This window comes from Panthera pardus, unplaced genomic scaffold (assembly GCF_024362965.1).
Source record: "Panthera pardus isolate Hobbes unplaced genomic scaffold, ASM2436296v1 HiC_scaffold_17, whole genome shotgun sequence".
NCBI classification, from domain to species: Eukaryota; Metazoa; Chordata; class Mammalia; order Carnivora; family Felidae; genus Panthera; species Panthera pardus.
This window is the reverse complement of record NW_026526732.1, coordinates 111,774,448-111,846,536: the sequence shown is the minus strand read 5'-3', so window position 1 is coordinate 111,846,536 and position 72,089 is coordinate 111,774,448. Positions and strand designations below refer to the sequence as shown.

Below are 72,089 nucleotides of genomic sequence, written 5' to 3'. Positions count from 1 at the left end.
GTGAATTAGTAGACTCAACATAGTAATGATGTCAAGTCTCTCTAACTTGATCTATAGATGTAATGTAATTTCCATCTAAATCTCACCAAGATACTTCACAGACACAGACAAGTCTATTCAAAAATTTACACGGAAAGACCTAGAAGAGTGGAAAAAATCTTGAAAACGAATAAAGTGGGAGGAATCACTTTATTTGATGTTAAGGCTTTTACTATATCGCTACAGTAATCAAGAGAGCATGGTACTGACAAAGAGATAAATACATGGATCGATGCAGCAGAGAATCCAGAAACAGACCCACAACATCATGCTTGGCTGATTTTTGGCAAAGGTGCAAAAGCAACTCAACAGAAAAAGGATAGCCTTTTCAACAAATGGTACTGGAGTAATTGGATATCCATCAGTCAAAAATGAATCTCAACCCAAACCTCAGACTTTATGCTAATATTAACTCAAAACCATCACAGACTTAAATGTGAAACAAAAAAAAAATGTAAAATTTTTAGGAAAAACAGGAGAAAATCCTCAGGACGGAGGGAAGGCAGAGAGAGTTCTTAGACTTGACACCACCAACAAAATTCATTAAAAAAAAATGAATTAACTGAACTTCATGAAAATTTTAAATTATTTGTTTTGTGAAAGACCCTTTTAGATGGATGAAAAGATGAGCAACAACAGACAGGAAGAAAATATGTGCAAATCACATGTCTGACAAAGGACTAGTACTTAGAATATATAAAGAACTCTCAAAATTCAACAACAAAACAAACAATCCAGTTAGAAAAGGGACAAAAGATAATAAAGGAATGTCTTATTATATAGAGAATATACAGATGACAAATTAGCAAATGAAAAAATGTTCAACATCACCAGCCAATAAAGAAATGCAAATTAAGGCCACGATGGGATATCACTATAATCTACTAGCACAGCTAATGAAAAATCATGATAACACCAAATGCTGGCAAGGATACAGAGAAAAATCAATCTTCCATACACTGCTGATGGGAATACAAAATTATATTTCTGTAATATTTCTGGAATACCTTTGGCAATTTCTTACAACAACTAAATATGCAATTACCATATGATCTAGCAATTGAATTCTTGGGCATCTACCCCAGAGAAGTGAAAACTTATGTTTACACAAGAACACACAAACAAATGTTGACAGCAGCTTAATTTATTATATAGTCAAAGGTTGAGGCAACCCAAATATGCTTCAACAGGTGAATGATCAAACAAATCATGAAAAAAGACAAAAAGTGAGTATGTGAGGTGATGGGTATGTGTTAATTAACTAGACTGTGGGAATTTTCACAATGTATATGTATATTAAATCATCAAATTGTACGCGTTAAGTATATTATAATTTTATTTGTCAATTATATCTCAATAGAGCTAAAAAGAAAACTCTGGTGTATACTTATCTTGGAATACTGCTCAGTCATAATCGGGAAAAACTATCAATATTGACAAAAACTTTCATCACATTCCAACTTCAACAGATGTAAAAGAAAATGGATTCTTCCACTAAGATATACTTTCACTGCTTTAAAGGTTTTGGATATGATGGGCTATTGCCGAGTCAACTTCCTCTTTCAACAGATAGGAAACCTGAACTTTGACAGGTAAGAAACGTACCTGAGGCCACACAGCTAGACAGAGGAACAGAGAGCAGATCAGATATGGCCGACCAACTAGTTGGTAAAATGAAAGTGATTGTAACTTTGGGAGAAACCAAACGTATCTTAGAGTCCTTAATGTCCAAAGAGGGGAATTCTGAGCCACATTAGAGACAGACTTGAAATTTTGGAAAAGTTGCCACTCCCCCCCCCCCAAAAAAAAAAATCAGAAAGGCTATCTAAAAGCATAGCAAGTAAAGGCCCATATTAGGGGAGAAATGATTACATAGATATATGAAGAGATACTTCTTAAAGACTACATACAACAGATAGAATGAGAAAGACTTCATCAATGTTATACACCAAATGAATGACACAATCCTATCATCCTGTAATGTGAGTAAGGTCAGAAGGACTGGACCCCAGAACCACCTGCAAAATGAAAATAAATCAGCAATAAGAATAATTAAAAATTCAAATACAAATAGTTAGCAAAATAAAGCGATTTTTTAAATTGTCCCATGAGAAAAAAGAACAAGGTTTTTATCCATTTCCAAAAGCAGCTGGTTTTATATTAATTTGACCAGAGAAGCAAAATAGATGATTATTGACAAAATTGGCAGATAATAAGGTCAAAATAAAAAAAAGAGAGAGAATATCTGCATTCTTTGTTGAAGACATGCATCTTTAGTCATAATAGCATACAGCAAACATGTTATAAGGGAACAGGGTCCAATATTCATCTATTCTTCACCCCTTCTCCCCCCTAAAAACTATTCAGGCTCACACAATATGCCAGGTGCTTTTCAAAGAGTGAAAAGTGGCATAAGCATGGCACAGAAGACAAAAATGTGACAAGGATCTAAAAGTGACAAAACCAGGTGGCACCTTCTTCCTTAAAAAGTTCATTGATTTAGTGCAGGAGACATATAACTTCATTGTCGCCCAAACAAACGTAAAATCAGATTTCCAAAGTGCTATGGAGGAGAAGCATGTGGTGCTCTGACTGCACGCATTGGGAAGATCTGATTGAGAGGAACAAAGGAGTGTGTGAGGAGACGGTTAGGAGAGGCTTCCTTAGACAGGGATGATTGAGCTGAGATCTGAAGTTGACAGTGAGCGACATTAGGAAAGAGCCTGCCTCGCAGGGGGAATTACCAGTGCCAGATCAGGGAAGGAAGGTGCGCGTGCTCGGGGACAGAAAGAAGACCGGTGTGGTCAGGCATGACGATGTAGGCAGGGTGCAACGTAGCTGAAGAGGTGAGCAGGGTCAGCCTGGACTGTGCTTTCTAAGCCACGGTCAAGATTTTAACTTTTATCCCAGAACAAAGGGACTGTTTTGATGGGATGGTATAATCAGATTCATACCTCAGAAGACCACCACACCTATCAGGAGGAGTCCCAGGGGCCCAATTAGGAAGCTACTGCCTTGGCCGAGGTGAAAAATGATGTACTTTGAACTGGTGGGGGAGAAGTGGAGCTAATTAGAAGTGGAAAATGTGAAGAGTATTTTTAGAAAATATAATCCATTGAATTTTCTGATGGATTGGAAATGGAGTAAGATGTTCTTGACTGTTTTCTAGCGTCCCGGTTGGCTGAATTGACCAGACGGTGGTGCCCTTCACCAAGCTAAGACACAGCAAAGAAGACCACAGTTGAGTCTGGAAATCAAGAGTTCAATCCAATTTGAATTACATTTGAGACATCCAAGTGAAGATGTCAAATTGGCGGCTGGATGTGTGATTCTGGCACCTAGAGGCAAGGCTTCAATCATGGAGGAGATTCTAAGAAAGCCTTTTGCTGATCCCAAGATGTTAGCCTCCTACACACAGATAGAGATTAATATAGAGACAGAGATAGAGAGACATACATAGTATATATTCAGGTGTTAAGAGAAACTGTAGATAGAATCTTGGATCTATGGTTCATAATCTTTTAGGAATCATGCATTAAAGGATTAAGTACCAAAAGAATGGAATGGCCAAAAATCTGAAGGGAGAAAGGTTGATTCCACAAAGATAAACTGGTGAGTTCAAAGATAAGCACCAAAGGACCCTGGAACAGATGAGGAACGGTACGATTTGCGGGCTCTTCAAAAAGAAAACCATGATTACCAAGTGCCAAAACAGGTCAAAGATTAGTCAAAGTCATTCTATCTCATTAGCCTAAAATGTTAACATTAAATTAGCCTAAAATGTTAGCATTAAAAGTTAGCATTAAAATATGTGAGAACTAGGACCTGGATTTCAGCAAGTCACTTGACAAACACTCTCAAAATACCCTTAGGAACAACGTAAGGTGGGTAGTGATAATGTTAGAGGGACTGACAGCTGGCTCCCAAAAGCAGATTTATGGTCCATCAGGAAAAAGGTAATGGTGATCCGCAGGGCTCTGATGATAGTCCCGTTCTTTTTCTAACATGATGACAACATTCAAATTTTAACATCTGGCTACGGAAAATGATTCTTGATAAAAGTGGCAGATGATAAGATCAAAAGAAAAAAGGATACCTCGAATCCTAATGTTTCCACACAAGTCCATATTTTCTCAACTAGTGATTTGGCACCTCTTCCCAAAGACGTTTCCATAATGTCTGAAGGTATTTTTTTGTTTTCATAACTTGGGGGAAGGGAGGGAGGAAGTGGTGCTACTAAAATCTCTAGTAGGTGGAGGCCAGAGATGTCAACAAAGAACCTATAATACAGAGGAAAGCCCATCCATGCCTCCACCAACCAAGGAAGAATGAGACGATCCAAATGTCACTAATGAACCGATTAGAACAAAGGGTCAAATACAGCAAAATTTAATAAAGATCTTTATAGTATTCTATATTGACTTCCTCCCATTATCGACTGTATAAGTCACAGGCAAGGAATTAAGAGTCACTTCCTTCCACTCTAGTAGAGCCTGGAAGGAGTCTTCTTATTCCAGATATTCATTTTAAGAATATAAACCCATTCCCACAGGCTGACTTATCTCGCAGTGCTTCTGTTTCTTTCTTTGTATGAAAAAGGAGGTTGAACATGGTCGTATTTTATTATAGGCTGGAAACTGGTCCCGCCAAGAGATATCCACACCTGAATCCCTGGAGCCATGTTTGGATAAAGGGCTGTTTGCAGATGTGATTAAATTGAGGATAGTGGTGTGGAGGTCACCCCAGATTATCTGGGTAGGTCCTAAGTGCCATTACAAGGGTCTTAATAAGAAAGAAGCAGAGGGAAATGGCACCACAGAAGAGAAGGAGGCACCGTGCTCAGGGAGGGAGAGATTGGAAGGATGCTGTCACAATCCAGGAATTTGAGCAGCCACGAGAGGCCGGAAGACACGAGGAATGGATTCTCCCCTAGAGCCTCTGGAGGGAGCACACGCCATGCCAGTGCCTTGATTTGGATCCAGGATTACTAATTCCAAACTTACTAACTCCATGCTTCTACAACCACGAGAGAATACACTGTTTTAAGCCATCGAGTTTATGGTGATTTATGACAGCAGCCATGGGAAACTAACAGCTTGTTAGGAAGGATCTTGAGAAGAAGAACTTATCCTGCATTATCCAGGTGGTCTCTAAATCGCATTCATAAGGAAGATGCAGAGGGATTCTGGAGACAGACCCACAGAGGTTAAGGCAATACAAAGACGAAGCAGAGACGCAGTCACAAGCCAAGGAATGCCAATGGCCCTGGAGGCTGAAAAAGGCCAGGAGTAGACTTCCCCCTCGAGCCTCTGGAGGAGGTGTAGCCCTGGGACTTCTGGCCTCCAGAGCTATAGGAGAATAAATTTCCAGTTGTGTTAATTAGTCACAGCAGCTACAGGAAACTAACACAATATTCGATGATTCTAAAAATAAAATGGGGAGATATGATGTAATAACAGCAAATAACTTATATAACTAAAATAACCGAGGTCTTCATGTGACCCCACACTCAGTTACATGGCTGTCGCCTTCCTTAACAAAAGACACAATATGAGGAAGCTGATGTCCCGTTTTCCCCTACAGTGTTCACTCAACAGTGCTGTGCCCAGTCCTCCACGGTACAACTTTAAAGACACACTGGCATAATGAAACTTGTTTAAAGGAAAAAGACCAAGAAGAGAAATCAAGCCCACGACGAAGAGCTGAAAAAACTAAGTACTGTCAGTGCATATCCTGAAAACACTTTACAGGAACATGGTAGCTGTCCTCACACCACACAGAAGACCTTCTTGTGGGAAAGGGAAGAGGTGCTATTCTCTGGCTCTAAAGATGGGGACCTGGACCAACGGAGAGGCTGTGTGGATGCAGATTTGGGCTCCACAAATTAAAAGCCTCAAATTTTTGAGTGCTGCAGCATCGCCTGGCACCTGAGGGGTGAATGAATGGATACCTACTGGGGAATGCTATCTGGGGGATTCCTGAAGAAAGTAACAGATAAGAAGCCCAAGGATCCATTCAAATATCATTCTGTGTAATTCTACCGCCACGAGGAGAGTGGAATGAGGCAAACTCCTATCCTACGACATCGGAAGATGTATTCATTTATTGCTCAACCTCCTCTTTTCCAGACCAATAAACGTTGGCTTCTTTTATCCTTACTGATAGTTTTATCATGTGACATGGCAGCAATCTTGACCTTCTCTGAACACTCCAAACTCCAACTCTTGACTTCCCCAGTTGTAGGGTGTAGTGCAAAACCCAGCCCTGAATCCGGGTGTGACCAACGATAAGCAGAACTAGATAACAGCAGTGTATACTGTGTCCCCGTTAAAGTGCCTACCAACCCAAACTCGCATTGGCTTTTCTTTCTTGCTTTGTTTAAACATTCTATTTATTTTTGAGATAGAGAGTGTGAGTGGGGGGTGTGGGGAGGGCAGAGAGAGACAGGGACAGAGGATCTGAAGTAGGTTCCATACTAACAGCAGAGAGGCCAATGTGGCTCGAACTCACCAACCTTGAGACTGTGATCTGAGCCAAAATGGATGCTCAACCGACTAGACCACCCAGTCCCTTCACATTTGCTTTTCTAAAATGGTGAAGCAGGGGGACCTGAGTGGCTCAGTAGGTTAAGCATCCGACTTTGGCTCAGGTCATGATCTCAAGGTTCGTGGGTTCAAGCCCCACATCGGGATGTGTGCCGACAGCTCAGAGCCTGGAGCCCGCTTCAGATTCTGTGTCTCCCTCTCTCTCTGCCCCTCCCCTAATTACACTCTGTCTCTCTGTCTCTCAATAACTAAGTGAACATTTTTAAAAATTTTAATAAGTAAATAAAATGGTGAACTGTTCAACCTTTGCATCTTCCCTGAGTATTTCTGAACTTCATTCCCTAAAGCTTGCTGATCCTTTCCATATGAATAAGGTAACACTTGGCAGGAACTGAACTTAGTTCTATTTGTTTCTAACCTCAAATGCTAATCGTATCCTCCAGAGGGCTGGTGTCTTCAGCCAACTTACACTGTACTTTCTGTTCCCTTTCTCATGTTCTCCAACCAACTAGATAAATAAGACAGAACCCAAGGGGTAACTCTCAACCTTCCTCTTTGGCTGTACCTATAAAAGAGACAAGTAATCTGGACATCAAAGAACCAGTTATTTCAGAAACAGAAAATCAAACTACTGGTTGTCTAATATTTTAACTGCTTCTGGACCAGCAAAGTAGCTATCATCTCCTTCTAAGCTGAAAGTGCTTCATCAATGGCCATTTTGTGGGCATGACCTATCATGAGCATGGCTCCAGCCTGTGAGATAATTACCCAGGAGAAATCAAATCTTTGCCAGTGGTTTCCAAGTATTCCACAGAAGCCTACAATTCTAATATTGGTTCCCTTTTTTAGAAAGAAATTCTTGAGAGGTACCATTAATATGCATTATCACTTACAATATCCCCATTGTGATGTTGTGACCTATAATAAAAAATACGTATCTGGTCTTCATCCACATTTCTGGCACACATCTCTTAAAACTCTTAGAATTCGTAGGGGCACCTGGGTGGCTCAGTTGGTTAAGCTTCTAACTTCAGCTTAGTTCATGATCTCATGGTTCGTGAGTTCAAGCCCCGCATCGGGTTCTGTGCTGACAGCTCAGAGCCTGGAGCCTGCTTCAGATTCTGTGTCTCCCTCTCTCTCTCTCTGACCCTCCCCGCTTGCACTCTCTCTCTCAAAAATAAATAAACTTTATACCTATTCTATAGCTATATCTATATCTATACACACACACACACACACACACACACACACTCTTAGAATTCACTAAGTGATGAGAGCATTAAAGGTGTCTTCTGGGGGCGCCTGGGTGGCTCAGTCGGTTAAGCGTCCGACTTCAGCTCAGGTCACGATCTCGCGGTCCGTGAGTTCGAGCCCCGCGTCAGGCTCTGGGCTGATGGCTCAGAGCCTGGAGCCTGCTTCCGATTCTGTGTCTCCCTCTCTCTCTGCCCCTCTCCCATTCATGCTCTGTCTCTCTCTGTCCCAAAAATAAATAAACGTTAAAAATAAAAAATTTTTAAAAATAAATAAATAAATAAAGGTGTCTTCTGTTATGTCGATGAAGTGACACTTGGAAAGCCCTTAGGTAACCTAAGGAGAGGGGCTGGCTGGTTGCTAGGAGGGAAAACCATGTGATTAGAAGGCGAGAACTTTGAGTCTCAACTGTGCACCTCACCCTCCAAGGACGGAAGAGGAGCTGCCAGTTGAGTCACAAACAGTCGACAATGTAATCAATTGTGGTGATATAAGGAAGCTTCCATTAAAAAGGACAGGGCTTGAAGCACTTCCAGGTTGGTGAACACATTGGTTGAGATTTGGGGACAGTTGGTACACTCTGAATGGTCGCGGAAGCTCCATGCCCTTTCCCTACACCTTGCCCTATGCGGATGTTCTACCTGGCTGTTCCTGGGTCACATCCTTTTATAATAAACTAGTAATCTGACAAGTAAAGTGTTTCTCCAAGTTCTGTGATCCACTCTAACAAATTCATGGAACGCAAGGTTGCTGTAACCTCCAATCTATAAGCAGCGAGTCAAAAGCATAGGTAATAACTTGCATTTATGATAGGTGCCTGCAGTGGGGAAGGGAGTCTTGTAAGTCTGAGCCCTTACCCTGTGGGACCTGAAACCATCTCCAGGTGGGCGGTGCCAAACTTGAGTTGAATTGCAGGATACTCAGCTGGTGTCAGAGAATTGCCTGGTGTGGAGGGTGAGGGGGCACAACACACTGGAACTAGGTACAGAATCAGATCCCTCAAAAACACACAAGAGTGGGGACTAAAGGGCACACTACCAAAAAAATTAGATCGACAGCTACTTAGACTTACTTCCACTGAATCAAAAGACCTAAGAATTTGTACATGCAATTTTTAGTTCAGTTGTCCTGGAACAAAATTGATAACCCATTTTAACGATATGTCAAATGTATTTCTGAAACACACAAATAGCAAAGGTTTATTTGAATCTACTGATTGTAGTATGCAAATGAATTATCAAGTCAAGATATTCAACTTAAATCTAACCTTGCACCTAAAAATTGGACATGGAATGTTCTATCCTAAGGTTGTTTTCTTTTCTTTTACATAGACAGAGCAATCCACCCACAACCAACATAAATGCACTGAAATCCCAAATGGTACATGATTGTCACTAATAAAAATGATTAGGATACATTTTACTCATTCATATAAAAATACCATGTAAATGCTGAATAATTATAAGTCATTATTTCAAATCTGATTTGAGAGGCAAAGCATCTATATTTGGCAAGATTTATCCTCTACTCCTAATTACTGAGCAAGCATGAAATTAACTATAAACAATGACTGGCATCTTATTTACAAAAGCTTTCATATTTTCATGCTATAACATTTTATGCTAATATTGACAGTTCTTATTTAGTATATCTCATGGAAGAGTCGTAAAAGTTGAGACAATGAAGGGCAAAAATATTTCCTAGGAAGTAGAAAACCAACTTGGTTTCCATCAGCAAGATAAAGAGCCTGCCTTCAAAAGCATGATCAACTGGTATATTAAAGTGAGTTCACTTAGCCAATTAGGCACAATTTGTTAGCACAGAATACATTAAACTCCAATCTCCCCAAAAGCTAAATGGCTACATCTTTCCTTCATAAAGGAACCCTATATTCCATCAAGTACTCCAGTAGTTTTCAAACTATTTTAAGGGTCCTGAGGAGTCCTGCTCTAGGTCAGAATCTTACACATGATCCTTCCAGAACAAACACAGGTTCTGCCTTGTGGGGGGAGGGGGGTGCTCACATTGAGAAAGCTTCTCTCCTGGGGCGCCCAGGTGGCTCAGTCAGTTGGGCGTCTGATTTTGGCTCAGGTCATGATCTCACGGTTCATGAGTCCAAGCCTCACATCGGGCTCTGTGCTAACAGCTCAGAGCCTGGAGCCTGCTTCAAATTCTGTGTCTCCCTCTCTCTCTGTCCCCACCGCACTTGCTCTCTGTCTCTCTCAAAACATAAACGTTAAAAAAAAATCTAAAAAAAAAGAAAGAGAAAACTGCTCTCCTGAGATTTAGCTTGGAGCAAAGGCAGTGCACCGCAGTCTCCAAAGGGAGTGAGTATCAGGGGCCCTGCCTGCCTCGCACTCCTACCCGCTAGCCATACTCATACACATTTGCATTCCCAGCCTAGGCACCTCCCTTCAGAAGCCTCCTTGTGTGTGCTGGGGAAAGGGGGTGCTCTCCCTTCCCCTAGGCCCCCGGTCCATCAAATGGCAGGAGGCTTTCATCTGAGTCTCCCTTAGCAGTGAGACCATCCCCTGCTCCCCTGTGTGCTGATCCGTCTGGCTCATAAACTGGGACACTGGGGAATTAACACTGTTTCTTTTTGGTCTCTTGCTTTCACTATCACAGTAAGTGAATAAAGGCTACACCACTACTTTTCACTGGACCTGTTTTCCAAATGACCACCATGACACCTGGCAGCTCTCCATCAGGCCCAAGAGTTCCAAGCCTGGAGGATGTTGTGAGAGAGAACAGAAAGGGTAGGTAACAACAATCTTCTGGGCAACCCCCTTCCCAGATCACACCTACTGGTTTCAACGAAATGGTTCTGTGTCCAGCTGTTTTATATGGTCAGCTGAGAAAAGGATTGTTCAAGGCTCACCATCATGCCTGGCACACAGTAAGAGATCAATCGATTAGCTATGAATACTGCAAATTTGAACATCATTACACTAGTAGTTCTAGCTTCCAGATTCTGAATACTCAGGCCATTTTGGAAAGGAAAGAGCCCAGTATAACTAGGCAGATCGTCACTCATTATGGAAGCCTCTCCCTCAGACCAAGGAGGGCTCAGCCATCACAGTAAAGGGGATCCCGAGACTGCAGTGAAGTTGTAAAGAACATGATGGACACTAACACCTGTCTTTACTGGAATTTTCCACTCGGAGAGAGGGAAAAGATGGAAACATGCCTTACATGGACTCAGTGATTAAAAGACACAAGAATTCTTGCTAACACCATGGTCGTCATCATACCCCAATGGCTACTGTTCAATAAATACCTACATTGCAAATACTCACCAGAGAATTTTCATGTTCTCAAAATTAATCCTTTAACAAAACCCTGAAGTATAATCTGCATTTTATAGACTAAGAAAGTAAAACTTCAAGGGACTGAATAACATTTCCAAGGCCACATAGTAGAGGCTGAATTCCAACTATATTTTAACCAGTTTTATTACAAAGGCTGTGCACTTAGCTGCTACTTGATAATGCCCTCTCCACCAATGTTCCAACTTGCACAAAGTGAACAGTGTCTGTTCTATGACTTACCCTTGTATAGGGCACCTTAATAACAGACAAACTAATTCTTTCAAACCACCCGCAAAAGAATATTTCCAGAGTCGAAGCAAACTAGCCATGATTGGCTCCGACATATGCAGCTAGACAAAGCCAACAAACAAATAAAAACAAAATCTAATGGCCTAAAAAATTTTCAGTCATTGGCCCAATCCACGTGTGATGTCTTTTTAATCTTTCTACCTAACAGTCTCCTCTCCAAGAGTGAACGATGAACATGAATCCCATCAGCAAACTGCACAAACATCAGATTTGACTTTTTCCTTAACTCCCATGATCACTTTCAATTGCTCAAGCTGCACGGTCTTGCTTGTCCTGTGATCAAAACCTAGGTCTTCCAGGAGCACCTGGGTGGTGCAGTCTGTTAAGTGTCCGACTCTTGATCTCAGCTGGGGTCGTGATCCCACATTCGTGAGTTCGAGCCCCACATCAGGTTCTGCACTGATGGCATGGAACCTGCTTGAGAGTCTGTCTCTCCTTCTCTCTGCCCCTCCCCCACTTGTGTGGGCACGTGCTCTCTCTCTCTCTCTCTCTCTCAAAATAAATAAATAACTTTAAAAAATTAGGTCTTCTGATTGTGACGACAAAAAAGAAAGATGTTAAACTAGTGTCTGTGGGTCCTGAACACTTTATCTTAATGTTTTTATTGACCTGTCTTTTAATGAATTCACAGTTAAGATCCAAATCCCATAAAGTACTACATATGACTTCACCTGTTTGTCCCCATCACCATCCTACTACCTTGACACCCATTCCTCACTCCCAGCCTATTATAAAATGCATATATTCCAGAAGAGAATGTAAACTTGAGGCAGCATAATACTTTAAAATTAGCCCACTATCCAGCTATTTCTCTTGAGCTAATTTGCATCCGTGAACAATTAAGCCAACAACGAGTACTTCTGTGTCCTCATGAACACCTTGGCTCTCATTCATCAGTATGACTTCATTGTTACCCACTTCCCAGAAAGTAGATTTCTCCCACTTCTCCATGACTTTCAGGGTCAGTTAAAAGCTCTGTCTAGCTGCTAATCCATTCAGCTGACATTCAGTGAACTGTCACTGTAAGTGGTATTAATGGCAAATTTGCTATCTCCTAGGACAGGTGTCACGCAGTCTCTACACTCAACCAAAATATAGATGCTCAGTGCACGGCAGGGCACGGCTGACTCACCCGGTGATGGATGCAGGTGATTCATCGTGAAAGCCAAAGACACTACCAATGCAGACGACCCTGTCTTGCCATGTTTTTTCAACCTGCTAACTCAGTTTTAAGGTTGGTGGCTTCCTGTGTGGCTCTTTTTTTCTGCCTGAAAAGAATAAAGATATCCAAGTCAATTCTAGCCAGACTGGCCTCCATCCTTCCTTATGTTACTCCACGACCATAACAGGCACTGAGTCCAAGCAGGTGCTGCCAGAACCACACACACACCTGGAGCATGGTGACACTCTGTGCTCGTCCCCACCACCTTGTTGAGATGGGATGATAAACGAAACCACAACCATCTCTGCCCTGTGTCCCCCAGGATCGGAAGGAACAGAGGTCAGTGAAGTAAGGAACGGGACTCCAGACAAGGAATATTTGTATTTTAAAGTGGGGGGTCACTAAGATGATGCTGATTGCAGCTCACAAATGTTGGTAACTCTGCAAACTGTGCCACAATTGTTATTATTACTTATGGCGCCCTTACTCTGTGGTAGGCATTACACTCAGTGTTTCATTCACATTATCTCACTTTATCTTACAACCCTATGAAGTGGGAGAGAATCATTCTCTGTTCCTACGTGTGAGGTGGTAGCACAAAACGGTAAGGAGATGGAACCTGGAGCCAAACTGCTAAGAGGCTCTGTCCCCTATTAGCTCTATCACCTTGGACCTGCTCTATGGAGAGGTTTTTGTGATTCAAGGTGTTGACCTGTAGAAAGCATTCAGCAACATGCAGCCTAGCTAGGATTATTGTCACGCCATCGGTGGTTAACTGGGAGCCACAGAGTAGGGACAAGGGAAGCAGCAGGTGATACGATGGCTCCCCTGAGACTGGCCCTGAAGGAGCACTGCTAGTAGGATGGTTGCCATTGAGGGGCAGCCCTCATCAGTGGTGTTAACACAGATCCTCAACCTTCATCTGCTTGTTTAGCCATTGACAGACCGGGAAAAGGCAAGAGGAGGAAATTTCTCTAATATCACTAAAACCAGACCCTTGCTTCTGGGAAAAGAATGCACCCACAGCTCCAGTCCTTACATTCAAATTTTGAGGCAGTGGCAACTGTCTCTTCAGGATGACTCTCCCTCAAAAAGATAGACATAGTTCTTATTTTATCTAGGGTTCCCTAAAAGCAGAGCCTGAGACAAGAATTTGGTGAACATGATTTATGGAGGGGGTGTTCTTCAGGAAAATCCTGAAAGGGAGAGAGAGAGAGAGACAGAGAGAGAGAGAGAGAGAGAGAGCGAGAGAGAGAGAGAGAGAGAGAGAGAGAGAGAATCAGGCTAGAGAAAGGAAAATAATTGAGCAAGGATGTGGTCTCAGACAAATGGCAACCTCAAACCTGGTCCACAGAGGATTCTAGAATATAAATCACACCACAAAGTTGTCCTTGCCTTGTGGCAAGGGGTCTGGTTGTCTGTACCCTCCTATCAGTGAGCCATTGGCCCTCAGCTACTTCCAGGGTGAATGGCAGCCAAGGGCAGTTCCACAAGAGGGGCAGAGGGGCAGGTGATGAGCCTTGGGCAGCCAATCCCCAGGGCACCTGGGTGATTTGGACAGGGCACCAACAACACCTACTGTAGTCCATCATGCAGTAGAACTATACAAACAAAGTAGTTGCTCCTCACACCCTTTACACAAGTAGATGACTCCATAAAGAAAGACTTTAATCCAAGAGATTAAATGGCCAATTTTCCTTCTTATATTTTAAAACAATCAAAATAAAATCTCTGAATCTCACAGATCAACCCACGTCAGGCAGACTCCCCAGGGTTCTTTGTTCTAGCGGGGATGTAATTGGCTGGGGTTGATCTCAACAAGAAGTTCCAGTTAACAGGCTTCTTGCCCACCCCCTGAATAAACCTTTTCTTCCGGCTTAGCTTTGCTGAAATGGACACGGGCAGGAGGAAATCACTTATAACACTTATTGGCAGGCTACCATATTCCCTCCCCCAGAGAAAGTCAGGGTAGGGAAGGGTGGTCCCGACTTTTCTTCTTTGTGGAAATTATAAGAGTGAGACAGTCAGTTACAGGAGTGTAATTAGTGTTATTAAATCACTGTTAGGGGATGATTATGCCTTGAATTTAGAGGTCACCTCCCCATAGGGACTTGCGAAGGAAAAATCCTCACCCCTACATTGTCTTACTCATCCTGACAGCACCTCCTGTGAGACAGGCAGACAATCTGCTGTAGTGTATGTGGTCTTCCTGGGCAAGCACACACTTTTAATTTAGCATCCTCTGCTATTTCTCCTAGAGGACTTGTCTTCCCACATCCCTTTCTGGGATGTATGCAGGTCGGGCTTTGTGAACGTGTGACCTACACAGTTGCACAAAGGCAAGTAAGTTGCTTCACACTTAGAAGGGCCTCGGATGTTACTCTCTTAGAACTCAATGACTTCTGAATAAGGAGACGCATATTTTCATTTTACACTGGCCCTCATAAATTGTGTAACCATCCATGGGTGTATGTCTTGAGCACAACTTGGGAAGTATGTGAGGGTGGGTCACAGCAAACCGACTGCAACCTCCACAGGGATTGTGTACCCCAGGGATACGGTAGTAGTCATTAATACTGCCGATCAAGAATTTTGGGTTTTCCTTCCAGACATAGGTAGGATGGACTGAAACTTTCTGCTGAAAACATGTGAGCAACAATGATGATGCCACAAAGTACCCAGGCCAGTACTCCATTTGCCACATGCCCTTTCCCCTACCTTGGTAGTTAAGATGGAGCTTCCCTGGGTGAGTCCCTGAGAGAGACAGAGCCCCCAGACAACCTGCAATAAACACGTTCTATGAGCAAGATAAACTGTGGATTGAAGCCACTGAGATTGTAGGGTTATTTTTTCCCATGATGTAGCCTATCGTGATGGGCACAGAAGATCATGAACAGATTATTAAGGCATCCTTTGCTATACTTAGAGACTAAGCTGGGGAAAAGGAGCAAGGTGCAAGGCAACAATGTTTCTGATAATGAAGAGGAAGACTCCCACACAAAGATATGAAGGATTGGCAGAAGCCCACAGGCTATGGTTTAATTTATTTAGTCCAACTAGTCACCATGGAACCACAGAAAATACCACATTTGCAGGGTTCATTTGTAATGGTCTCAACAACAAATAAATTTGTATCACAGAAAAAAAAATCTGATGTAACTTGTATGTTCTTCCATGCCTGCCATTTTGTTTCTCAAACACTCGGCAAGTGCCAATTGCTTCTTTTTGAAGGATGAGGAAAAGAAAGAAAGATAAAATGACCCTCAAAGACCCCAAAAGTTTCCTGGGGCTGGCTGGCGAGGCTCAGCAAATAAAAGCATTTTAATAAAATCTTTGAGCTTTGGAGATGTACCACCTTAAAATAAAAGCCCAACCGATTTGATATTTGTCTCTGTCCTAAGCAAGGAATCAAGGTTACTGTGAATGTACAGTGGCCCCTGGAACGACTCTGTAAAGAAGGGTCTGCAAGCTGGAACAGCGGCAGCGTTCTCTTATTCATGACCAAATGTTTCCAGAGTGATTAAACTAGCATTGTAAATGTATAGTCCGTATCAGCTGAGTGACAAGGATTAAGTGAGATTCAGATTAAAATGCTAAGTGAGTGAGTCCCAAGATCAAGCCAGATATATAGATAACACTAAGAACACACATGCTGAAAAAGAAGTGTGAAAACAACCACCTAGAGAAAACCTCAGAATAACAAATTGTACTAGAGAAAGTGTCTTCAATGGCAAGTACGCCAGTGAGGGCTGAAATTACCTTTCTGAAAGTACAACTGTTTAGCAATGTTTAGAAAAAATATGCAGCCAACCAAACAACTTAATCAACATGCATGTTCACAGTGAATTTGGTTCTGAAGGGCATGTGCCACTTTGGCATGTGGATAATTTTAAGCTAAAGACAATCAATGGCCATAAAAGCCAGGAAGAGATTTTAACTTCACTCTCAACTACCTCTAAGAATTTAGATAGAGGGACTGACCCAGGAAGACAGCTATCATCAGAGACAACCACAGAGAGTCTGGGCCAGGTGTGGTAACCTGTAGGGAGCTTGGAAGGGCCTATATGTTCAAAATACTCTCTGTGTCCTCTTCTCTGCCACTGGCATGGCAAACATTTGTTTACCAAACATTTGCGTTTCCTATCTTCCTATGAATTGTCTTCCTTCCCTTTGAAGCCCCACACCCCTATCCTGTTCCTTAGTTTAGGATGGCATATAAGCCAACTTGCCCTGAGTTCCACATCTTTGGGGATCCCATATGTAGGAAATTAAATTTGTTTTTCTCCTGTTGATCTGTCTTGGATGTCAATTTAATTAACAGACCAGCCAAAAGAACTTGAAAGACTAGAGGAGCCAAAAGAACTTGAAAGAGTAGAGGAAAATTTTTCCTCCCCTATGGTTTAGAAAAAAAGGTATGATAATAAAATTCTATTTCTTTGACACAATAAACATTGACAAATTTCAGAACAAAATATAAGTTGGAAACCAAAAATTACTACTGGAACTGGTAGATTTGCTACTATAAAAGAATAAAAATGCTTTGAGTCATGTAGAGCTTTTCTCCCAAAAAATCTACAATCAAAAGCCAAAATGAAAGTAAATTTATTATTTACCATATACTACGACTATAATAGAATAAAAAATAAAACACCACGAGAAAAAAAATCTGCAGCCACCGTATGAATAATGTCTTGCAATTTTTTTTGTATATAATGAATATAGAAATAAAATCACATATCCCTTTGCCTTTAATGATGTTTAAAGTGATCTGAGACACTGATGAATAAATACGGTTTTTGAGGGGCGCCTGGGTGGCTCTGTCGGTTGAGCGTCCGACTTCAGCTCAGGTCATGATCTCATAGCCCATGAGTTCGAGCCCCGCGTCGGGCTCTGTGCTGACAGCTCGGAGCCTGGAGCCTGCTTCACATTCTGTGTCTCCCTCTCTCTCTGCCCCTCCCCCATTCATGCTCTGTCTCTCTCTGAATCAAAAATAAATAAACATTAAAAAAAATTTTTTTTTAAAATACGGTTTTTGAACTGATACCCTCAAACCTCTCTGTGACTGTCTCATCTTCTCTAAATCAGCTCACATTCCATGGAACTTAATCCCATTGGTCTGTAGCTCTTTGCTACAACCTGCATTTCTGCCTGGGAAACTTCCCCAGGCGGCTTCACAGAAATAGTCCTTCTCAGACTCATCATACACTGATATGTGCTCCCGGGGGGTGAATACATACACCCTTCACTCCTGAAGCACCAAACAGGAACAATGGAATGGTGGTGGTTCTCTTTACACACTTGGTACCAAATGAGAACACAGATGTGCCTGGGATAAAATAAGTCGCAGCACAGTACTTAAGAACAAGGGCTCTGAGTCCATCCAACCAGTTGGACCTCAGCCTATCACTCTAGTTTCCATATCTGTGCCATGGGAATGGCAATAACACATATCGCTTCATAAAACAAATAAGCCTTGTACAGAATTTAGGGTTTATCTCGCACACAGGAAGTCAGCAACATATGGTTGCCATTGTGATTACAGTGAATTCTCTTTCTGGGAAAAATTTAGAGACACCCCAAGGCTCTTGGCTCCTCCTACCCGCTTTAAGGAACCACAGATCTCTACTTTTGTGCTAAGGATATTGATATAAAGTAGGTGAACAGATGTAGCTGTCCCAAAATTGGACAGAAAGATAAAATATAGACTGTCGAAGAAAGGTCAGAAAGAGGCAGCTGCACAGGAAGGGTAAGTTGAAAAGAAGACTTAAGGTCCGACCCCCAGTGAGGTGTTAAGTGGCCGGGGGGAGCGATCCCTGCTGTAATCCAATTAACATTTAGCACCTAATTATCACTTCTCAGTGGTGTCCAGACTAGATAATTGTGAACTGCAACCTCCCAGCTACACAGGAAATGTTTGGTGCTTAGCCACATATTCAATCATTCAACAGGGCACTGGCTATCTAGGAGCCAGAAACAAGAGATGTAAAATATAACTCTAGTTAACTAGTAAAACATCATCTCTCTTCTGGATCTAGCCTGAAGTTCAGCAGATTCTCACCAAACAAAATGTGGATGATTTAATCCAAGATTTCCTTCTAAACTGTCTTGTATACCAGCAGTCATGAACACTGAAGAAAATACAACCTGAGATTCCAAACCTAGATTTTCCTTCACATGGGGTGCAAAGCCATGCTAGTGATTCACCAACATTTTTTTCTGGGTGGGATGATAAATTCCTCACCCTCCAGTCTTCTGGAAAAAAAAATTTTTTCTCAGTATCTAAACGATACACCTGCTGATGGGGACGTAATGATGACTGAAACAGCTCCTACCCGTGAGAAGCTCTAATATGAAATTCTAACATGGAAGACTAACAGAGAAGGTAAAGATTTTCAATATAAGTTTAACAACAACCAAAAAAAAAAAAAAACATTGTGCAAACACATGAGGCAGAGAAATTAAATCTGCAATGCTATCTATGTCACATCTCAAAAGTAGGAGAAAGAAAAGGAAAGGCATTCTGGGCAGAAAGAAAGGAAAATAGAAGACTTTGAAAGGGTGGACCTACGCCAGCCAACTCCATCTTGTTCTGTGTCCTCCACCTTGAGTGACTATGTCCCCGACATGCCCCCTTTCAGGGAAAATCGCAGAAACCTCAGGCCACGCCTCCTCCCCTTGAGTAACCTCCCACTCACCCGTTCAAATTTCCCGATCAAAACATGCCCAGCGACCTGCGTTAACAGGACTCCGACCCTTCCCCACCCAATCAGCTGAGGCCACAGCCATTACCTCACCAACTGCCCCTAGACCCCAATAAAACCTTTGTCCTTTTGAAACTGGCTCTCTCTCCCTGGTATCTCACCGCTGCGTCGGTGCAGGTAGGGGATTGAGCTCGAGCTAGCTCGAATAAAGGCTCTTTGCTTTTGCATCGGACTCGGCTCCCTGGTGGACTTTGGGGGTCACGAATTCTGGGCATGACAACTTGGCACGTGTGAGCAAACTGAGGTTTATTGTGTGTGACGTAGAGTTGGGGGTGTGACGTTGGAGATATAGGCAAGCGATATTGAGGCAAACATGACATGAGGAATATGATAAAAGAAACCTAGGCGTTTGGATTTAATCCTGTAGTTAATGGGAGCCAATCGTGAGTTTTGTGTTTTTCAATTTTGTTTTTTGTTTTCAGGTTGTTGTTTTTTTTTTACATTTATTTATTTTTGAGAGACAGAGAGAGGGCATGAGTGGGGGAGGGATAGAGAGAAGGAGACACAGAATCAGAAGCAGGCTCCAGGCTCCAGGCTCCGAGCTGTCAGCACAGAGCCCAAAGCAGGGCTCGAAGCCACAAACTGCGAGATCATGACCTGAACCGAAGTTGGACGCTCAGCCGACTGAGCCATCCAGGCGCCCCCAGGTATGTTTTCAAGATAAGGAAGTGTACAAAGAGCTGTTCATTTTGAAACATCACAGTAGGTACAGAGAATGTAGTAGGAAGGAAGGGAACGGAGATGGTGAAGCCAAGCAGGATGTGGTTTTGACAGTCCAGGGAGGAAAGGCTGGGCATGTAGGCATAGGAGAGGGAAGAGAAGACCATTTTAAAAGGCATTTAGGACTTGCAAACTCAAGAAACGAGTGATACTGGAGGTCTAGGATGAGGAAGGGAGTAAGTTAAGAATACATTCCCAGTGATGAGTGGGGGGAAAGCCATCCCGCGGAGCAGGGAGGGATGGAAACAGAAGCCCTCTCAAGTCTTGAGTGAATGCAAGTGAGATGAGGCTTTCCCTCATCTCCTTTATGGAGAAGGTGCGTACCCTCAGGATGACAGTGTGCAAGTCATGGAGTAAAATGGAGTCTACTCATAGCATAAAATGAAGCTAAATGGGTCACTTTGGGTCCGTAATTCACTAGCTTGGCCTCACCTGAACCACCTCAGTCAACCAGCGTCAGGCCAAAAATTTTCAAGCGACACACGTTTACGAAGTGCACATGTTTGTCAGGTAAAGCCAGGAAGCAATTGCTTCCAAGAGCCCTGCCTTAGCCTCAGTTCCCCAGAAAGCAGAGCCTGAGACAGACCCGTGTATAAGAAATTTATCAAGTGGGAATTCCAAGAGCAGGAAGGGAAAGCAGGGAAGAGGGCCAGTCAGCATGGAGACGTCAGCCACTGCCATAGGCAGCTGGTTGTTCAAACCTCCAAGCATTGGCCTACGGTGCCAGAGGGCTTCCTTGCCTCTCATTCACCCCTCACCATTATCCCTTTTGATATTCAATCATTGAGTAATTAAAGGTGTGCAAAACACATTGGTAAACATGCAAAGTACTGTAAAAATATCCATTGTTATGTGTACCTAGATCAACACATGTTAAAGTAGGTCTTATTCTCCAGGTTCAAGAGAGCCGGTCTAGCTGTGGGTGGCCGTCTCGTCCTCCTTCCTCTCATAATTTTGCACTCTACAGGGTTGAATAGTGTCTCCCCAAAATTCATGTCCACCCAGAACCTCAGGATGCAACCTTACTTGGAAATAGGATCTTCGCAGACACCACCGGTTGTGATGAGGTCATCCTAGGTTAAAATGGGCCCCAAACCCAATGACTGGTGTCTTCATGAGAGGGAGGAGGAGATCCAGGATACACAGGAGAACAGAAGGCAACATGAAGAGAGAGACAGAGATTGTAGTGACACATCCGAAATGCAACACACACCCAGGATTCATTACAACCGGCAGAAGCCAGGACAGAGCCACGGGCGGGTTCCTCCCTCCCAGCCTCCGGAGACACCAACACTGCTGCTAACGTGACTTCAGATTCCAGGTCTCCTGAACTGTGAGAGCTTGTTTTAGAGCTCTGAAACATGACAGCCCTGAAACACTGACATGGTTTTCCATGACAATTCCTTGGCCAGGGTATGTGAGTACCTAGGGTCCTGTGCTGGGGCTGCCCAACCAGACCTCAGCATCCACACAACGCACTCAATCAGACCTCCATGTCCGTAAAATGCATTCAACCAGCGGGTTGCCGTAAATTTTCCAAAACATTCCACCAATCTGTGACCAAACAGAGAGTACGCATCATCCAAAACACGCACACAGGTTTTCACCCTGGAGAGCTGAGTTGAATATTTCTGTGATTGAATGCTAATAACCTTCAGAAAACTTGAAGGAGGACTCACAGGCAGTATAACACACACACGCTCCAAAATTGTTGAATCTGTCGGTGTTTTAGAAAAAGAATGGGCATTCAACTTCACATTATAAAACTGTTTGGTTCAGGGCGCCTGGGTGGCTCAGTCGGTTAAGCGTCCGACTTCAGCTCAGGTCATGATCTCACACTCCATGAGTTCAAGCCCCGCGTCGGGCTCTGTGCTGACAGCTCAGAGCCTGGAGCCTGCTTCAGATTCTGTGTCTCCCTCTCTCTCTGCTGCTTCCCTGCTCATGCTCTGTCTCTCTGTGTCTCAAAAATAAAAACATTAAAAAAATTAAAAAAAAATAAAACCGTTTGGTTCATATTAGGGTCCCTGAAGACAGGAGAAATAGGGGTGGTGTATGAGATGATGCAAGGAAAAAGAAAGAAAAAGAACAGCATAAACACCCTATTTTATCATTCCTAAGACAAATATTCTTTCACGGATTGTGCTCTGAAAGCAAGAGGCATCACACAATTGGGCAGGTTTTATGATCGTGGCGTAGTTTTCCGGTCCAACTGGCTCTCAGTTCATATAATATACATTGCATTGTCACTGGGGGGGGAAAATGCTGATTATGAGAACTCTCACCTCAGAGTCACTGCATACCATTCCTGTTCAATCCAGAGTAAACTCAAATAAGAATTCAACAGAACTTTTTCAGAGTTGCAGGATGAGTAGCAACATTCACAAATCTTCCACTGCTCTTCAGAGGCATTAAAAAGCCTCTCTGTAATTACCGTGGCTAACAGCAATCCAGGGCTCAGCCCTAGAAACAGAAGTCTAGCTTCCACTTCAGGGTTTACACCTGAGGCCCAACGCTTTCCTCTACTCCTGTTTCCAGTCTTCTTTCCTGGACCTCCTTCATTAAGCTTCAGGATCAATACCAAGTGAACACATACTTTCCCATCCCACTTTCATTCTCACTTGAGGTCTCTTCAGTTCCCTTCGCTATTAGAGATACCGAGAATCTCTCTGGAAAATACTCAAAAATGATTCCTTGTTTCAGACTGAAGCACTGGTAACTTGTATGAATGTGCACACAGTCAGGAAGGGACGTCTATGAACTATGCCATTGTCAGCCACGATTCCTGTGGCTTTACTCTGTTTATGAAGTTGAGCCACCAGTCACTAAACACTGTGCTGATACAGTATCTATACCATGGGTACTCAGAGAAAGCGAGCATGGCTAACCTCAGGGAGCAGGGTTAGAAAATAGTAGAGGATGAGCACTGGGTGGTATATGGAAACCAATTTGACAATAAATTTCACATTAAAAAAGAAAGAGAAAAAAGAAAATACTAGAGGGAAATGAAACACAGTCCTAAAAAGGCTCCAGAAAGAAATTATCCTTACTTAGCAATGTGCGTTGAGAACTGACCTCTGAAATAATAAGTCCCAATCCTTCCCTTTCTCCCTCTTTCACTCTCTCATTCTCCCTTACACACCACACACACACACACACACACACACACACACACACACACACACTCCTACCATTTTAGCTCTGTCTGCATTCAGGGAAGAGAAAATATTCCACTTTGTGACACCCATCACTGCTACTGCTATGTGGCTAACAAGCTAATATATGCAAAGCATTTAGAAGTATCCCAGACATATGGTGAGCACTATGTAATTATTACAGAACAATTATTGGCACCACATCCATCCATTTATATATTTCCACACACAAAAACAAATTACTGAGGATCCCTTAAATGCCTGGCACTGAAGCAGGTGCTACAGAAATAAAGAGAAACTAAACTGATTGTGAAGCTGTTGGTGTGATGAAAGTACAGGAAAACAGGGATGGTGTTGAAATCCTTCCGTTAATCGTATGAGTTCAGCGTTCTTACCCTCACGACACTCATGAAGAATCCGAGACTCAGAGAAGCGACTTGTGAATCCACAGCTGATAATTCAGGAAGTTAGGACTTGGGACCAGGTGTGTCCAAAGCCAAACCGGTTCTGTAGCTCAGAGTGCATGATGCCTGCTTGCTACAGCCACAGGGGACGCCTGGCTCAATGCTTTGGAAAAGGAAACATAAGAGCAAGATAGGACTAACTCCACCTGGGAAAACCAGTGGAAGCTTCAGAGAGCAGGTGACCCTGGAGCAGAGGGGAATTCATAAAGAAGGAAGGCAGGGGCACAGAGGGCACTCCGGCTTAAGGAGCAATGCCCGCTATCGAGGTTTGGGCGATGGAGGCCAGTGACATCGACAGCTACTTAAATCCAGTACCTCCCATTTCCTTGTTTGGGACAGCTGATCTGCTCCCCTCGGGCAGTATTTATCGGGCGTGTACTCTGGAACAGGCACCGTATTAGGCACCGGACTAGGCACGGTTATAGATACAAACAAGATTCCAAAACAGGCTCCAGCTCCAGGGACCTCGAGTAAGGGGCTGAGCAGGCTAGCTCCTCCTTCAGTGCTCAAATCCACGTGGGGCTCTCCTCCTGCCCCAGCCTGGAAAGCGGGTATAAAAGGTTTCTGATCAAAGCATATTTCCTGTTACCCCAAGACTCACTATCGAGGTGCCTGCGTGGCTCAGTCGGTTGAGCGTCTGGCTCTTGATTTCGGTTCAGGTCATGATCCCAGGGTCGTGGGATCAAGTCCTACGCTGGGTCTGCACTGAGCATAGAGCCTGCCTAAGATTCTCTCTCTCCCTCTGCCCCTCTCCCCACTCACACACACTCTCTCTCTAAAATAAAAAAAAAAAAATTATTATAAAACAAAGACTTTACTATCTGGAATACCAGAATACAGGTTACAAAAAATACTTCTTTTTAAGTCTATTTTGAGAGAGAGAGAGAGCAGGGAGGGACACAGGGACAGGGAGAGAGAGAATCCCAAGCAGGCTCCGAACTGTCAGTGCAGAGCCCAATGCGGGCTCGACCTCATGAACCATGAGCAGAAATCAAGAGTCAGACGCTTAACCTACTGAGCCATCCAGGCAGCCCCAAAAATACTTTTGTTTTCAGAAGAGACAGACACTTATCAGTGCCCTAAACAACAAATTGGAAAAATAATTAGGAATCTAGTGTAATCTAGACTATATGTACAAAATGCGATCTGAAACTGAGTTGAGAGACAGAACAACATTTCCACGGACAGAGCTGACGATGAGAAAAGTCTAAGCTGGAAGAGGTAAGGTCACACCCACCTGCAGGGTAGCAGAGTCAGAACCTAAACACAGGTACAGACCACATGTTAATAAGCCTTTTCCTTTGAGCCTGTTAAACATGATGAAAGGCATCTCCTTGGTTCTGGGGATGGAAGGAAGGTGCCTGGGAAATCTAAGGAGTTTTTAATCAATTTGAAAAACTATTACATCTTCTATGATTCTAGGACACAGCATAATTAAACCAACGGCAGCACATTCTACTTGTCCCGCAGAAAGGTCCCTGGGTGAACAGGATGTGTCCCCATTCCTGTGGGTTCCACAGTGAAGGCTGATGGGCAAGCATCGAAATAAATGCCATAGCCACTTCTGATGACAATAGTAATAGCTAACATTTAAGGACTGCCTTTTACACGGCTGGCACTTGATTTCCTCCAGTCCTTACACATATTCTTGCATCGGGTGTGATTAGCCCCATTTCACAGCGAAGTTGAACAAAACGCCAAGAACTTTAGAAACTTTCCCCAAATGACACCCTCCTAAAAGTCTCAGACTGCTCCGACTTAAGGTAAAAGGCATTGATCTCAGACCCTGTAACTGGTGGCCAGGCGACATAGCAATGTGCGGGTCCTGGGGTCTTGATTGCACCGCCTGCTAACTTTGTGAGTCCTGAGCTAGTCACGAGGCGCACGGCACTTATGTGCGTCATGAAGGTGGTTCTGAAAGAATTCCGTAAGATTACACGACCTGAGCGTGCAATATGAAGCACACAAATTCTCATTTAAAGCGAGCTGAACTGAAAAACCAAGAAAACCAAAAGTAAGACGACAAAAATCAGAATTTACCAAACTTATGTTTTCATTTGCATCCCCAAAGAAAAGGATTCTTCTGGGGTATCATTCACAGAATAACATTCCTAATGCACATAAAATGTAATTTGATTTGCAAATATTAGCTTCATACAACTTCTCAGGCACGTTGATTTCATCAGACAAGGTGTACTGAAGCAAAGTCACGGAGAGACTGCATTTTCCTTGCATCTCCAGATTTGAAAAACTGCTTTTGAAACAAGTCATTAGAAACTTTATAAAATGTAATCACTCTGTTGCTTATTATTCAAATCAACGGTGACTTGCAAAGTACATAGAATGCACTCCGCGTCTATCACGTGTTGGCTTTGTTACGAAAGTGTCACCAGGCAGCTGTACTCACAAGGTTCACAAACACCACGCTCTTGATACTTCCAGACTGTCAATCATCCAAACTCCTGGAGGGATAACTGATCTACCTGCAGAACTTTCTCTCATCTGTAAGTACAGTGGCCACAGAATGACCTGGGTTTTCCAGCTGATTTCAAATACTCTTTCTTGTCATCAGACCATGTCTTGCAACGCCAAGTTTGGAAAATTTGTTCATGGTATCTTTAATTTAGAGCCAGTTTAAAGCATGGATTTCTCTGAAAGAAGGAAGGAAAAAAGAGAGGAAGGAAGGGAAAAGAAAGGGGAGGGAAGGAGGTGAGGGGGGGAGGCAAGGGGAAGAGATAGGGGAGGGGAGGGGCTACAAGAGGAGAGGAGAGGAGAGGAGAGGAGAGGAGAGGAGAGGAGACCACACAAGGACCACGTGAGGCACATGGCACACTCATTTACTCAGGAGACTGATGCAGTAGCCACAAGGGAGTCACCTACAAGCGGAAACTTCCAGCCTCAAAGAAGCAAAACACATGAACACATCAAGCATCAAGCACAGCAGCAAAGCTTCATCCGTTTGCAGGCCTATCTCCCCTACCACTCCCCCTCCCCATTTTTCTGCTATCCATGGCCACTTGTAGAACTAATCAACTGCTAGATGCGGTGTGAATCTGAGGTTTCTGCTCATCTCCGGAGAGCCTGCTCCTCCACCCTGACAAATTAATTACCCTTGAATACCTCGCAGCAGCCCCAGACTTTCTCAGATGAAAGAACAGCGGGTTCCTGTGCTCACCGTTTCAAAATGCGCGCATAATAAACGGAGTGATGAAAGCATCAGGCTCCACCGTGGGGCCAAGGACAGAAAGCCTGCTGAGGGTTCTTTCCGACACTGTTTTCATCAGCATCACGTACCACAGAGCACAAATCCCAGCACCCGCCGGCACGATGGACTGAATGTTGCCACGTGGGAGGAAGGAAGAGTCACGGAGGCAAAGGAGCTGAGCAATCAGGAGGCTCAGCCTGGAAAGTTCTCCAGGGGAGGAAGAGCTTTTCAAAGAGGAGGAGGAAGACCCAAGAACCTGCTGTCACGGAGAAGCGCCCTACCTTTGCTGGGGACCCAGTAACGGGCTGCTGTACCTGCGTGGGGTCAGAGCTGGTTCCGGATGCAGCAGCCCATTCTTGGCAGGGGCTTGTTTCCAGTCACCTTGCAATTTCTCCCTAATTGTTCCACCTGGAACAGCCTGGTTTCAAGTGCCTCAAGGGCATGAACCCAGATGGTTGTTTCGTTTATAACTTCCTACAGGGCCCAGGAGCAAAACGGCATTTGTATAAAGCTTTAGACTTTACAAATGGTTTCTTGAGCATTAATTTACCTGTTCTTCACCATGACCTTGAGAATTGGGGACTATTATCATCCTTATTTTACAAGGTCAGACTTTAGTATACACATGGATGTTGCTTTACCTGTGAATGGCTGGTCCATTTTGTTAAAAGGCTAGTATGTTTTTCTTAATACACTGGGTACCTACAACCTAGATATAGGAGAGAAAAGCATACACAATTCTGTGAGTAGAAAACTATATTACAAGTTAAATCCTTGCAGAATTTGGAATATAGGTTTTAGTTTAGAAAACTCTGCAAGAGGGGCATCTGGGTGGCTCAGTCAGTTGAGCATCCAACTTCAGCTCAGGTCATGATCTTGCAGTCTGTGAGCTCAAGCCCCGTGTCATGCTCTGTGCTGACAGCTTGGAGCCTGGAGCCTGCTTCAGATTCTGTGTCTCCCTCTCTCTCTGCCCCTCCTGTGTGTGTGTGTGTGTGTGTGTGTGTGTGTGTGTGTGTGTGTCTTGCTCTGTCTCTCCAGAATAATCATTAAAAAAAAAAAAAAAAAACAGAAACCTCTGCAGAAGTATGAAAGGATGTGATGATAAATGGGATAACATGAAATAGGCTCTTGGTCTCCCAGGAAATCCAGTTGAGAAAGTTCCAGAATGCCCTGGAAGGGAAGCTCCCTACCTTCCAGAATAAGCAGTTCTCCGATCCTTGTGGACGACAAGCACCATCTATCGCTGAAGGAACATGTCTCATCCATATACACCTATTTTGTGAATGATCAAATCACATACAAGAACGACTTCACTGACAGTAGCCTTTTTTTCATCACATGCATTGCTAAACAACAGTCACGAGATGAACACCTGCTTTTGCGGGAGAGCCATCACATTGGAAAGGGGCCCTTCTGTGGTAGCTGGTCTCACTCACAGGGTCAGATCTTGAAATGGACCCTCGGTTCCCAAGTCTCATATGATCCTCAAGAAATGTGTGAGCAGAGAGGTGATGCATCAGAGGACATAACATAACATAGCTCACTAAAACTACACCTGAGTGATGTGTGACATCCTTAGTTAACAGTCTCCTTGGATATTATCTGCGCTGTGTTCTAAGGAGACTTAACTCAGGGAAAAGCTCTCAGCTAAGAAGGAAAAGATTAAACAGAGAAGATGACTCAACACTATCACCGTAATCTTTGTTGGTCCCAGCTCATCCTGTTTGGAACTCCAGAGAGCACTCTGGCAGAAATCAGAGAGCGATCCTTGTCACCCCCACCGATGGCATACTTATGGTCATTACTTCTCCTGATTAAACCCATGCACTCAACATGACTTCCACCAAAGCCCAATGAGTTTCTTCACAGAACATTCAAACTGATTCTAGAATTCATTTGGAAGAGCTAATGGGCCAGGATGGCCAAGGTAATTTTATAAAAGAACAGAACTGGGACCAGCCCTCCCAGTGCCAGGTCAGACTAAAAATTATAATAATTACATGGCAGCAGTGTAGGAATAGATTACTTGACAACACTTAAAAACTAAAGTTAATTCATATATAGATACGAATTTAATATTTCACAAAGGTGACACTTTAAATCTATGAAGAACGAGCGGATTGGTGAATAACTGATACTGGGAATAACAGACTTCCCTTTGAAACAAAATAAAATTTGTTCACATGAAGATTCTACATGGATTGAACACAGAAATATAAATATATATCTATAGGGGTGCCTGGGTGGCTCAGTTGGTTAAGTGTCTGACTTCAGCGCAGGTCACGATCTCACAGTGGGTGAGTTTGAGACCCAGGTCAGGCTCTGTACTGACAGCTCAGAGCCTGGAGCCTGCTTCAGATTCCGTGTCTCCCTGTCTCTCTGCCCCTCCCCCATTCTCTCTCTCTCTCTCTCTCTCTCTCTCAAAAATAGACATTAAAATTTTTTAAATACAATAAAAAATATATATCTATAAAAGTGCTGAAAGAAAATACTAAAGAATATCTCTGTGACATTGAGGGTAGCAAAAGTTCTCCCTAAACAAGATGCTAAAAAAGCAAAAATGATGAAAAGAATGACAATTTAGCTGTATCAAGTCTTAACACTTCTGTTTATCAAAAGACACCATAAACAGAATCAAAACATAAGCAAAAAGGGGATAAAATATTTGCAACATAGAAAACAAAGAATTCTCTACCAATAAGAAAAAGTCACACAAGCTAGCAGGAAAATGGGCAATTTATATTACGAGGCAATTATCAGAAAAGGAAATATAAATGGCCAATAAACACACAATAAACATACTCAGTCCCACTGGTAATTAGTGCATCAGACCCACAAATTATATACCTTTTCTTTTTTCACACACAAGATTATCCAAAATTTTTCAAGTGCTGACAAGTTTGACAAGAAACTAAGGAAGAGACTCCTCTCACCTTCTGTGGTTGACATTTAAACTGGCATAGCCACGTAGCTGATCATCGTCCAGAACTGGTTGAGGCTAAAAATATATGTACTTCACGATCGTATCTATCTCATTCCAGATAGCTTCCCTAGAGAAAGACTTGCAAAATGAGCTGTAAAGGTGTTTGCTGCAACACAGCTTGTGCAAGTGAAAAAGCAGGACTAATCCAAATATCCATCAATAGGAAAATGGATTTTAATAATACGACGCACACATAATATGGTACTCTGCCATAATTAAAATTAATGAGGTTATTCAGACCTATTAACTTAGATAAATCTTGAAAACATAGCAAGCGGGGGGGGGGGGAAGCTGTAGAATAATACTGTACATATTTTCTAGGGAGAAATATATATATGTATGTATATATATACGTACATATATATATATATGTACATATATATACATATACATATACACACATATACATACGTATACATATATATATGTATATGTGTGTGTGTATATATATATATATGTATATATATATATACATATATATATATCTCCAGATAAGGGGCACCTGGGTGGCTCAGTCAGTTGAGCGTCCGACTTCAGCTCAGGTCATGATGTCACAGCACGTGGGTTCAAGCCCTGCGCCGGGCTCTGTGCTGACAGCTCGGAGCCTGGAGCCTGCTTCGGATTCTGTACCTCCCTCTCTCTCTGCCCCTAACCCACTCGCGTTCTGTCTCTGTCTCTCTCAAAAATAAATAAACATCAAAAAAAATTGTTTTTAAGTCCAGATAAAATACAAATACATGCACCCACAAACTCAAGTAGCAAGAGCAGTTACCTCTCAAAAGTGGGGTAAGAGTCTTAGAATGAAATTGGGGAGGATAAAGAGCTTCAAGGGCACTTTGGCTGTCTCTATAGTATTTCAGTATTTTTGCAGGAATAACATATTTTTATGTAAATAAAATTTAATTTAAAACTAAAACCATGACTTGATGTTTACTGAAAATGTATGTGTCAAACACTGTGCAAAGACCTTTATGGGCATTATTTCATCTGAAACTCAAAACAAGCCTCCACATATTATTAGTTCCATTTTAGAGATGAGAAAGCTGAGTCCAAGAGATAGGAAGTCATGGGTCTGCCTGGCCTCACTATCTACAGTTTGCTGCCTTGGAGTGAGTTTGAAGGGTGCTTAGAAATAACACGTCTCGGGACACCTGGGTGGCTCAGTCCATTAAGTGGCCAACTTTGGCTCAGGTCATGATCTCACCGGTTTGTGAGTTCAAGCCCCACATCAGGCTCTGTGCTGATATCAGGAATTAGAATTTCTGGGTCATAAAGTATGCCAAGATTCAACTTCAACACATTTGATCAAACTGACCCCCCAGAGTTGCTGCACCATTTACACTAGGCTAACCCTTTCACTTTCCCAAGGATGATGCTCTGGTCCGGGGACCAGAAGACTAGTCTCGACATCCCAGGTCGGTGTGCTCCCCCACGATGCTACATCCTGTCACAGAACTTCATTCCAGTACCAGACTAACGTGTCACAAACGCTGGAGTCAATGGGGCAGTGGTTACACCCATTACGGGACAGTGACAGGCCAAACAGTGCTCATCTTCCATTGAAGGGACCCTGGAGCTACTGGCAGTGGATTTTTAATTGGGTTTTCTATTCAAACAATTTTGTCCTCAGGGATTTATCATAAAGCAATGAAACAATTAAATCTCATTTGGAAAGACTAATGAATTATTTAGCATGGGCCCAGCAAAAAGAAAACACGAGTGCTGTCAGTCTCATCCGAGGTAGAGAAAGAGCGTCTAGAACATATGCTCTAAGATGGATGGAAGAGGGGGCTGGGGTGGAGAGTTGCGGCTCTCCACATAACCTCCTTCATTCCATCCCAATCCATCCTGCACCAATTCACAAGAAAAATCTTGGCAAATTCCATTTTGGCCAACTTGTCCCTGGTCTTCACTAGCCCAGGCAATGAGGATAATGTCCCTCAGCCGGGCATCCCTTTCTGGTCTCTACCCTCATTCTCCCACAGAAACAGGATGCGGCTAAATCTCTGGGCTTTTCAGGTATCTTCTTAAAGAGCCTACCCGCGCTGGCACTATGCGTCCCATGACCCCTGCCCAGGAGGCTGAACTGTGGAAACTGGTCTGACCTCACACCAACAGCAGCCCAGACGTGCCCAGATCTAAAAGCCCAGCACATGCTCTACAGATCTTAACCGAGCCTGGCAGCAGATTCTGAAGTGGCTACCTGCCACTAAAACGGCTCTCCCAAAACAAACAACAAAAGAACAAAACAAAAAAACCAGCAAAACAAGAAAACAAAAAACAAAACAAACAACAAAACAAAAAACCACAAACCAAACACCAACAACTGGTTTCTGGCATCTGCTAATTTCTGTGGTGTAAAGACTCCTACTGTGGCCAATTGCAAGCTACCAAAAGACTCCAAATTCCTGAACACTTAAAGATCAGCTCCTTCCAGCCAGCCCCGGCAGGCTCCAGCATACAGAAGACTCTAATGGATTCTCCAAATAGGAAAGGTAAGCCCCCAAAGGCAGACAAACAAATAACAAACGAATTCCCTATCTGTTCACTGAAGCTAGCCACCGGCTCAAGCAACGAAAGCAGTAAGCAGAGGAGTCTGGGGAGAAGAGGCCAATGAGAGGCTCCCGAACAGTGTCCCCTAGAGACTTTTTACAGTCCAACAGGATATGTCCCCTTGATTTAGGTGGTTTGCAATGTTGTAATAGAACTTCCCTCATTAGCTCTGAAGCTTCCATTACAGTGAGGGTCCCTCTCAGTCCCGTGGGGATGGCATTCTTGGGAGCAAGCATTCCCGGAGGCATCTAACATGGAATCGTGTCAGGAGAGAGAGCTGCACAGGCTGGGCACCAAGGCCGAGACAATCCCAGGAAACTGGATGATTAGGAGGAAAAGATAAGCAAAGGTGATGAAGGCAAAGAGCCCATTTCACGGCATCTCCCCAGAAGTCCCCCAGCGAGACTGGGGGCATGTCACCACTGGAGGAAAGGTTCACGTGGATTCCAGGTGACCTTCAGAAGCCAGGGTGACTCCAGGGGACATCTGAGTATTACAGACTCAAATTGCTTTCCTTCTTGTTTTGCCTTTACGTATCACGTTTCAGACACATGCGCATATCACACACACAGGGGCAGACTTGAAGAGTCAAAGTTCCAGAGTTAGACATAAACCCAGCAGAGAATGAAATTCAGCAGCTATGGGAACAACATCAGATCTGAACCAAAGTCCCAGAGGGGAGCATACGTCAGGGAGAAAGAGAAGAATTTTCCAAATGGACAAGTAAGGTTCTGTGCCCAGAAGGTTAATACAGTCGAGCTGGACACAAATTGAGTGAGCCAACGACAGAGGGCGAGGCCAGCCAGCCGGTAAATGGCTCAGGAGCTAGAGGGCCAGCTCTCCCCAGGGGGCACCTCAGGAGTGGGCTGCGGTCACAAGGACAGCAGCATGCTTGCGGCCAGGCACAGGGGTCCCCTCCTTCACAGGGTGAGCAAACGTCAGGCCGCGGCCATGCCTGCTGGCAAGAGGCAGAGGTCGTGGCCTGTGGCTACAGCTGATAACCTGCTGATGATTTTAAGGGTCTCTCAGCTCTGCTCTCGGGACACACATCAACACTGCAGGCTACCGACTTTGTTGATTAAACTACAGATGGATAAATTGTGGTTTATATACACAATGGAATACTACGTGGCAATGAGAAAGAATGAAATACGGCCTTTTGTAGCAACGTGGATGGAACTGGAGAGTGTTATGCTAAGTGAAATAAGTCATACAGAGAAAGACAGATACCGTATGTTTTCACTTTTATGTGGATCCTAAGAAACTTAACAGAAGACCATGGGGGAGGGGAAGGAAAAAAAAGTTAGAGAAGGAGGGACCCAAAGCATAAGAGACTCTTAAAAACTGAGAATAAACTGAGGGTTGATGGGGGGTGGGAGGGAGGAGTGGGTGGGTGATGGGCATTGAGGAGGGTACCTGTTGGGATGAGCACTGGCTGTTGTATGGAAACCAATTTGACAATAAGTTTTATATTTAAAAAAAAAACTAAAGATGGACAAGTTATCATCTGTTGTCTCTTTTCCTTCCACAGGAAGCCAGTTTTCCAAGGAAGCTCCTGACGGTTGGTCAGTTTTATTCATCCCTGCACCATGAGCCTGCTGATTTAAACTGGGCGACTGACCCTCGCCTTCAGAAACCATAAAGGAAAGCACAACAAAACAAGTTTGGTGAGAGGAGAGGAATATTTTAATGGACAATTTGATGACCAGCAAAACAGAAGCAGGAAGCACCAGTGATCACCAGATACCCAAGGAGCCCACTCACTCTCAGCAGCTCCACTGTAGACCAGGAATGTCACCAGGGGGCTCTGGAGGCAGCTCTGTTCCCGACGCACACAGCAAAATGAACTAGGATGCAACAGACTTAGGAGAAAACGGACTGTTCTGGAACACCGGCACATTTTTCTCATAGGGAAAAATTCTGTCGGTCTCTAGCATCAAGGCGCTCAGAAAGGGAACGCGGCAATTAGCATGCCTCCTGCACTCTCAGAGAACCGCACACAGCCAGATACACCCTGGAATTCATCTTGGTGATTTTATCCAGTCTCGCTCGGCTCTAAATTACTGATTCTGAGCTCAGAAATGGCACCACGGTGGGGGCTGGAAGAGGTCATCTCTCAAAGCCACCACTTCCTCCCAGCCCCAGGTGCCCCTCTCCTGCCAGCCCCTGTAGGGAGTCTTCCTACATCCAGCCTCACCCCTTCCCAACTTCATCCAGCTCACCCCTTCCCAACTTCTACATAGCAACCCAGACAGACTGCTAGAAAACCAGTCTGACTGTACTCACGCTCTGTTGAAAACCACACAACGGGTTCCTAGCGCTCTTACGATGCAGGACACATCATTAATATGACTCAGAAGGCCCCATGTGCCTTGGCCTCTCCCTCCGTCCCCGGTTCCATCCCTCACCGCTGTCCTGACCACAACACCCCCACCCCCATGCTCCAGTGACAGCACACTTCATGTCCTGGAGCAACCCCTCTCTCCCTTCTCTCTCCCATCATATCTGCTGTCCCCTCTGGCTGAAACAGTGATCCTCTTGTCCCTTTGCCTAATTCGATCTCATTCACTCATTCCAGGTTGGACGCAGTTTATTCTGGGAAGCCTGTCCTGACCCTAAGCCCTGAGTGAGGAACTCAACGGCTTTGGCCAGCACCTGCCACAACCCTATCACTCACTCACTGTGACGCTCTGATTGCTTGTCTGTTGGTCATGGCTACACTGTCTGACTTCCTTCTGCAAAGCCAGGCACAGGGGTTGGGTGGTTCACAGATACCCCTGCAGCTCCTGGCATAAAGCCTGCCCACACAAGTTATACCATCGGTAGCTACTGAATAAATGAAAGGAAAGAAGTAGTACTAAGTATAACAAACTTCACATGCGTTATCCCAGGTAAATTAAAGACAGTGACCGTAACGTGTTTCCTCAGCCTCTGATTATTTTTTTTCAAATCTTTGAGCCCCTCCCAACTGTCAGATTAGGGGTTTGACAGGTAGATCTTGGTTCGCAACCTCAGGGATTTCCCGGGTGAAATCCGAAACCGGATCCTCAGAAAGAGGCAGCTCTCTGCAGGTTTGAGGGTGGTGATTTTAATATGCAAAGGAACCTACATAGGAGGTTCGTCACCAGACGAGTAAATCTCCCCATCTGCCCGCAAGAACCTTAGAAGTTTATACAGACACACGTATAGTCCAAATGGTCCCAGCAACACCTGGCTTTCAAGGCTGTGCCCTTGAAAATGGTCACCACTGTGGGAGTAGTAGGCAGAAGATACATTCAAGGGCAGGGAAGGGGCTGCAGAGCCTCCGTTTGCCTGGGGCCAGCTTTCTGGTCTACCTGTGGTCACATCCTCTTCTTGATGACCTCCTCCAACAGGAAGCCATGAAAGCTGGGAGGTCTGCACCTTGTCCCAAGTCCTGACATAAGGTCTTACCAAAGCCTGCACTACAGAGTCCTGGCTGAGATGCTCTCCACTATGCCAGACACCCCCACTACTTTCACGGGGGAAAAAAAGTCTGATTTCTAACAAAGGAAAGAGCTTCATGGGAGGGATTCTCTGATACAACATTGAGAGAGTGAATGAAGTGATTATGCAATCTGTGACCATCTTCAGAAAAGTTTTACATTACCTGTAGTCTTCTATCTTCTTCAAATTCTTGAAAAAAAATTCACGTTGTGGATAATTTCATTTGTCCATTTCATTTTTTAAATGGGAATATAGTTAGGCCAGAGGACCAAAAAAAAAAAACCCTCTAAAAATCAAAAAAAGAACCATTTTCATGGCACTCTATAGCATCAATCAAGGGGAAAGTGCAGGGAAGAGGCCAACTGAGATAGGAAAGGGAAGTTGACCGATAAGAGATCTCACTCACCTGTTTCTCTGCCTTCTTGAACTTGCTATGGCTGAAGAGCCCTTGACACAGAAAGTTGCCACCCACACCCAGGAGCTACTGAGAAGCCCTGACTAATTACCTGATTGTCAGAGAGAGAGGATGGGACAGGGAGGGGAGAGATTCAGAACCAGTCTCTCCTAAGATACTTGAGAACCGCCTCCAAGGAAACCAACAAGTTGCAAGCATGTGGAAAGCAGTCGGTGGTGTCAGCCCTTCTCATCTGCCTTCCTTACAAAACAGTCTACACATGTTTCTTAGTAGCAAGAAATCAACCGACAAGAAATTAGGTACCCACTCTGTTCCCTGCCTTGTGTTTGGTGTAGTCCAGAATTTGAGGAACGTATGTTAGGCCGAGCCTCTGCCCTCACAGACTTTCGAATCTCACTGGAGAGCCAACACACATGGAAAAAGGGAAAGGCACACGGGTATGGACAGAGATCTCACCACGGAAACTGACATTAAATCTCAACTTGCCAAACCACAGGGAGCTACCACTGTGGTAGCTAGAAGGACTAGAATCCCACACCCTCCAGAAGGACTAGAATCAAAAAGGCTCAAAACACCAAGTGGGATTCTCTAACGTTGCAGGTGGGACTGTAGAATTGGTGGCAGCACTTCAGAAAACCCGTTGGAAAGATTCCGATGGAACTAAACATATACTTGGCTCAAACAGTCCACTCTAGTACCCAAAATAAATGAAAACATATACCCACCAAAAGACTTGTATGAGAATGTTTACAGCAGCCTTACCCATACTAGTCCAAACTGGAAACCACCCAAACATCCATCAACAAGAGAATGGATAAGTGAATTGTGGTATCCCCCTGCAAAGAAACGCTACTACTCTGATTAAAAGGACCAAGGTACTGATATACGCAACAGCATGAATGATTCTCAAATCATGTTGAGTGAAAGGATCCGGACACAAATGAACATCTATGGTGTGATTCCATTTATAAAAAATCCAAATATAAGAAAAATGAATACATTGTGATCAACCAGAAAGTTATCCAGGGTATAAAGGGTACAGAGAATTTTCTGAGGGAGACAGAAGCTTTACATATCTTATTTTGGGTGGTAACTACATATAACTGTCATATAACTGCATATAACTGTCAAAGTTCATAAAATATCTGTAAGTTTTCTTTTACGTTAATCAGTTCAATTAAAAAAAAAAAAACAGAAAAAGCCTAATTTGCCAATTTAGCAAAAGGAGTTCAACATTCCCAGATCTCAGTGGTCTATGCAAGAGGTTTGTCCTTCTGAAACCCTTTATATGCCACAGACCTCTAAGAAGAGGGACTTCTAAACATCTCCAGGCTTTGGGGATAGATATGGTACTCAGAGAAGGCAGATATCCCATCTCACAATAAGGAAGCAAAAGCTGACAGAGGTTAAGCAACTCTCCCAAGGTTCACCCAGCTGGTAAATGACAGGATCAACACTCAACATCAGACTACTTGTGTCTAAAGTTTATGCTTTTTCCAAAGTCCCGTGGCATCATTCTATAGGGTAGATACCTCTCAAAACTTCCTTGCCAAGACTCTGTATCTCCCATGCCAAAAGAAGAAGGGAATCTTATGACCCAAAGAGCTTGTCAGGGAGCGGAGGTTAATACCTATTAACACAAGTAAGAGGCAATTTATTCAACAATTCAGAAAGGCAAACCCTGGTAATACACTTCACAAATAAATCTTAACATTCAAAACACCTAGAGACCTCCCACAACGCAGTGAAGAAAAATACCAACAACACGTAGAAAAATAGCTGTACAGAAAGCAGCAATTTACAGAAGAAATAAAAATGCCAAAAAAAGAAACCACGCTCAGTCTTGTTAACAATTAAACACAAAGTAAATAACGAAATATGAACTTTGTCCATAAATTTGTCAAATGTTTTTATAGAGCGATAATAGCCTGTGTCGGCAGGAATGTGGAGAACTCCTACATACAGCGTAAGATAGTATAATTTGGTACAACCTTTTTGGAAGATAAATGACAGCATCGGACAAAATATAAAACGTAAATTCCCTCCAACTCATAATCTCACTTGCATCTGACAGAGATACAAACACAAATATGTGTACAAAGATTTTCATTAAAGCCTCATTTTCAATGGGGACAGTCAGAAGCAATACACATACCTAAGACTAGGGGACTGATTAAATACAGGATGCTAAACCATGTAACAAAATACTACGTAACTGTTAAAAAGAATAAAATGGTCTTAGAGTGGCAAAGGAAAGGCTATCCTTGGAAAGGTGTCCTTGAAACACAACTAAGTTGAAAAGGTAAACTGCATAGAATATATAGAAAATGTTGCCATTTTTGCTCTAGAGCAAGGCAGGCAGGAGCCGAACTGGGTCCTGGGCACTGATTCGTCATTCAGTGCACTTTCATGGATTAAGACTGCGTATTTGAGCCTACTAGGAACTCAAATACTATTTGGGTTTGAATTTCAGGAGCTCTAATGTATTGAATTTCAGGAGCTCCTGAAATTCAGGAGCTCTTGCCATCAGCAAGGAGAGCGGATGCTGATTCTTGGCTGGCATCATGGGAGCTGAGAAAAGGTCCCATCTTGGTAACACATTAAGATATAAATGAAGCAATGGTTTTTATTGCTTTAGCACTTAAAGTTTATGGACTACTTTCACTGTATATTCTCTCATTTGATACTCTCATCTCTTTCTTGAGGTTGGCATTGTCACCCTCAAACCACGAAAAGGGAGTCTTCAGATAGGGTACATGAATAATGCATGTCCTCTCCAGTCTGACCAATTCTCCCAGAGTTCCAGGCTTCTATCCACAGTGCATCACACACCAAGGAAAAGGGGGCCCAAAGATGTATTTAATGAATATGTGAGTGAGTGGGTGGGTGAGTAAGTGACAATGAGCAGATTTGGTTCCCTTTGTAGACAGAACCTCTCTCCACTCATCTCCACCACTGCCAGAGATAGGCGGGAAGGGGGTGACCCATACGAGACAAGAAGATCTCAAGAATACAAACCAAAACATACAGCAGCCCCATCCCCAACGTCTGCAGTCATGGAACTAGAACTTTCTAGGGCAGCAGCAATGGGACCCAGTACAGACGAGCATCTCTGAGGGCAGACTTACCGGCAGTGCAGCCCAGGAGAGTCCCTGTGAAGGGGCTGTGAGGTCCCTGGGAGGTCTACCCCCTCACACCCTTGCATGTCTCTTACATCAAAATACGGTGGAGTGGTACAGAGACCTGACTTCAGAACTCCGCTCAGCCCCTTACTAGCTTCATGGACTGAGGCCAATCATGTAATTTCTCTAAGCTTCTGTTTCCTCATCTGTAAAGGAGGGATGCTAAGAGTCGCTACCTAGCAAGAATGTGAAGAATTAATGGGTTCATGTAGATAAAGTCCAGCATCTGATAACCTGGCTGACACTCAACAGCTTGCTATTAGTTTCTAATTGTCACACAGTGGGACAAACATCAGAAGTATGACCGTGGAATGGTTGCAGAGAACACCTTCAGCAAAGGTGTGTGCATGCAAATATGTGTGTGTGTGCACGAGTGTGTGCAAGTGTGTTTAAGGACAGTGACAAGCCTGGGTGCTGAGCACAGGTGGTTTCATGTTTTGATTAATAGGGAAGAGGCTACTTCAAGGAAGTGCTGTGAAAAGCAGGGGTTCTCAGACTGTGCTCCTGCCCTTTTGGAAAACCATGAGGACAGCACCCAGACCCAGGCCCATCCCAAAGGCTGGAGCCCCGCCAGGAATCCCTCCCCTGCCCAAGCAGCCCTGCCAACGTCCTTCCACACACACGGGTACCATTGCAGAAGCTGTAAGAACGCATTCTAATTGGAAGCCTGCTGCTTCAGCATTCAGGCCCCCCAAGAAGTGATGTTTTGCTATGTGATTATTGTGAGGAATGAAAGCGATACCCAGGTTTCTGTGCTTTTGTGTCCCAATCACATTTATTAATCAATAGGCTCTCTTCCAACATGTTACCAAAGTGTTATGCCTCCAAATTGGAGAGGCCTTTAGCAATTCTGCTCAGAATCTGTAACTCCTGGGGAAATGAAAAGAAATAGCTTTCCTGTTACCCTTCTCATCTCCCACCTGAGACCGTTTGCGTTTCTGTTGCTAACAGAGCAGCACCAATACCAGGAACCCAGCCACACTCCTCCTACCGGCCATGTTACCGAGATACCCTATGCAGGCTGCCCCAGAGGGCAGAGTCTGGGCTGGGCCACGTTTCCCACCAAAACCATCTAACGCAAGAGCTTAAGAAACATCACTGAGGGGCGTCTGGGTGGCTCAGTCAGTTAAGCATCCAACCCTTGATTTGGGCTCAAATCATGATCTCACAGCCTGTGGGATTGAGACCCACGTCAGGCTCTATGCTGACAGTGCAGAGCCGGCTTGGGATTCTCTCTCTCCCTTTCTCTCTGCCCCTCCTTCTCTCTCTCAGAATAAATAAATAAAACATTAAAAATAAAAATAAATTTTTAAAAAAAGAAACATCACTGAGTGGCACAGGAAACAAAGAGGAAGGGAAGGCTTTTCCCAACAATCTGGTGTCTCCACAACTCCACACAAACCCCTGCTCAAAAACTGAGCAATCCCCCGGCAAAAGTGCCCATGCTGTTTCTTTCCAGAAGAGCAAGGAGAGCAGTGTTTGTTTACTCCCCACCCCAGGCTTCCAAAATTCTGGTAAGCTCCCCTGGGGACAGCCTGCACTGATCGGAGGCTGCCCATCCTTTCCCAGGGATGGTCCAGCCTGGATGTGGGGTCAGGTGGCCATTTGCTTGTTTTAAGGATGCCAGAGACCCTGGGACTCAGAACACACAGCAGAAACACAGAGAGCCATAAGATGTGGGAGGCAGTGAGGAGGGAGGGAGGGTTGGCTATTAGGTAACAGGAACCCTGGGTGGCCCCTTCCAGTGGTCTCTAGATGAGCTGTCTGCTAACCCAGAGCCTCCCAGGAATATTCAAGAAGGGCCAACAAAGAAGTGTCTGATTAGCTCCACTAACAGGTAGATCATCCTAACACGGAGTCTTTAAAAGTGAGCACAGCACAGGTCTGACCCTTGAGGCACTGGCAAGCTGATGTCAGAAGGTCACCTGTATCCCTTCTGCTCACCTGGTTCAAGCTGGGTTCCAAAGGTCACGCTGTGTGCAACATCCAGTGACAAAGGAGCTGCCAGTCTGGACTCTCAGAGCACCCAGAAAGGGGTGGGCAAGGAGCAAACGGAGGTGCTGCCCAGGGCTGGTGGCGCCTATAAAAGGAATCATCTTCAGGCCTAGATGCTCTGACATTGGAGTGGGAATGGACAGGGGGTTACTTACTACTTTGAAAAGCTTTCACTCTACTTTCTGGGTAGCTCCGGAGCTGACCGCTCCCCCCTCCCCCCACGTCTCCTCTGCTCCACTCAGAGGAAGAACCTAACACACTGAAAGTTAAAATCTGATCCCCTCAGTTGTCCCTTAGTTCCCTTCCAAGGGTTGGTCTGGCCACCAGCCTGAGCTTCCTCTTTGGCAGAGAACAGACTGAATGCAAAATTACTTAGCTTAAATTATGTCCAACGTTTCAAGCACACTTCCTGTTCCAGGACTGTATGATTAACATAAGTACAATAGCTTAGGAACATTAGATATTGCATAATTGCCTGCCTGGGGCTCTTACTATTGTCAAATTCTTGACTGAGCATCCCTGGAATTTAAGGCGGGCCCAACAGGGCAGGACACATCTTCCCTCCATGTGCCTTCCCTCCCTCACCTAAACCCTCTACCCTCAAAACTCCAACTACAAAGTAGGAATTCATAGGCATGAGACGCTGAAGTCTGCTCTCCTCCCTCAGTCCTCCCCCCATCAAGAGCAAGCCATAGGCTCTGTCCCTCTCCAGAGGAAGCAAGGCTGGTGACGAGGGGGTAGGCATGGTCATTTTACAGGAGTCACATTATGGCATCAGTCGCTTACTGGGTAACATCAAACCATACACCCTTCTCATATGTAGGGATTTCTAAGTGTAATCTGTAGTTGTAATTTTTCACAAGTAACCTATTATCTGTTTTCAATCTTGAAGAAATGATTCTCCAGTAGGACGGTTGTTAAAGCAGCTAAACTAACTCCTCAGGACTGGGTAAATTAGGTTGATAGAATTTCAAAGCATTAAAAAAAATAAATAAATCACAATAATCTTTCTTCTCTAACTTCCAAAATTCAGTGTCCAAGTTCTGGGCCTGTGAAAACCAGAGTACCCAAGCTAGATCGCGTTATGTATCCACAGTCGTTATTTCTGACAAGCCAAGTTAACAGCACCGTTTCTAACACGTGCAAATCAAACTGCTCTTCAAATTTGCTGCTTCCAGACAGAGGAAACAGTCCCCCAAAGTTCCATTTCTCCATTATGGGCTTGGTTGTCATATGGGCATCATAATAGTGACACATAAGTCTCCTGTACTGTTTTTATTACATCAGGTTTCAGTCGGCCTTGGGAAAAACATGACTAATGACACCCTCTCCCTCTTCAGTGTGACACAAATGAATCAGACACCACACCAGGAAGCAGTGGAAATAGAACTAGCCTATGAATCAGGAATCGTGGGTCTTAGGTAAAGTTTTCTTCTCTAACTAGTGATGAAATCTTACAGATGTCTCTCTAGGCATCACTGATTACCTCCTTTTGAAAATGTGTCCCCATTAAATTTAACAGCCTTGTCTCTTGACTATTCCTCTAAAATCTAATTAAATTGCTATTTATTATGAAATAGGTTTGATATTTTCATTGTCTGAATATTTTGAAGGACCAAGTATTCTATTCAGATATTTGGACACCTGCTTAAAAAAAAAAAAAAAAAACAACCATCCAGCTTATGCACAAGACTTGTCTCAACAGAAACAATCTAAGGCATTGGCATTGATTCCTCCAGAATTTAGAGAAGCTACTTATACAAAGTCTGCCATTTTATTAGGTGGACTTTTTTAAGGCGTGTGTGTGCAGCCAGCAAAGCTGGAGCCCTGAGAAAAAGAAGCTATAGCACACATTTAGTCATTTTAAATGATAAAACTATGTTTCGTTTCTCCTGGAAGAGCTCAAAGAATTTATTCATTAGGTTGTCAGGTTAATACTGTAAGACAGAACTTAGAAAAAGTCCTTAGTTATTTGTTCCCGAAGAGGTAGGGACATTATCAAGCATTTTGAGCTACACTATTAACACCGTAAAATAGTATAAATAGGATATGGTTGGTACTGACAGTCTTAACTTTACCACAAAAAAAAGACAGAGGAGTTATCTACCTTTAACCGAAAATTTCTTCTCTAGTCCTGTTGATTTTGTGGCCATTCTCTTCAATGATCCCAGACCCTTTATTGACTAACAGATATAAATAATTATCAACCACTCTTAGAGAATTTAACATGAAGAAAGCTACATACTAGAAGGAGGATACTTTGGAATATTTGTGAAATTAGGCAGAAGTTGGAGAAAGACGTTTTTGAGCAACGATCTTCCCTAGAGCCCTTGAAATCACAGTATTCCTACATGTCAGCCAATTTTGTGTCCTGTCACATAAAATCCCTTCCAGCAGGCAAGATGCCAAACAGGCATCATTTTATGGATCACCAGCAACTTTAAACATGAACCAGTTACTTATAAGTAAGCTCAGGCCCTGTCAGTTTTTCTTAGGGTTCAAAACTGAACACCTAAGTCTGAAATGATTTTAGAAGCTGCCTAAGGCTGTAGGAGTGAGCCTGAGAGATGTGTACCTGGCTCAGGTTATCCTTCATCATAAATCAGAAGACTGCTTGGTTAGCAAAAGTTTAGAACAAAGGGAATGAACACCTTTCTTCCACCCACGAAGCAATGCTAAGTTGCTTAGCCATGACCCACCCAGAAGGCAACTGAATGGGTTTTAGCTCTTTGAGAATCAACCTACTTACAAAGTAGGGTCCTACTTACAAAGTATCTCTAACATATCCATAGCCACATGCTGCTATGCTTAGTCTATCTATCATCTACCTATTTATTAATTTCTGTCTCAAATAATAACCTCATCCTTGACATTGAAGCCAAAGTATGACGACCTCTCTGTAGTGATCACAAAGCACACCTGAAATTAATTTCCACATTTAAAACCTTGAATCCTTGTGTTCGACATGTGTATATCACACACACACACACACACACACACACACTCCAGCCCGTTCTCACATCATACCAACTGGTTATAACAGTCTCCAGACGCCTGGGTGGCTCAGTCGGTTGAGTGTCCAATTCTTGAACACTTGATCTCGGCTCAGGTCATGATCTCACAGTCATGGGATAGACCCTGTGGGCTCTGAGCTGAGACTGGAGCCTGTTTGGGATTCTCTCTCTCTCTCTCTCTCTCTCTCTCTCTCTCTCTCCCCCCCCCCCCACCCCTCCCCAACTCACACACTCTCTTTCAAAAAAAAAGATTCAAAAGATTCTCCCTCCAAATATTAGCCATGGCTCAAGATTAAGTCTTGACACATCCTGTCTCCACTTTCATGAAGAACATAAAACTTCAGAAGGCAGCTACTACCATGATCACCAGGCATTTATAGTGCACCAACATGTGCCAGGACCAAGAGTTACAAACACTTCAGAAATTTCAAATCTAATTGGAAAATGAAGTAAAATTTTATTGATTTCTAGACCTACAAGGGGGTCCACACTGGGCATTTTTCCAGTCCCATCTCTGTGTTCCCTCCCTAGAGTCACAAGTTTAAAAATCTCACTTGTATTTCAAGATCCAGGTCATTGGACATACTATTTTCAAAGTCTTCTAAGATTTACCTCATTTATCCACACATCAGAAGTAATTTCTCAATTCTTTCAACTCCCACAACAACTTATCTGTTTCTCTCCTAGGATACTTGTATCATAATTATTTACCCGCATGACTTATTTCCAGGGCCAGATTAGATTAGGAAGCTCTGGGGGACAGAATCTATGTATTTGTGAATCTCAATAAAACCTAGCACAAGGGGCTAGCAAGTGGAGGAAACAGGGAGATGTTGGTAAAAAGTTCAAAGCTTCCAGTGATAAGACGAATAAGTTCTGGGATCTGGTGCACAGCATGATGTTTATAGCTAATAATACTGTACTATATTGTATATGTATATTGAAAGATGCTAAGAGAATAAATCTTAAATGTTCTTACCAGAAAAAGAAATGGTAATTATGTGAAACGATAGAAGTATTAGCTAATGCTCTGGTGGTAATCATTTTGCAATATGTAAGTGTACAATTTAACACGTTGTACATCTTAAACAATGGAACACGTCAATTACATCTCAGTGAAGTTCTGGGGACGGAACACAGGAAAAAAAATTATGGAAATATATTGCTCTGAGATCTTGGGGCAGCTTTTCAGGCTCTCAATCTGTATTACCAGCGGACCCCTAAAATCAGTGTGTTACAGGAAAGGATCTAATTGACTTGTTCACTAATCACTAAAGTAGCAGCTAATATATTTCCCCTTCCAAAAGGAAACTTATAAAAAGAAACTATTTCAAATGCCAAATATTATCTTGTACCAATTGGTTTACAAGATCTGCAGAAGTCTTCGTTCTACTTCTTGCTGGAGGAAAAGAATACAGAAGAACAAACAAATATCCTTACGGAGAGACAGTGCCTATAACACGCCCCGCCCACTACCCGTTCCACCTGAGCAAGGCTAGATGAGGCCACCCCTGCCCACCGGGCGCTCAGTCCACGTGAACTGCAAAGATTCCTGCAAAGAAGGAGGCTGGGCCTCAGAACTGGGCTAAACAGGATTTCTCAGCCAAGGCATTTCAGAAAATGTGAAACGGGATCTTGATCATTGGGAACTTGCCATCATCATTAAACAGAAAAAAAAGCAGACAGACATCTGCTCTGTCCGGGAACACAGAAAGCATACTAATCACAAGCTACTGCCTGGTATGGAACACTCTGGACTCAGCGTGGACAGGCTGCAGTCTTCCCAGGAGCAATGCAGGCCACCGCCCCAGTGTCCTGCCGCCCCAGGCTCCGCCCCCCATCCGTGAGTGCACAAATTATATGGAGCCTCTCCTCCATCGCTGGCCCCTCCTCCTCTTGCAAATCGGGGATGCCAGGGGCAAATCTGGGAACGGAGACTGCACGCTGGGTCTTGTGCTCTTCTTTCCCCCAGCCTGCCACAACACCCCCTGCTCTCCTTTTATCCACATCTCATCTCCAGCTCCACATCATTCACTCACCCATGGGTTCATTTACCAAAACTGAGTACTTACTTTATACAAAGTGATGGACTCGGCATTGTGTAGAATTCAAAGTGAATTGTGGGTAGATCCTTCCTTGACGATGTTTACAAGCCTGGAGAGCAAATAAATAGATAAATAATGTCAATACAAGGCCAAAAAAAAAAAAAAAAAACCGGTGTTACCGTAAGACGGATAAGACGAGACGCTGTATGGGTTCAAAATAAAGAATGACCCCTATTCAAGCATATCAAAGAAGGCTTAATTGAAAAGCTGGTGCTGATGTTTGGACTTGAAGAATGCACAGCAGTTGGAGACACAGATATGGGGAAAACAGCACAAAGAAGCACCAAAGGAAATAAAGGGAAGGAAGAACGTGCGAGCTGTGTTTACAGAACACTGGATACATTTGGTGAGATGAGAAATGAACTTAGAAGGGAATCATGAAGTGTCCACAAAGACAGGGTAAGGCCTAATCATAGCATCCCTTCTGGAAAACAACTCGGGCAGCTACGACCTCTCCTGACCCCTTTTCTCTGTGACTTTCCATAATGCTTCTGCCTGCATCTCACCCTTCGTGCTCTGAACGGCAGCCGTTCCACAAATGTGTGCTGAATAATGAATTAAGACATTCCCTGGTAAATGTTTTTATGTAATACAACCCGGAGAAATGGTGCAGCATGGTTTAAGTGAAAATTTAGTTGCTTCTAAATGATCGTCTTTGTTCCCTAATGTTTGCAAAACTAATAAATAAAAGCTATGGACTTGAGAAAGGCAAGATAATTGTGATAATTCACATTTTAAGGGCGTCTGGGGATGTGTAAAGCATCTTACTTTACCTCAAGCTACTTCAGACTGAGAAGGAACCAAAGGCAGATGTGCTAGAACTTGGAAGACCTGGGTTGCCCCCAGGCTCCTGAATAGGCATACCCACCCCTGGGTCGCTTTATCAGAAATGTCCACAGAGAAGCCAGAGATAGCATCAGTTGGAAATAGGTCTGTTGAGAGGAGATAAAGGGAATGGGGAATGCTTGGGAAATTGAGAAGACTTGAGACTTCCAGCTGAAAATACTCATAAGCTCCCAACATGTTCAACTAAATCACCATCATCATCATTGCTATAATTTATACCATCAGACCTATAATTTATTGAATACTTAATATGCACCAGTCATTGTGATACATGCTTTATAATTAGAATTTCAATTAATTCTCCTAAATACCACATGAAGTAGATACTCCTATAATCATTTTAGAGCTGAGGAAGATGAGGTATACAGTGGCAAAGCCACAGGACCAGCTTAAATAGCAGGAGTTGGCAGAGCCAGGATTAAAATCCAGGTCGGTCCAATTCCGAGCCCTCTGAATGTCTAATGGATGATAGATTCTTCATGCGTCGCCAAAGGGGACCTGGACACTTAGCAGAAACCAACACCATAGACAACTGGAAGCCAGTCATGCCCTTCCAAAGCCTAAGCTCTGATAGCCATGTAACTGAGAATCCCTGGGTTTTCGTACGTGTGCTGATTCTCACTGACTTTCAAGGAAGGAAAACCCAGCAGCCATGTCACAATCTAAGAATAAACAAATGTTCGCCAAATCTACTCACTGAATATGAGAAAAGCAAGCTAATAAGCAACCTGTCAAAAGTCCTGAAAGATGTACTTTCTGAAGACTGGAATGGGAGAAAGTAAGCGGTGCCTGTCGGTTTGAATAGTGTTGAAAAGTAGTGTTGAAACTTGGGGCAAGAGCTGAGAACCAGAAGAACCGAGGAAAGAAGGCCATCCCTGTGGTTGCTTTGCTTCCAAGCATTTGCTCAGCATTTGCTTTGGTCTCTGCTCACCGTTTCATGAAGATGGAGTTGCTTTGTAGTGATTTTCAGACACCATGTCACGTATCCCCTACGTCCCCTCCAGGAGATAAATCTATAGATTCCAGTCCTATCTCCCACTTAGTAGTTGTGTGACCTGTGACAGGTAATTGTGAGTCTGTGTCATGGTGGGTGCAAGTGGCTCCTCTCTATACCTCGGCCTCCTCTTCTGAAAAATGGGAATAACAAAGAATACGCCTCCCCCGTACATAGAGTTGATGTGATGATTTAACGACTTAATACGCATATAATTAATATATACCTAACGTGTCTATAGCAATGCCTGCCTGGCACACAGTAAGCACTATATACATGTAACGTGTTGTTACTGTATGTGCAGAATGGCTGCACAAGTATTAACTATTTCAGCGATCATTTTCATTAAATGCCACTTACCAGTGGTCTGCAGAGTCTCCAGAAGCAGGGGTCATTGTATTCACATGCTAACCCGCCCACACCTACACACATTTCCCGAGCTATTCACAGGTAATTTCTAGTGTGCTCTTGCTTTCCCGCATCTGTGTGTGGGGTTTTCCTTGAAGAGCATCACTGAATTCACTCTCTTGACCGTTCTTCCATCTCACCCCATGACCTTGGGGTCAGCGGACCAGGTGAGGGGCTGAATGTGCCCAGGGGTGACACTGCCAGAAGGTTCTTTCAGAGGGGCTCCTCACCTCATGTCTCACCAAGGACAAAACTCAAGAGTCCGTAGAAGCCTCTGCACACCCCCAAATGTATCCCAAATGGGGCGGCGGCGCAAGACGCACACATTCACTTTAAAAATAAGCGTGCAGTGCACCTGCTGTGGCCAGGCGCTGTGCTGGGCGGGAGAAGGCACCAGGAGGGCAGGAGGGCAGAGCATGCTCCGGGTGCTGCGACGCTTCCCTAGGACACAGCGACCCGCCGCCCAGACGGCCAGCCGCCCCGCCCCCGCTCCCTCCCAGAGCGCGACCAGGCGGAGACCGGACGGCGCACGCGCCCGGCGGGGCCCCGCCCACGCGCCGCCGGAGCGCGCCCGGCGGACGCACGTGGCCCTTCCGGCGGCCGCCGCAGCTGCGCGGGCCTCGGGCGCGCGGGCCGCCCAGCTGTCAATCACCAGCGGGCTGAGCTCCGCAAGGCGGGAGCTGCGGCGGCGGCGGCGGCGGCGAAGGCGGCGGCGATGATGGGACCCCAGCGAGAGATCTGCGGCTAGCTGGCTGCACTTGCTCCACGGGTCAGGGGATCGGAGGGGACAGGTAAAGCCTTGCGGACCCCAGGAGCGGTTTTCTACGCTCCATTCGTCTTTCTCCGGTTCTCCCTCTCCTCCCTCTCTCTCCTTCCTCTTTCCTCGCGCACAAATATTCATGTTCTTTCTGTGTCTGTCACACGTACTCCTTACTCATTCACGTCTATTATTTGTGGACACATCTCTTTAAAAAGCATGCACATTAAAATCCGTGCACACATGCAAATTAGGGGTCGCCAACTCCATGCTTTTGTGGTTTGTGGTTTGTGTTACGTAAGAAGTGGGGAGGTATACAGGGAAAACTTTCCCGGGAGAAAAGAAAAGTTATATATTAGGTAAGAGTCAAATGTACGTATTTGGAATTTGCAAAGCTGGTTTGATTTGTTTTCCGAGCTGAATTTAACCCTCGCTTGCCCTCCCCATTCCTTTGCCATATTCAAAGATACGTGAGTGCTTCGATATAATCTCAGGACCTACTTCTTTGTGTTAATTAGAAAGAGGAGTTGGGTGGGGGTGAGACCAAAGCTGATGACCTCAAGGAAAACAGAGCTGGAGTTAAACAGCTGGTGTCTACTTAATTACTGGCTCCTGGCTCTGTAGCAGAAATGTTTTCAGCACGTTGGAGAGATCCCTGGGCTCCAGACCAGGCCAGCCTTTAGTGAAGGGCATGTGTGGAGTCACTTCCTTCAGAGAAAAGGGGAAGGCGACAGATAAAATGAAAGGACGTTTAAATGAGAGAGACAGGCACTGATGAGAGAAAGAGAGAGAGAGAGAAAGAGAGAGAGAGAGGGAGGGAGGGCAGGGAGTGGAGGGACGGGGGGAGGACTTGTTTTCTTTTACTTATCCAGATCCAGGATTCTAATAAAATTTGCCTTTTTCTCACCAAAATCTGCTCACATACCATCTGCAAAACAAAATTTTAGAGCAAAGAAGTGAGTCTTGAAGAAGGTTTGACTGTGGTTCATATCAACTCAAACTGGGAAATACTAAACACAGTTTGTCAGGCCTCACCTAGGTTTGCTCACCTCAAGTCTTTGAGGTTCTCTTGCAAATGGATGGAGAAGTATTCTTCAGAAAGAATTTTTAATGACCTCTTGAAAAACATCACCCAGCTATTATTTTATTTCATGATTAGAGTAATGTAGGAAGCCAATAGTTCTATAGCTGGCAATGGCTTTTTAATTAAATCTTGCATGGGCACCTGCTTTTCTTAGGCAGATGGAAAGTAAAATGATCCTGATAGGAAGAAATGGATATAGGAGTAAAAATCAACCCAATGAGTAAATCATCTAAAGAACCTTAAGAAGTCTAAAATGCATGTAAACAGATCAGAAAATACAATGGCTATAAGGTTAATGTATTTTATAATATAATGGAACAGGCAACGAATCCGTTCTAGAGTACCCAGGGAGCAAACAAACTTTGTATTTAGAATTTTTAAAATACACATGAATTAGTCTAGTTGGTATTATTGAGTAGTGGAATAGAATTGTACCAAAATAAGAATAGTATGTGTATAGTGTGTTATAGTTTACAAAGCCCTTTCATTTATGTTGTCTCATCTACCCTGTAAAAGTCTCATGAGAACCCCCTGAAAAGTTATAAAATATGAATACTTTTGTGAAAACAAGTATCTCCCCACTCTTCAACAAGAAGTCCTTTATCAATATGTTCGTCAACATTAAAATGACTCTCTACAGGTCATAAGAATGGCTTATGAAATTTAGATTTTTATCTGTATCGCATTCTGCAGAGATTTTTTTCCTTAAATAGGTTTGAAGGATGTGCCGTTAAGAAAGAAAGGTCAGAGACTAACAAGGAGAAGGAGAAGAGGAAGAGGAAAACTTCAAAGGTGAGACTCAAACCTTGTCACATGTAAATTCATAAGCACCTTCTGGTTTTCATGTAGATAAGAGGTTTAAGGAGATTATAGGTTTTCTCTTCTCCATTTGGTTTTTGACGTTGTATGCCTTACTTAAAAACACATCTTGAAGAAGTAAAGTAATAAGATTATTGCATATCATTATCCCTTTTTAAAAAATTGTCGAAGTGCTACATATCCCCTGACTTAGAAGGTATTAAAAAGTTCATCATAAGGAGCCACAATCCCTACCGGTACTGTTCCAAGACAATAAAATACCTCTGAAATGATCTGTTGGTAGAAACACATTTTCAAGTTTTAAGGTCATGCCTATGCAATTCCAGAATGCCTGATTTAAAAATGAAAAACCTGTTAGTAGGCTCTCATGCCTTCCTGTGTCCACACTGAGGCTAACTGAGTCCTTTAAGCAAGTTGGCCCTTTTGGTTTGGTGTTGGATCGATGATCTAAATCAGGTCTGTGCCTATACCTTGCAGCACTGGCTCTGTGGAACAGTGGCTCTAATGGCAACTTCACTCTCATTATCTCAGAATGATTTTATGGGAGAGAAAAGCAGTATGAAAAATTGAATGATATTTCAAAGAGAATAAATAGAACAGGGCCCGTGCCTGGCCTCACCACTGACTCACGCATGGAGCCATGGAAAACACTAATCTCTTTGGCGCCTCAATTTTCTGCCTCTCTTCTCTCAAGGAGACCATGAAGACAAATAATATAAAGTCTGTGGTGTTCTTGGAGTTTCATGAGGCATAAAGACTTATTTCTATTTCCATGGCTATGAACCTTTTCCAAATAAAATAAAAAGTAATTGCATTTACTTGACTGAAATTCAAATTTCCAGCAAATTGGTACTGTAATGTATTGGTAGACATAGAGATCATAATAATACGAATATGGGTTTACTTGCTGACAGAGGAATTGTTCAAGGCATTCTTAGCATGTGCACAGAGAAATCACCACTCACTGCAAATACCTGGTTTTGGTGCCCCCTTTTGTTGCATTTCTTGCTTCAGAAGCGTTTCTCCATCTAATCTAAGTGTCCACTGAGAGCAGACTGCCCCACTCATCTTATTATCCTCTCATAGTCTGGCACATAATTAGTGCTGTAAAAACAATGAAGGGAGGGAGGAATGAAAAAGGAAGGACCACTCAGGCCATCATCCGCACCAACCCACGTACAGCTTTGTGCCAAGAAGTTTCAACTCAAAGTGCTTGTCAACAGGACAGGAAAAGCCCCTACCCTCATGAAGCTCACAGTCTATCAAGTACACAGTCTGTCAGACCATTAAAAAATAGACCACGTAATGGAGCACCAGATAGTTACAAGCACTATGAAAAGAAAGAAATTTGGACGAGAAGATAAAGAGTAATAGACGGCCGACATTGAGTGTGCTAATTCCAGGAAGCCTCTCAGAAGAGTTTGGGTGGGGAGTTAAGGTCTGACTGTCTCTGCCTGTGGGTCTGGGGGACATGATAGGTGTGCTGTACTGCCAAGAATTGAATACCCATTTTAATGTATAACTACATACAGTTGAGACAGATACCACAGACAGGTTATAAAAAGAAGAAAACCAAAGGGGCACCCGAGTGGCTCAGTCAGTTTTGCTGACAGCTCCGAGCCTGGAGCCTGCTTCAGATTCTGCGTCTCCCTCTCTTTCTCTGCCCTTCCCTCACTCGCACTCTGCCTCTGTCTCTTTCAAAAATCAATAAACATTAAAAAAGAAATAAAAAAGAAGAAGGAGAAGGAGAAGGAGAAGAAGAAGAAGAAGAAGAAGAAGAAGAAGAAGAAGAAGAAGAAAACAACCATGGATGGGTCCTCACCTGTTAACACCTAGAACGTCCTTCCCAGAGAATGAAAATAACTCCGTCTTCATAGATGACCAAACAGCCAGATGCTAAGGCTGCCTGTTCTCCATCATGATGGCCATGCTGGCATCCAGGACACAACAGGCTCCCTGGGGTGTTTATAAAAGGAATACTCACATGGACTCATTTAAGTACAACCCTGGAGAAGAGTTCCACTCACCACCCACGCCCCCCATTCACGCACCTCCTGGGACGTTAAGGCTTTCTCTGAAGAAAAGAGCCCTCCAGAATCCGTCACTCAACGACAGTCAAAGATACAACATTACTGTTTTTGCAGCTGCTACACTCAACGACAGTCAAAGATACAACATTACTGTTTTTGCAGCTGCTACTCTAGCTATCCAGATTGCAAACACCAGATTTCTCATGAAAGCTTGCTCACTAAGTACATGCTGAGCCAAGCTAAAAAGCCTTTGTACATACCTTCCATTCCTTATCAGCCCAAGTTTATTACATACTAATTACCCAGATTTTAAAGTGACTTTATGAAGTGACACCATATATCCTCTTTTTGATAGTAGAGGTGTCAGTCAACCAGGTAGATTCTAAATAGCCGTAGCATTAGGAGCACCTGGGTGGCTCAGTCGGTTAAGTGTCCGACTTCAGCTCAGGTCATGATCTCACGGTTCATGAGTTCGAGCCCCGCGTCGGGCTCTGAGGCTCTGTGCTGACAGCTCAGAGCCTGGAGCCTGCTTCAGATTCTGTTGTCTTCCTCTCTCTCTCTGCCCCTTCCCGGCTCGTGCTCTGTTTCTGCCTCTCAAAAATGAATAAATGTTTTTTTAAAAAAAATTTTTTACATACATAAGTAAATAGGTGTAACATTTTCTTTATTGGGACAAAAAGTTAGTGGCTTCCTTATGAGGAATGTAAGGTTTTTGTACCAAAATCCTCACTGTAACAGGATATCTTTTAAAACTCCTGTTCTTTCTCATGATCATTCTCCTCTAAGAATGAATTCAATAAGTTACATATTTGGAAAGATGTATGGAACCTCTAAGATCCCCAGAGACTTATGGGCACACCTCATTTCATGCGCGCTTTGCTTAAAGGTGCATCGCAGAGAATGTGTTTTTTTACAAATTGAAGGTTTGTGGTGAAACAAGTCTATCGGCGCCATTTTCCCAACACGTTTGTTCACTCCCTGTCTCTGTGTCACATTTTTGGTGATTCTTGTCAGATTTAATCAAACTTTTTCATTACCGCTCTATTTGTTACAGTGATCTGCGATCAGTGATCTTTGATGCTACTATTCTAACTGTTTGGGGGCGCCAGGAAGTGTCCCCATATAAGGCAGCAACTTAACCAATAAATGTCCTGTGTCTTCTAACTCTTCTACTGACAGCCGTCCCTCCATCTGTCTCCCTCTTTTTGGGCCCCCCTATTCCCGGAGACACAACAATATTGAAAGTAGGCCCATCAACACCTCTGGAGAGATCACTAGAGTTCAACTCAAAGAAAGAGTCCATTGATGTGGAAAACTTCATTGTTGTCTGATTTTAAGAAATTGCCTCAGCCATCCCCACGTTTAAGCAACCACCACCCTCATCAGTCAGCAGCCACCATCATTGAGGCTGAGACCTTCCACCAGCAAAAAGATTATGGCTCGCTGAAAGTTCAGAGGACGGTTAGCATTTTTTAGCAATAAAGTTGTTTTTTTTTTTTTCACTTAAGGTATGTACATGTTTTTAGACATAATGCTATTGCACCCTTAATAGACGATGGGATCATGTAAAAATAACATTTATATGCACCGGGAAACCAAAACCTTCATTTGACTTGTTTTATACGATGTTTGCTTTCTTCTGGGCATCTGGAGCCTAACCTGTAATACCTGCGATCCACCTGTACCATTTAGGCAACATACGCAATACTGAAGTAAGTTGTTAAACAGACAAACAATACACAGCCATTTAGGCTACTTAATACCAAGTCATTGGCCTCGCTAATAGCTTATACGCTCTTTTAAACTGAAGCTTCACGTGTACTATAATGGTCAAGAATTGGGGACAATCTGACAATCCATCAGTGAGAGTATGGGAGGAGGTGGGAAAACAGTAGACCCAGGTGTTTATCCCACAAAAATAATTGACTCCTTCTGTAAATGCATGACCAAAGACTCCTGGAAAAGTATCTCAAAGGAATTAGAGGTTATCTGGCTCAGCCATCTCATTTTAAGGGGGATAAAACCGTAGCTCAGGGAGGTTAATGAGTTTGCCTGCCATATCATGACCAATACATTGTAGATCAAGAACAAGGATTAGAACCCATTCTGTGTCCTGTGTGGTTAGCAAAGCATAGGCCATGTTCTTGTGCTCTGTATGTCTGGAGAAGTAAATAAGGCCCATTGGGATTCCTTTCCTGGAATGTATCTAACATCACTGGAAATCCATTCCGACTTAGAGTAGAGCCTTCCATCACTCAAGCCGAAAGAACATTTGTTTTATGACACTTTCTGTCTCTTTTATGATTTTACCCATATTTTGTTTAACAAAGTTGGATTACTGAGTCTTATCCTATAAAGCAGAAACATTCGACCTCGTGTATCGGAAACAGCTGTGCGGGTAGGACTACAATATGTCACAGCCCTGCTCTGCATCGAAGCTCAACTCTGAGGGAAAAAATGACTTCAGCATCGAAGGAAAATAACTCCTACTATTGCTATGAGGGATTTATTTTTGCTCCTGTCCTATTTTTGTCCTTTCTCCATGTTAAAGTCTCTGAGGCTTTGTAGGAAACCTGAAAATACATATTTGGATGAGTCGGTCTGATGATGCAAGTACATGATTCAGTCCACACTCCAGCTTTCGGTATTGTCACATTTCGTCTCCTCCCTGACTCATGGTGTGTGACCTTTAGCAGATGACTTTCCTGTGCCTCAGTTTCTTCAATGGCAAAGCAGAATTAGTCACATATGGCTCCCATCTCATCCCTTGACCGAAATTTTATTACAGTGTCTTAAAAGAAAGTGCCTTTAATATTATCCTACTTATGTATCATTAGTAATAGGCCCTTATTAATCATCTTCATTGTGTAAGCATCAAGTTAAAAGTACTGAAGAGATCATCCTAACATTTAAAATACGGAAACTAGGTTAACAAAAGAATTAGATCCATCAGGCTTTGCTTCTCTAATCAGGCAAAGTACATTCTAAAATCTTTATTTTTTATGAAATAATATCCTTGTGAAATGTTTAAAAGTTAGAAAAGAAATGTTTTAATCTCCTCCCCTGCCCTCTCTTCCTGGGTGATTTCTCCTGGCTGCCATATCTGAAACAGGGAGAAAGCCACTAAACATAGTGACCAACACTTAAAAATATGAGGTCACCATCAGTAGCATATGTCTGCATCATTTTTCTAAGATCGGGGCCATTTTCTTCATGAATTTGACTACATTTTCTAACCAGAACTTGTTTTTGGCTAACAGCACACCTTACAAGATAATCTTATGGATTCGCTTTGTGGCCATGGGACAGGAAAATGCTAACTATCTCTAGCTTCAACTTTGATTTTTGCCGCATAATTCTATCCAACCAAACTAAGTGGCCACACAGGGGCACTTGCCGGACCTTTAGGTTAATTTTTTCCTTGCTGATAGATACATATCGCTATGTGGTTTCTTGATAAGTAATTAGAAACATTTAATATGTCTTCTGTTAGCCTGGATTACAAGGCAGGCTCTGTGAGACCCCTTCTACATCGTTCCTCACTTTGTTATTTTGAGACTATGTCCACACAGGGAAAACCATCTGGAGGATAACTGGAAAATCGAAACAAGTATTTCACATTTCCAGCTACATATTTATCTGCCTGTATGGAGAGAAGGAAACCAAATATCAAACAGAGAATTACTGAGAATTCCCTCACTCACCAAAATTGCTGTCTCTCAACAATTCCTTTTTTTTCCCCCATGAATTAATAACCAAATGCTTCTCTCCAAGGGTATTGATTAGGTCAAATCAGGTAGAAATTACCATCTTTTTTTAATATTTATTTTTGAGAGAGTGAGGGAGGGGCAGAGAGAGAGGGAGACAGAGAATCCAAAGCAGGCTCTGAGCTGTCAGCACAAAGCCTGACGTGGGGCTTGAACTCACAAATCGTGAGATCATGACCTAAGCCAAAGTCAGATGCTCAGCCGGCTGAGCCACACTGGAACCCCAGAAATTGTCATCTTTAAGAGGACAGAGACCCAAACAGCCCACCCAGTATGCACTTTCATTAACAATCCCCTGGCTTCTCGCATATACTAGCCACTTCATGCAACGCAGTGAAAGGCTGGGTCTACCCTGTCCATTATGCTCTATCATCCCACATGGACAGATGTATCCACAAATAACGACTTAAATATCTAGTGTTAGAGTCAGTGAGGTGTAAATTATTGGCTGAGCCATCTGTGATTAATAAAGCATGAAGCGTCGCTGCTCAGCAGCTTTCAAACACAGCTTCTGTACAACCTGACCATTAGCTAAGATGTTAGAACACCATCCATGAGATCTAAAAGCAAAACTGCAAACTGCTAAGAGTAAACTATGTATTTTCCACAAGGGAACATGGTTAAGCATCCGAGAGGACAACCCAAGACAAATTCCATCTGTAGCAAGGGAGAGTACCTGCCTAATTCTTTAACATGTGAGTGTAAAGACGACTGGATTCTACGGGATTAAAGATTTCTTGTCAACACAGTGAAAAATCTCAGCTTCTTGCCTTCGTTCGTGTGCTTCATGCTTAAGTTTCTGCATAATTTAAGTGAGCTGTGCTATTATGTCTCATTTCATTTATGGAGAACCAGTTTCTAGTCATTGAGTGTTTGGGGGTAATTTTGCATTAAGTAGAAAAGCAGAGCAGCTTTTAAGAAAAGCTCAAATAGACTTTCAAGTAGACTAACGTTACTCAGCCTGGTTCGCACCTTTAATATGCCTTTTAATCCTGAAGCCAGAGCTCATAGGGCTGATGGCTGTGGATGTTGTCATTCCAGCTGGGAAGGATGAGTTCTTGCAGCAACATCTGTGGGACCAAGCAAGCACAGGCTGCCCCTGAGGGCGGGCACCAGCGCTACGGAGTCCGGTCCTACCTGCACCAGTTTTATGAGGACTGTACCACCTCGATCTGGGAGTATGAGGATGATTTCCAGATCCAGAGATCACCTAACAGGTGGAGCTCAGTATTCTGGAAGGTAAGGAAAGAGGTTAAACATAAATAGGTATCACTGTCATCATTGTTAACTATTTTTGCTACTGTTATTCATGTGCCGCTAAATTCATCAACCGTGAGGACGTCCATAGGCAAAACATTATACACTTCCAGCCCCCCCGACCCCCCGCATAGGCTTGGTAATTATCATTTAACAAATTACAGCAATTATGAAAAAGGAATCCTTGGGTGCTGCGAGAGAGTTAATGCTGAGACATAATACAGTGGTCAGTATGCCAGCCCTGCCTCTGCCAGACCCGTGCTCGTGAGGCTGTGAGCTCCAGCTTCTTTGAATGAAGGCGCCCCACCAGACAGTGCATTCGGTCACTCATCGTGTCATCAGTGAGCTCCTGCTCCGTGCCAAGAAGTTGCAAAGTGCTAGAGGTTAAAGCGGTGAACAGAAAGGAAAGCCCTTTGCAACCCATTGTGGGGAACGGACCATAAACAAATAAACCACATGAGAGAATGTCAGGTAGTGACAGCTGCTATGGAGAGAAATAAACTGGGACAAGAGGGCAGGGAGTGACAGAGGCCTGGAACTTACTGTGCTGATCCTAGACAGCCCTTTGGAGGAGACGGCACTTAGCAAATAACAGCATGAGTGCAGGGAACAGACCTATTACCTGGCTGAAGGCCCTTCTGGGCCAGGAAAATAGCAAGTCCAAAGCTCTGAAATGGGAACAGATTTGGTGTTTGAAAGGTAACAAAGAGGTGCAGTCTGGCTGGAGTGGATTGAGAGGGGGGAAAAGGATCCAGAAAAATAACAGGACACAGATGATTTAGAGCCTTATGGATGATAATGAAAACCTTGGCTTTTACCTTGAGAGAGATGGGAAGCCCACCTGAGCATTTTAAGTGGAGGAGTGACATGATCTGACTGATATTTTAACTGGATCATTCTAACTACAGTATGGAAAATAGGTTATAGGAGGACAAGGGTATATGGGACACTATGAAAGAATCCAGTCAAGAGATGATGATGGCTTGGATGGTGGTAGTAGAGATGGGGAGAAGTAGTCCGAATTAGCACGAAGTTTGAAGAGCAAGCCATCAGGACGTGCAGTGAAGTAGACGAAAGTAGAAAGAGTCAAGCATGACTCCAAAGCACGCAACCTGAGCCATTTAGAGAACGGTGTTACAATTTTCCGGGATGAGGAACACAGGGAGAGCAGTGGGGACGGTGGGGAACCAAGAGTTTGACCATGGCCATGATACATCAGAGCTGCCTGTGGGGATCACATCAGACACGTGAGTGGGGCTCTCTGGTGGCGCTTGAAACGCAGCTCACGGATTGGGAATCCCTGACATACAGAACATATAAGAGGCGCCAGACTAGACAAGATGACCCAGGAAGAGAATATGGACATGGAGGAGAAGAGGGCATTGGGATGTCTGAACACTTAGAAATCAAGAAAAGGGAAAGGATTTAGGAAGTGATGCTGAGAAGACACAGCTGTAAGGGCGGGGCTTCTGGTCCCCTCCAGCTCGGGGATCCCGATCATCTTCAACTCTCTCCCAGAAGATCCCAGAGAGTTTTACCTTGATATTGTCCAACACTTATAATGTATTGGTAATACAGTTTAATAAGAGGCAGTGTCACATACTGGTTATGAGCACAGACTCTGTCCCCAGATTACATGGGTTCAAACCTCCGCTCTTCCATTTAATTGGCTGTACCTTTGGGCAAGTTATCTGACCTTATTGGGCCCTCATGGTGATGCTACTGGGTAAAGTTGTGAGAGGTAATTAAGATAATACTTACAAAGAGCTCAGCACAATGTCTAGTGTGCACTCAAGCATTCGTGTATTAACTACTATTACCAGATGTCATATGGCACACTGGGTCCTGAACTGGAAATAAAATTTGAAATCTAGTTAATAAATAAAGTACTGGGTAACATAGTTGTTAATACGGATTACCCAAGACCTGCGTTAATTTAACATCTCACTACTGTCATGTAGTCTGTATTCAAATTGGTTGAGCCCGCATCCTTGCCCTGTAGAAATGTCATCTCTGATGAATCCTTACTGGCGGGGACAGACGAAATACATAGCCAAGCTTGGCACATCTTGTATTTACCCAGTTAAGTGGGTGGTTGCTTTCCTATGTGTCAAAAAAACAAATATTTGCCTGACAGATCTGTTGTGCCAAGAGCGTAAAATGCCACTGTCATACAGGATATTGTGAGTGTTCTCATGGTTCCAAAGCACTCGCGGTGTGATTGGAGAAGCTGTAAATCTGTCAGACAAGATATAGGTATGGATTTAAAATAAAGAACCTGCAGTAAGTTACCAACCCCAGAACTCGAATTTCAGGACTTTCTCCCTTCTAGTTTACACAAACAAGATTCACAAGTATTTGTTCCCTGTTGTGCTGGACCTACTTCAGAGTCTAAAAACAGGCAAAAGTCCATGGCCTCCTGGACTTGTGCCAGATGATATTTCAGCATAATCCAAATCCTAGACCCAGATCCTAATCACAAAACACCAGACTGGGCATTCAGAAGCTTGTAGTCAACCTGAATCACCTAAGAAATCATGGAATTCATGGTCTTAGAGACTCACCTCTACCAAGGGAATAGACGAACTGGTCTTCTGTTTCCTCCTGGGGAATACGAGTGAATGTATTCCAGCGGGTTTATGAAGTGCTTTGTATCAATACAGAGAAAAGCACTGATTGTGCACGTTTCCATTATGATTCTTTTTTATGGTATTTTTCTTTCATTTCAAACTGCATCTGTAGGTGGTTCAAGTTACGGGCTTCCCATTTCCGCGTTCCCAATGACGTGGGGCTAACGTCTTGTTGGTCTCCTGCCAGGGGCTAAGTCCGCGGTGCCTCAGCAGGACTCTGCCGCTAAGCCAGCTCCTTAGGAGGCAGCAGCATGGAGGGGTTAATGAGCATGGAGATTGAGTCACATGGGCCCGAGTTAGAATATTTGCCCTGTCACGTGGATCTACACAACCTGTATCTCACAATGCTATCCTCCCTCCTCCCTCCTCCCTCCCTCCCTTCCTTCCCCTTCCTTCCTTTTCCTTCCTTCCCCTCTCTCCCTCCCTTCCTTCCTTCCTTTTCCTTCCTTCCACTTCCTTCCTTCCTTCCTTTAGTTTGTTCCTTCCTTCTTTACTTCCTTCCTTTTCCTTCCTTCCTTCCATCCTTTCTTTCTTCCTTCCTTCCTTCCTTCCTTCCTTCCTTCCTTCCTTCCTTTTCCTTCCTTCCTTCCTTAGGTTGTTCCTTCCTTCCTTCTTTCCTTCCTTCCATCCTTCCTTCTTTCCTTTTCCACGAATGTTTATATGTCCACTATGTATAAGGTTACGTGGTAGGCTCTGGGATTCATTTGTGAATAAGACCCTACTCTTCACTTGTGAGTTAGATACCGCCTTGACCTGAAGGAGCCCACAGACAAATAAGGAAGGTAGACATGTCCACAGACAGTTACGATACAACGTGATAAACATGGCCCTAAAAGCAGTCACGGTACTTACCCGGAGCACAGGGACTTGGGGGGCAGGGAGGATCCGATGCAGCCTGGAGAATGGCTCCCCAGAGAGATCACCCGTGAACAAGTGGGAACTGGGCATCCTGCTAGGAAGAAATCTATTCCAAAAGCTGTGTGTGAGAGATGATGGCACGATCAGGAAACCGCAGACAGCTCAGTACGCCCGGGGCAAACATTCAGAAGTTGGAGGAGAGGGGTCGAGAGGTGAACGGGGGAATGTATAACTAGGGCCCGATCACAGACGACTTGGAAAGGCTTTGAAATCGAAATCTCTAAATAAAAAATTAAAAAATAGAAATTTCTCCAGAACCTTCCAGCTTGAGTACAGCAAGGGGGCAAGTTCATAAACCTAGGCTTTCTGGATCACCACATGGTTGCCTCAGCCACAACCAATTTATCCCAGTGCCTGCAACACCTGCCGTCTGCAAAAGCCCCTGTGACCTGGTCCCACCTACTCCCTACCACTCACTGTGCTGCCCAGAAATCCATCAGGCTGTGGTGGCACTTTTCTTTCTTACCCTTGCACTTGACCTTGACTAAGGCTGCTGCCACCTGCTTGTGCAGCCAAGCACCTCAGTAAGGCAGGTATAAAGGAATGGGAGCTGTCCACTCACCCCTGATCATGCGTTGCTTACCTCAGGGCCATTCCCCTCCTTACCTTCTCCTCAGCCCACGTCAGAGACCTCTCAAAGGGTGCTCCACTCAGTGTGCAGGTGCAAAGTAAGACTGCCACCCCCGCAGCCTCACTGGCCGTGAGGGTGACTCTGGCCCCTCTCTTTTCTCTCAAGACCCTCCTCCCATCTGTCCCAATCACTCCGGTTTCCCCCCTGAGCTCAGTCAGAGTTTAAACTTCTGTCTTAGATTTTTTCTTCAAAGCTTTGCTAGATATTATGGAGTTGGTCTTACACTAGAAATGAGAGAAGCTCAGGGCGCCTAGGTGGCTCAGTCAGTTAAGCATCCAACTTCAGCTCAGGTCACGATCTCATGGTTCCTGGGTTCGAGCCCTGTGTCAGGCTCTGTGCTGACAGCTTGAATATTTTGGGTCTGAGGAGCCGTTGGGACATTTTTGTGTCAGTCCTCCTATTGGCTGTCGGGAATACAGGGCTAGCACCCAGGAAGGGAATCCAGACTAGAGCTGACGATTGGAAGGCATCAGTGTATCAGTAGGAGTTGAAACTACAGCCAGAGACTCGACCCTAGAGAGATCATCTTGAACAAGAGATGTGGGTCAAGGGGGACCCCTGGGGAACGCCAATAATTTAAAAACATCTGGCAAAACAGTTTGAGAGTGAGTCATTAAAGATGTAGAAACAGGAGACAGTTGTGTCAGGGAAAATAGGTGAAGGTTTTAAGAAGACCCCAGTGCTTAACATCAATGACCACAGAATATTTAAATGAAGTAAGAAAAGAAAACCCGAATCGGCTTTGACAATGAGGAGGTCATTAGTGACTTCGGAGAAACCAGCTTCAGTGGAGTTGTGGGACTGAGCTCGGATATCAAGGGTTGGATGAGTTCAAGCAGTAGCTAGAGGGAGACTCAAGGATCCGGAATCGCTTTGGAAGATGGAAACAAGTGACTGTTCACGGGCTGGAGGGACAGAGCCTCCATAGGGCAGAAGACCACGTGGGTGGCCAGGTAAAGTGTGAGGAAGGACCTGGACCACAGCCAGGCGGGAGTTGCTGTTCTGTAAAGCCCAGGGTCCCCACAAGCAGGTCAGGCCAGGACATCCCTCGGGGTTGACTTCTGTCTTGTTGTACCTCCCCTGAGCGCTACCTGGAGGCCAGCTGGCTCTTTCCACATTCAGCTCTGTCCGGCTCCTCCCCATTCCTCCTGCCCTGCTAGCTCTGGCTTCCAGTGGTCATTATCACGTCCTCTCTGCCCGAACATCTGCGCCCGCTGCTCTGGCTGCCAGCCTGCTTTGAGGAGTAAACAGAGGTGTGCTCCGACCTCATTGGCTTGCACAGAGACAGTGACGGGGACGTTGGTCAGAGCTCCAGCAGGCTCTGGCTGGTGGCCTCCAGCAGCAGGATCTTTGGAATCCAGGTCCTCCTCCCTGTCCGTTCCCCCTTTCCAGCCGCAGACACTGGATTTTCACACATCCCCCCCACCTCCCCACAGCCAGGAGTCCCTGTCCTCGTGGCCATCTGTGAGGTCTGTCACAGCTGAGAGAGGCCCTTCTCTCTTGGCACTGGGCTGAGCTAACCACCAGATGCACCAGGCTGCCCTGCCAGGTCCCAGGGTCCCCTCACCCCATGGTGTTCCAGTTCTCTGCATAAAGCCAGGCCCCTAAGAACCTCTGCGCTGCATTTTTAAAACTCTATTTAATAGAGCCCCCTTCCCTGTAGACCGAGGACCACCTCAACTTGGAACTGTGTCCCGGGACCATTTTTACGGCTCTGTACGGCATCACTCCCCAAATCTTTCTTCCTTCCGATGCATCCCATCATCCCCTGTCACGCTGTCAGACTCTCAGTTAAGACATAGCGTTCTTCAGATGCCATGGCTGCCCCTCCAGTCCTACCATCCCTCGCTCTTCCTGGCGTGTTTTCACAACGTTGAGGGTCCTCTCTGGCCACATGTCTTGAAGGTCCCCTTTAGACTTGTGTGGACGGCACCTCCCAGATCCTAGGAGTTGGCTGTTGGCCACCATCGTGCCCCCCTCCACGGAGGGCAGGCCCCTCTCTGACACTCTGACTCAACAGGGAAAAGGGAGAAGGTTCAGGGAGGCCAGCCACTTTCCAGTTCTGCAAGTGATCAGAGCTCTGCCATCTGCAAAGCGTGGCTCGCCTTGTAGCTTCTGAGTGAGCTTCCAGGACTGGATTTTAATCGATAAAGCACTGCTCAGTTGGGGAGCAGCGCTGCTCTGAGAATCAGTCACCTGGCTCTGCAGTCAGCAGCCTGGAGGTTCCAGCCAGTCAGTTAGGAATATTTATAGAGTTCAAGGCGGGAACGCGAGATGCGGTGATCAAGACAGAAATAGAAGACCTGAGCACTGACCTTAGGTGCTCTTCAGAACCCCAGAACCCAAGATGGATACGTTCCTGCAGAGTCCTGAGTGTTTGAGAATTAGTGCCAGTTCTCAAGGAGGAAGGTGATTTAGTAACATATGAAGCATGTCACCATGGATATTTAAGTTAGTTTATGCATTCAGAATTTTCCAATGTGACTCATTTTTCAGGTTATAAATAATGGTTAGTCTTTGGAGGTGAATTTGCCTCCATTTTTAGAAAAATGTAGAAAGCCATCCAAAATATTATATTTTACAACCCAACTTTTCCTATAGTGCTTAAATCTTATGTAGAATAGTTTCTGGGTTTTTTTTTTTTTTTATTTCAAAAGACATTATATTGACTCTTTTCCAGTTTCTTTACAATCATGGAAATCTGTCCCTATATGGTGACTAAAACTCTGTTGTAATTTTAAAAATAATAATAATAGCAGATAATGTACAAATAGTAACTGGTGAACTATGGTGGGGAGAATAGAAGTGGAGCAGGGGACCTGGGTTCGAGCCCAGTCGCACCACCTGCTAGCTACAGGACTTTGACCTCCACTTCTTCGACCCTACAAACCCCAGGGTCTTATAGGTGAGGTGGGAAAAAAATACCTACTTTTTGTAAGATGCTGGCGATGATCAAGTGAAAAACATCAAACACTGTGCCTAGGTCTTCATAGACACCCAATAATACTAGCTAGCTCTCCGACAGATTTGTGAATATGTTTTCCTTCTATTATCCAAAGTAATAAAGAATTACTGATGTATCACCCTGAAACTTAATAAATAAGTTAAATAAATATAGTTTAAATTCAAAGCTCTAGATTAAATGGTGTTATGCATTTGGCTAGGAATAGGAGAAAATGAAAATGTGTTTAAAAAATAAGTAACTATATTAGCTGTTCTGGGGTCCAAGTGCCCAGAGATTGTTGTAGCTCTGTGGCCAACATTTCACAAGAATGCATTTCCAAGTAGATACCATAATAGCTACTTACTGCTTAGCCAGGCACTGGGCTAAGTGCCTTTGAGCATGGCCTCACTTAGTCCTCGCTAGAACTCCACGAGGCAGTAGGTATGATTATCATTTATCATTTTGTAGATGGGGAGATTAACGGTGAGAGTGTTTAAGTAAGTTTCCTCATATGACTCAAGTCCTGGTTGGCAGTGCTGGAACCCAAGCCTGGATCTGTTCATTCCCAACCTCCAAGCCACCAAACAGCAAACAATACTCTCCCTCTTCAGTGTGTTCCATTCTATTCCAACCTGAGCTGACGGAGTCTCATCTTCCACCTGCTACTCCTAGAGCTTCTCAACATCTGCAAGGGGAGCCCAAATAACTACATGTGAGAGGAGAAAGGACACTGGCCTGGAGCTCACATCTGTGGCTTCTAGCCCTGACTCCGCAACTTGCTAGCTGTCATCCCTCCCTCCCTCCATCCCTCCCCCACTCCATCCATCCATCCATCCCTCCATCCACTTGCTAGCAGTGACCTACCCTCCTCAAGGCTACATTTCCTGACCTGTAAACTAGCAATCATGGTTCCTTCCCACTAACTTGGGAAATGGGTGAATAGTTATATGATCGCCAGTGACCTCCGTCCAAATCACCAGAAAGATACCTATATGTTGGACGAGTTGAGTTTATCACTCATCACAGTGAGAGAGGTGATACCAGAGGGTCTCCTAGGGTATTTCAGTAAGAGGATGAGGAAGGATGTATTCTAGGATGTGGGCCTTAGGTGGGCGATTTGGGGGGAGGGGGTCTACAGGAGCCAGAGTTCCCTCTGGATTGTCAGGGCTGATTCTATGGTTGGATAATAAATAATTAATAAGTATTATCTATAGGGAGGGCAGACCAGGGTGGGACTAAAGCTGTACTTGGTAATGAAGCAGCCGTCATTTATATGAATGGGGGGAAGGGAAGGCATTTGATATTTTGTGGTTTGCACAATGACCTTGTTTTTGTCTGCGCTTAGACAAAATGATGACACAGACTTGTTTTGTGTCACTTCGTCATGGGTACAGAGGGAGCCTGTCTGATGTTGATGTTCTGTGACACAAATCCTGTCAAAGGAGAACAATGTGGTATCGCTGGGAGCTCCCGGCCAGCTTCCCACGGCATCAAGTTCTAGTGGATAGAGTTAGGCTAGTTCCTGGATGTCAGGCCTGCTTTAGTCTTCTTCAAAGACCAAAGGAGAGGGGCGCCTGGGCGGCTCAGTCGGTTAAGTGCCCAACTTCGGCTCAGGTCATGATCTCCCGGTTCATGGGTTCAAGCCCCCTGTCAGGCTCTGTGCTGACAGCTCAGACAGAGCCTGGAGGCTGCTTCAGATTCTATGTCTCCCTCTCTCTCTGCCCCTCCCCTGCTCGCACGCTGTGTGTGTGTGTCTCTCTCTCAAAAATAAGACCTTAAAAAGAATTTTTTTAACCCAGATATTTCCAAAAAAAACCAAAGACCGAAGAAGACCACGTAAGCCAAAGGTGGCCTTGTCAGCTGCAAAGCATCGTACGAACAGCTCAGAGGGAAAATCAGGGCAGTGCTGCAGATTCCAGTCGGTATTAAAATCAGAAAGGTCCCTCTTCACTTTCTTTTATAACTGGGAAGTTATGTAGGCTTCTCCTAAAATTTGGGGTGAGTGGGAATGGAATATTAACTTCCCTCCAACAACGAGGCCTGCCCTGGGAGGGCTCGGGAGAGCCCAAGCACCGAGCTCACCCTGTCCTGCTTGGCTGTGTCTTTCTCCAGGTCGGACTCATCTCCAGCACGGTCTTCGTGATCCTTGGACTGACTGTCCTGGCGGCGGGCTTTCTCGTGCCCCCCAAGATCGAAGCCTTTGGCGAAGCCGATTTTGTGGTGGTCGACACCCATGCTGTCCAGTTTAACAGCGCTCTTGACGTGTGCAAGCTGGCGGGGGCCGTTCTCTTCTGCCTCGGGGGCACGTCCATGGCAGGGTGCCTGCTGATGTCAGTGTTCGCCAAGAGCTACTCCCAAGAAGAAAAGTTCCTTCAGCAGAAGTTTAAAGAGCGAATTGCAGACATCAAGGCCCACGCCCAGCCCGTCACAAAAGCTCCGGGCCCGGGGGAAACCAAGATTCCGGTCACTTTGTCCAGGGTTCAAAATGTGCAGCCTGTAGCGGCAACCTGAAATGCGCCCCACCCCAGGCTCCCCTCTCTGGTCACTCGGTGTTCACAGGGGGCGGGGGCGGGCTTTGAGATGATGGGGCTTGGGCTTCACTGGCCCCCCGCCGGGGCTCGGCCACGGGCGGCCCGGGCGCTGAGCTCACCTGTGCTCCGTGCAGGTGGTTCAGGTGGTTCAGGTGGGGGTGAGGCGACCTGTCTGCTTGCACCAAGCTGCCGAGAGGGTGCTTCCGTGTGTCCCCCGGGCGCCCTTGGGAGCTCCCCCAGTTATCGTGACTCTGTCGTCTCCCGCGTTAGTGATTGTCACCCAAACGTTAGTCCTTTAACGCATCTTAACATGAGGTTACTGAGATCAGATGCGAACGTACCGGAGTTCTCCACAAATCTTTTGCTTGTTTGTTTTCTCCAGTTTTTTTCTTTCTTTTTTTGTCTCCGCACTTGGAAAGCTAAAATTGCCAACTTTAGAATCTTGGGGAAGAAATTAACATTAGGGGTATCTATGCAGTGTCCACGGGCCAGGGAACGAGATGCTACGACTGACTAGCTGTGTGACCTTGGGGGATTTAACCTCCCTGCCTCAGTTTCCCCATCTGTGTGACAGAGATCCCGGACTGCGGTGTCAGAGATTCCCCTTTTCCTGTGTGTCCTCGTGTCTCTCCAAGGACATGTCTGCGACGTCCCCGTGGCTCTCTCCTCAGTGGGACCGTTTCAGATCTGCACTCCCAGAAAACTCTGAGTCAGCACCTACTTACCTGTCAGTATCCAACCCCAGCAGTTTACCCAGTGCTGTCGTGTTTTTATAAAGACAAAAGTAAGCCATCCTCGAGGTGAGTCGGTATCAACTTCTAAAAGGGTTTTCTCTCTCAAGTAAGATGTTTCACGCTGCGGCAAGACGCTCGTCTCGTCCCTATGCACTTTCACTGGATCTGAGGATCGAAACCGGACGGAGGGACGCGCGACCGCGGTCTTCTCTCAGAATCTGTGCCACCTTCCAGTTCTGTCTCTCTTTTCTGTCTCCCTTCCCTGGATAAATAAAATATGTGAACGAGCGGAATCTGAGGTGCACCTGTCACTCCCTCAGAGTCTCTGTCCTGAGGCCGAACAAGCTCAGGTTCCCCCGGCGACACGGAAGAATAAACGAAGCGCTTAGCGCTCTGGGGGCACGATGTTCCTTGTGCACAGTCCAGCAGGAAACGCAGGGCGAACCAGATCGTCAACAAGGGGCGCTGGCCAGATAGGGGAGAGACCATCCCGGTTCCTCAGGTTCTCACCTTGCTGTGAACATAGCATTTTACTTTTATTCTTTGAAGCCTTTTACAAGCCCCAAGCATCTGTTCAAGGCAACATCATTTGAAGCCTCGTACCGATGATTCTTGGAGGAGACTTGAGTTGTAAAAGCCTCTAGAAAGAACAATCATGTCGGCGGGGCTTGGGAAGCTGTAGGTACAAGCATGATAAGAGCCATAAAACAGCAGCTCCGTTCCCCCCCAAAGACCTAAGAGAAACCAGGATACAGAGAGAGCAGAAGCTGAGTCCGAAAACACACGCCCCATCTTTCCTGTCCTGCCCAGGCTTTTGAGGGGCAGGTACTTGCGAGGCCCCTCACGATGCCCTCGGGAGGGATTGCAGGTGTTCTCGGGAAGCAGAAGAATGAGCAGCACAGTTTTATCTTTGAAAAGAGCGTAGACCATGTGTACTCACGGAGAGCAGCCCGGGTACTTTTTAAAGCCAGAGTGGGCTTAGAGAGCAGAATGGTCTTAGAGCCTTAGTGTGATGCTCTTGCTGGGAGCCAGCCTCTCGGCCCCAGTATTGACATTCCCACAGCAGTGCGTAAGTGCATGGCCGTTGGCTGGGGAGGGAAGCCGGGAAGGCCACGCTCACTCTGTAACCAGAGGGACCGAATGGATTCTGGCCCAGACGTGTGCAGTTGGTCCAAGCCCTAGATGATACGGGCCCGCCAGCAAGTGCACAGATGCCCCAGTGATGGGCCCTGTGGCCTCGCAGGGCACCCCCGTGTCTCTACGGTGGCTCTGTGTGGTTAGTAAGCTTACCCTCATTCTTTCGAAAATCTGCCTTTCTAAACCTTCCACACATCGGACCACATCCTGTAATTCAAAGTTACCTACAAGCTGAACCCCTCTTGCAATGGCCCATTAGTCCATTCTGGACCCCAGCCTGGTCCCAGGCCAGGACAATTGTCATTCAACTGTTTCCATCCCATCCCCTCCCACCTTGTTTTCTGAAGGGAGACGCGTGTGTATGTTATTGTTCCTATCTTGTCCGTGCCATCTATGGGGTCCCTACAGGTTTTAGAGTGTATGTAGGTTAGAGACCCCCTGACACTCTGTGCACACCAAGACCAGCAGAACTGATGGCAGGAGAATGTGGCCGCACCTCGGCCTGCACCGGGGCCTCCCGTGATGCAATCACGCCCCAGAGCCCCGTACCCCAACCACAGGGACACCCAAGTGTGCCCTTACTCACTGGGATGACCTTCCCAGCAATAACCATCTGCCCTTTCAGTGGCTATTGAACCGATCAAGGCCACATCAGGAAATAATAGCAATGACAACAGGACCTAATATGCACTGAGTTCAACTATCGTATGTAAGTAATTCATCTAATGCCCACAAAAACCCTGTGAGGTCAGAGCTAGGGTCATATGCCCATTTTACGGGGGAGGAAGCAGGCAAAGTCGTTGCCCAAGGAGACCCAGGATTCAGATCTCAGCATCCAGCTCCAGGGTCTCATGCTCTCTGCAGCTTTTCCACTCTCCCTGCCCCCACCCCTGGTTCACACTCAATGTCTCTTCCTCAGCACAGCCAGCATTTTGTAGAAACACTTTCTATTGCACTTACCTCTCTTTATTACAGCGATTTGTTTACACATGTTAACAAAGATAACACATGTTATCTTCCATTAGAAGATAGACTATTAGCTGCTTGGGTACCGAGACCGTATCTTAATGAGGGTGAATCCTCAGGAGTAAATATGTAAAGCTATACACTGCTATGATACAGTCCTTTAAAACAACTGTTGCATTTTCACTTAGAGCCAGGCATTCACTGCACTTGCATTACAGAAAACAAAGAGATGGTTGATAGGGGCACTGAAGTTTCTGTACACCCATCGTGCATGTGAGTGTGTGTGTGCACGTGCACACGTGTGTGTACAGGAGGAAATCACAGGTCTTCTGGATGGGACCAAGACTAGAGTATGGATGTGGGTGCCTCAAAACAAAGCTGTCCTCAACTTAACATTTGGCTTGGGGGAGCCCAGTCCAACGGCTAACTTGCCATTACTACATCTAAATGCCAAATCTTCCAGCCAAGGAGCCCTACTCACTGACACAGAGCTGCCAGGCACACTTCTGATTCCTGGGGAGACGGATGGAGGAGTAAAATGGCCTGGTCAAGAGCACAGTCACTGTCTCCGACAGTTCGCCACAACCCGGTCCTTCATCCTTAAATATGAAAGTATAGCCAGAATCATCAGACAGATCAGCACCTTGAAAGAGAATACACACAGAGAATAAGAGTCCACGGGAAACATGAGCATTTCAGAAGTCACAGGAGAACTCTAAAAAAATCCAGTCTTCAAGAAGAAATTGCGCCCATAAGACAAAAACAGAATACTGTAAAAAGGAACATCAAGTAGTTTTCATTTTTTTTAATTTATTTTTATTTTATTTTTTATTTTATTATTTATTTTTATTTACTTGTTTTTTTAATTATTGTCATTTTTTAATGTTTCTTTTTGAGAGACAGACAGACAGGATGTGAGTGGGGGAGGGGCAGAGAGAGAGGGAGACACAGAATCCGAAGCAGGCTCCAGCTCTGAGCTGTCAGCACAGAGCCCGACACAGGGCTTAG

General features: G+C 44.4%; 1 protein-coding gene across 2 annotated transcripts; it reads left to right on the top strand.

The window, feature by feature from the left end:
* Positions 1-49,539: 49,539 nt before the first annotated feature.
* NRSN1 (neurensin 1) lies at positions 49,540-69,271 on the top strand. 2 transcript variants are annotated; one of them, XM_019425265.2, is made up of 4 exons: positions 49,540-49,667; positions 51,431-51,509; positions 58,332-58,572; positions 67,826-69,271. In XM_019425265.2, exons 3-4 carry the CDS (start codon positions 58,360-58,362, stop codon positions 68,222-68,224), a joined length of 612 nt encoding a protein of 203 aa, XP_019280810.1. In that variant the 5' UTR covers positions 49,540-49,667; positions 51,431-51,509; positions 58,332-58,359; the 3' UTR covers positions 68,225-69,271. The 2 variants fall into 2 exon arrangements, with proteins under 2 accessions (XP_019280810.1, XP_019280811.1); XM_019425266.2 differs by having other exon boundaries at positions 49,542-49,667; positions 58,375-58,572.
* Positions 69,272-72,089: the final 2,818 nt, after the last annotated feature.

Excerpts from the sequence above, each read along its gene's own strand:
- NRSN1 (XM_019425265.2), top strand. The coding sequence starts at position 58,360 with ATGTTGTCATTCCAGCTGGGAAGGATGAGTTCTTGCAGCAACATCTGT. Across the intron at positions 58,573-67,825 it reads GGAGCTCAGTATTCTGGAAG|GTCGGACTCATCTCCAGCAC; the intron begins GTAAGGAAAGAG and ends GTCTTTCTCCAG.